Here is a 68651-nt window from a genome sequence, read left to right as displayed (position 1 = left end):
TCTTCCAGCACCTGGTGAGCGAAACACCGCCCCCTCCTCTGAGCCGCTCCCTCCTGTGGGCCGCGGAGGGAGGCTGGCTTCCCTCACCGGAGCAAAGGCTGCTGGTGGCTGGGGGTTGATGAGGTGGTTCTGCCTGGATCGATCACCAGGGCGTGAGAAGGACACAGCTGACAAGACTGGTTAATTAACCAACTACTGTGTAGGTGGTACCAGCAAGGTGAAGGGGAAAGACTGGGGAAGATGAGCCAGAACCAGGAGAGAGGCCAGTGCCCCAGATCCGTATCCTGGCGTCCAGAACCACCGTGCTCACAGCAGGCGCGCAGGAGGAACACAGTCAGCACCGTGACTCACCGTGTCCACGCGGTAAAAATAGCCCGGGCTCCTGAGACGCTCGCCCGTCTCTGCTCCTGAGATGAGACGCAGAGTCCTCACGGAAACAGCGCTGCACAGCCCCCCGGACCCCCCCCAGGGGCCTCCCCACCGCTCCCGGGCCCCCTGCCCGGCCCCAGCCTTCCCACGGCCCCACCTGCGCGGCTCACCTGTGAGACGCACCGCTGCCTCCCAGCACCAAGGACAGCGCCTGGCCCGCGCAGGCGCTCGGTCTGTGTTGCTGGATGAGTGGGTTGAAGACTCTCCTTCCTTCAGGTCTGCTCCTGACAAAGACGCCGCCTGGGCTCCAGCCGGGCAGCTCGTGCCACAGGCGTGCTTGGCGGGTGGGTCTGGAGTGGCCTGTTCCAGAGCAATGCAGGCCGCGGCGTCTTTACCCCAAGGCTCAGGGAAAGATGCCGTGTAAATGGGACCATGTAAATAACAAAAAAGTTCAAGGAAGCCCATGGAAGGAAAACAGGGAGTGGCGGGGGCTGAGACAGAGTGCAGAAACGCGCACCGGCCGCCCGCGGGCTGGCCGGCCCCGCCCTGCGCCTGGGGCCCCGTCTGTGGCTGCGAGGCCATGTGGGGGCCGGTCCTGGGGTTGTATCTTCTCTATTGTGAAGCACAGACATTCTTAAGTTTGCCGCCTTCTTCAGAGCGGGTCAGGACCCAGAGTTGAAATCTGTAGTTCATGAAGAGTAGCTTTAACTTCAGGGAAGTAAAAACAGGTCAGCGGCGCTGGAGCACAGAAAGTTCGGGGTCGCAGCTGAGGTGCAGAACTAGACGGGGCTGGTGTTTGCTGGGCCTCCTGGGCCTTGGTCGGCACCCAGGACCGGCGTCCCTGGTGGGATTTACCCGAGTGTCACCAGATCACAGTGTTTCTGGAAGACCCCTGTGGCCACCGCCCCTGCTGGGAACAGGTGTGGGAGGAGCCGGGAGACGGTGAGACAGCCTGGGTCCCAGACGGGAATCACAGGACTTTCAGTGACTCGATTTCCACGATGAGAAGGAGGAGGGGGTAAAACAGGCTCCCAGGTCTGGGACTTGGACAGGTGGCCAGGGGGTGGGCGTTGTCAGACACAGGCAGGGAGAGGAGCCAGCAGGGGGCCTGGCATGCATTGAGTCTGATGCTTTGAGAGGTCCTGGTGGGGCTCTGTTTGTGGCACGTGGGTGGCAGTTGGCACCCGGGGAACAGGGACGTTATGCGGGAGGAAGGATTAAACCCAGCACCCAGGGCTGGATGGCGGAGGGTGACCTGGCAAAGGGTGGGGAGGCCTGGGATGAGTGGGCCTGGAATGAGGGGGCCGGGGTATGGGAGGGCCTGGGCCTGCTGTCAGGAAACCAATCCAGGTTTGGGGGAAGAAGGCCCCCGGAGACGGAGTGTGGCAGCAGCCCTCCCTGATGCCGCCAGCATCCTGGTGTAGCGTCACACTGTTCCCCTGAAAGCTGGACGAATAGAATCTCAAACTTACACTTTCCAAAATTCAAGTCTCTGGAAGTCCTGTAACCAGGAAAGGTCCTGACCTGGACTGGCCTGTGGCCTCACTCCAGGGCAGTGGTGCCCCTGGACCCACCCTGCAAGTTGACGTGGTCGCCACGGCCAGCGGGCCACCCCGATCAGCTGGTCAGTTGGCCAGACGAGGAGAGCAGCGAGGCGACAGGCAGGTAGCTGCAGCCTGGGTCCTCGTCCGCCCGGGGGGGACATGAGAACAAGCACTGGCTGGGGGGTTTGGGTGCAGGTGGCTTTCTGGGGAAATGACTCAGGGACGAGAGGGTGCAGGCGAGGGGAAGGGTGGTGACAATCAGTGGCTCCTTAGCAAGAGTCTGCGCACGGGCGACCGGTCCAGCCCGAGGGTGGTCCCGGCACCACCGGGGTCCTCGGTGCCGAGGTCACTCCTGGGCCGCTGACCCTCCCCCCAGCCGGCAGGCACGCGGGCCAGACCACACCTTCTGCGGCGCCCGCTGCAGGATGGGCATCGCGGGCGTACAGGCCGGTGGTCGGTGTCTGCCGCAGCAGGCTCAGGAGCTGTTCCTGGGTTCTCCTGAGGGAGGAGCCAATGAGAATCGGCGAAAGCCCGGTCTTTTGCGGGAGATGCTGCTGCTGGGGGCTCACTCCTAAGGCCCCTCCTTTGTGTGGATCCGGTCCGAGCCTGTTCCTCTGCACTAGCAGGAACCCAGACCTGGCCACAATCAGAGGGCTGTGAGCTCGGGAGCCCAGGGAGGGGCCGCGGGGCTGGGAAGAAGCCCCTCCCTGCACCAGCACAGCACACAGGGCAGGTGTCGGCGAGGCCGCAGGCTCCCCTGGTTGCTTCTGAGGACGAAAAGAAAGTGCGCCCCAGCAAGCGTGAGCCGGGCGCTTGCACCCGGACCGGCCTCCTCTGCTGTCCGACCAGGCCGTCTGTCTCCTGGTCCAGGACACACTGTGGACAGTTTGCCCAGAACTTGTGGACCCATGCAAGGGTCTCATCACTAAGAAGGGCAGGGGGTGGGCAGGAAGTGCACTGTTCTCGCAAATCCAGGACTCGCTAAGCAGGAAGGTTGGGGGCCGTGGTCCCTCGTAAGAGCCCCGCCCAAGGGGCTGCTCAGGGGTAACTGGAGTGGAGGGTCTGGGTCTCCCTGAGACACGTCTGGGCTTAAAAGCAAAGTCCAATAAAAAAGGAAAAAACTGCCTGAGGAGAGGCTAAAACACGGACAAGGGAGGTGGGAAAGATGCAGCAAGATGACCACACAGTGGTAACAGTGGGGAAACGGGGAGTTAAAAATAAGGAGATAATATTGTAACTGTCAAATCACTCAAAGCCCCAAGAAAGAAACAGTTCGATGAGATTTTAAAAAGACTGACAATACCTGTTAAAAATAAGCAAACAAAAAACAGAACCAACACAATTAGGGAGGAAGTCTCAAAGTTAAAGATTGTAATTTAAAATAAAAGCCAAAAACATCAGTATCACTAATTATCAGAGAAATGCAAATCAAAACTACAATGAGGTATCACCTCACACCAGGCAGAATGGCCATCATTCAGAGGTCCACAAATGACAAATGCTGTAGAGGCTGTGGAGAAAGGGGAACCCTCCTACACTGCTGGTGGGAATGCAGTTTGGTGCAGCCACTGTGGAGAACAGTATGGAGATTCCTCAAAAGACTAGGGATAGACTTACCATATGACCCAGGAATCCCGCTCCTGGGCTTATACCCAGAAGGAACCCTACTTCAGGATGACACCTGCACCCCAATGTTCATAGCAGCACTATTTACAATAGCCAAGACATGGAAACAGCCTAAATGTCCATCAACAGATGACTGGATAAAGAAGATGTGATATATTTACACAATGGAATACTATTCAGCCATAAAAAAGTAATACAATAATGCCATTTGCAGCAACATGGATGGACCTGGAGATCATCATTCCAAGTGAAGTAAGTCAGACAGAGAAAGAAAAATACTACATGATATTACTTATATGTGGGATCTAAAAAAAAAGGAAAGAAAAAAACAGGACACTAATGAACTCATCTACAAAACAGAAACAGACTCACAGACACAGTAAACAATCTTATGATTACCAGGGAAAGGGAGTGGGAAGGGATAAATTAGGGAGCTTGAGATTTACAAATGTAAGCCACTATATATAAAAACTGATTTTAAAAAAAGGTTTCTTCTCTATAGCACAGGGAATCATGTTCAATACCTTGTAATAACCTTTAGTGAAAATGAATGTATGCATGTACATGCATGACTGGGACACTGTGCTGCACACCAGAAATTGACACATTGTAACTGACTGGACTTCAATGAAAAATAAAATAAAAGCAGAAAACAAACGAGCACTCAAATTTTCCAACAAGACTAGGAATTGGGAGCAAAATGCAGCTCTTCAAAAGTGATAAAAAAAAAATACAGACATGATTTTTCTGGCTCCCAGGCCCACCTTCCCCACAGGCCCACTTGGGAAAAACAGAATTGAAGGAAAAAGGAAATAAATAGGGACAGAAGTAAGGAGCCTAAGATTAAATAAAGAGCACTGCTGCCAGGCCCATGAGAAATAAAAACACGGTTACCCAGATGCCAAGCCCCGCGGCAGGATGCGTTCATAGTGATTTGAGGAAGTAACACGGTGTAGAAAGACTATAAATGAAGTGTGTGAAGGATTCCGCAGGCTCGAGGTGCAACTCTGTCCGGGGTGAGCGTCAGTTCACTGGATGATGTCCCTGGGATTTTTGCAGAAACCCTGGTGCAGACACCAGTCACTCGGAGTTTACGGCCCAATGGGCTACAGGTGTGCTCTGCTTCACCCGAGAGGGCTTCCAGGGACTCAGCAGAGGCGCACACGTGCGCACACGTGCACACACGCACAACCTCAGTTAGCTGTGATTTTAGGATAAATCTGGAGCTCTGGTTCCCCATGTGCTCTGGGCTCCATCTCCCATTATCACCGGTGGTACTGCCCTCCTCCTGCGCTGGTGTCGGCGATCCAGCCTTGCCCGGTGCCCACTTCTTCTAACTCTGGGGCCTGCTCTGTTGGAGCCCCCCGCTAAGGACAGAGGAGGCTCCCAGTCCCGTGGGCTGCATGGGCCATGGGGCGTCTGCAGGGCGGGGCGTGAGGACTGGGGCCTGTGCTCTGGATTCCCCGGAGCCATCAGGGGAGGAGCGGCGATGGCGTGAGGCTGGAGCAGTGTCTGTGTCCGGGAGGCGGGGAGCTGGGCAGGGCTGGCGGGGCCGGTGGTGAGAGAGGCCGTCGCTCAGAGGCAAAGCCTGAAGGCATTTTTGCAGCGGCAGTAGGTGTCGTGCAGAAACCAGTTTTCCAGTAGGAATTCTGCTGTCCTGGTGGAAACACTGGATCACCTGGTGATCCCTTTTCTCACTTCCTAGGCTGCAACCAACCTTTCAGCAAAATGTTTTTGTCAAGAGAGACGCCTCGTTCCGACAGAAAGCTCAGTCTTCCAAAGCTCCCGGAGACGCTTAGCTGCCTGGCGCCCGTCCAGCTCCAGCCGAGTTCCGAAGCAGTATTTCGCGCACGTGTGTATGTGTATGTGTGACTTTAAGCAAGGGCAGCAATGGTACTCAACCGGGAGGCTGATCAGAAGCAACACATCCTGAGGTTCTTGTATTTTCTGCAAAGTGGTAAAAGAACGAACTTACGTTCCACTCAAATAACTCAAATGCACCATATTTTATTGACTTGGACGCCAAAGTCCTGGCTTCCTTTTTTGAAGTCATTTTTTTATTGTGGCGAAACACACCTTATGTAAGACTCACCATTTTAACCGATTTTGAAGTGCAGCTTAGTAACACTGAGCACATTAACAGCGCTGAGCGAGCGTCACCCCAGCCGTCTCCAGAGCCTCTCCATCCTCCCAAGTTGAAACTTACATCCACGGAACAGCGATCCCCGCCCCTCCCAGACCCCCTAGCCGCCGCCCCGCCTTCTGTCTCTGTGCATTCGACAGCCAGGTACTTCGTGGAAGTGGAAGCAGACGGTGTTTGTCCTTTGGTGTCTGGCTGATCTCGCTCAGCATGATGCTTCCAGCTTTCGCCCATGTGGGTGCAGGTGCAGAATTCCCTTCCTTTTTAAGGCTGAGTAATGTTCCACGGTGTCTAGATCACGCTTGGTTTATCCGTGCACCTGCTGATGGACACCTGGGCTGCTTCCAGCGTGAAAACTGCTGCTGTGAGCACGGTGCGCACACGCCTCCCTGAGGCCCTGCTTTCAGCTCTTCCGGATAATTACCCGGAAGTGGGAGTGCTGGGTCGTGCGTAGCTCGGTTTCATTTCTGAGGAACCACCATGCTGTTTTCTGTGGTAGCTGCACCCTTTGACGTGCCCACCAGCAGTACATAGGGGCCCTGATTTCTCTGAAACAATGGTTACCTTTGCTAGGATAACAAAATACTAAGTAGTGGACGAAACTATCAGTGAGAATTCCCACGCCCTCAGCTCGGGGCCTAGCACCGCATCCGCGCCCCCAGCCTGCCCCCGAGGCAGTGCGCGCCCACCTGCCTCTCCCAACGCCCCGCCGCCCCTTGACGCCCACTTACTTCTGGCTCTGCGCAGTGGACTCTGTGCTTTGGGAGGGTGGGCTGTGGCTTACCTGGGGCCCGAATTCAGGGCGCCAGGTCCCGTCTCCTGCCCCCGTGCAGCCGTCCGGGGGTGTAGGCTTCGGCTCTCGTCGGTCACTCTTGTCACTGCGCCTGGACTTGTCTTCCTCCCGCAGGAGGAGGCGGCGGGCGGCACACCTGCCCCTCCCTCCCTCGTCCCTGTGCCTTCCCGGCGGGGTTGACGGTGTCCTTGCCTTGCCTGGAGCGCGTGAGTCCAGCTCAGTGCCTGTGCCAGACCCTGAAGTCAGGCGCCCGGGCCGGGCCTGGCTTGCTCCCAGGCGAGACACGGAGCCAGTCACTCAGCCTCTTAGTCCTCAGTTTCCGCGTTGATGGAATAAGGATAATGGGAGAACCTGCCTCGGGGTCGTTGTGAAAATTAAACGGAACGAACCTCATCAGGGTTTTAGCTCCACGCCTGACGTGCAGGGAATGCCCAGCGCTTGGTGGCCAAGACGATGGTGATGATGATGACGGAGACCTGGTGACCTTTAAAATCTGTTTCTCGTTATGTAGATTCCAGCTGCTCAATTATCAAACGCTGTCGCCCTGATTCCGTAAACCCACGTTGGGTGAAACACTGTCTCCTCCTGACCGGCTGCCGGTGTCCGACCCGCGGTGCCCGAGAAGCATTCTCAGTGTCTCGGTCAAATGGGCTCTGTCTTCTGACGTCCGTGGCTCCCCAGGAGAATGGGGACCTTTGGTTTTTGTGTGTGCACAAGACGGCATTCTGGTAGCGCTTCCGGTTGTGTGGTTTCCTTCTGGAGTCACTAAATGACCTTGTCGGGACCTCGAGGGCAAACGTGTGCCTTCTCCCAGCATCGCGGGGGTCGCAGTGTCGCGTTTGCTCTCTTTCCCGCTCTCGGAGGCGGCCTCCGTGGAGCCCAGATGGCGGGTGGGGCTGGGCAGCCTGGGCAGGACAGCTGGGGCTTCTTTTCACCCATTTCTGGAGTTATTCACTGTTTCTTCTATCCCTGTTTACCCACTTCCTTAGTTCTCCGCTGTCCTTTTTTTCCGGAGTCAGTGTACGAGCTCCTTAGTCAGAGGGTGCGTGTGAGCTGAATTCTCTGAGCGCTGGAGGACCGATCGCTGTCATTCTGTCTCCCTTTTCTCTGGGCTCACGCCTGAACGCTTGCCTGCTCGGCTGCGCAACCTACAGTTTTCCTCCCAGCTTTGAAGGCTTTACGCCCACAGTCTTTCTGGCCTGTGCTGTCCTAGTGGAAGCCTGCTGTCAGCCCACGCGCCCCCGCACCCTCAGCCGCACCCATCCTCCCTTCTCTTGGATTTCGTTAAGTGTTGGATACAGCTGTGTTTCCCAGGAAGACCCGTAACATTCCTTTAGCAATAGTTTAGTGACGTCTTCGAGAGAGGGAAGATCATCAGTGTGCCAAGCGGTCCGTCCGGAGTCCGGAGCCTGGCGGGGTCCCAGGTGCCCTGCCCTCCTCGGGGCCACCAGCGGGCAGGTTGCGGAGAACCACCCTGGTGGGTCGTTCTCTGCGCTGTGCCTCCGGTCCCTAGTCCTCTGTCTCTGACCCCTTCTCGGTCGCCGCCTTTCCCTCTGTTGTTACGACTTCGTTGACTTGGGGGTTGATGCATCCTGTTTAGCCTTTATTGTCCTAAGTGACGCGTTTAAGGCTCGCTTCCCGCCGGGTCGCCCTTCGCCGGCACTGCCAGACTTTGGTAAGTAGTTGGTCTTCATCTGCGGCTTTTCCAGCACGATTCAGTTCTCAATAGTTGTGTATTTTGTTACGATTCTTCTTCGGTCCGTTGGTTGTGAAAGTGTTTCTCTTTTTTCTTCACTTCCAAAGAAGAGTGGTTTTTATGAAGCGTATTGACTTTTACATCAACCGTGTTGTGGTTACAGAACGTGGCCTTCAAGGTACTAACTGTGTGCGATGTGGTGGCACTTCCTGGCTTGGTCCTTTGATCCACTTCTGGAAAGGAGGGAGGGAGGGAGGGAAGGTGAGGAGAAACAGGAAAGGAAAGAACACCTGGGCTGGGAAGAGTCTCCTCTGGTTTTGGGTGCAGCCCTTACGCACGCTCGCTGGTCGAAACTGTTGTTGTGTTGTTGACGAAGAGGCCGCATTATCCCCGTGAGCCTGTCGATCCTGCCCTGGAAGCGGTGGGGCGAGCTGCTGTGTGCCCGGGGCGTGCGCGGGGCCAGGCGGGAGGCTCTGGCCGGGCCGTGCTGGGCGCTGGCGTCACCGCCACCTGGCGCCTGCTTCGTTTAGACTCATTAAGCTCCTCCGGGTCATTTTCCGCCCAGGACTCTCCTTGTGCGTCTTCCCACCCCTTTGCTTTCAGTGCTTCCGTGTGTCTCCGGTAAACAGGCAGCGTACGTCCGGATACTCCTTCAAATCCAGAGGGAAGACTTGCGTTCACTGCACTCCTCACGAATCAGCGCCGCTGCGAGCACCGACGGCTTTCACTGCTGGTCTCGATCTTTTGTGTTTGTTTGCCCTGCCTTCTCTTTGCAGGCGCATGCATTTTTTCTCTCTCCTGGTTTGAAATGCGTGTTCTGTTTGGTAGTTATCCTTGAAATCTTCGCAGGCACAGTTGACCTAAGTCTAAAGCTGAATCATTCAACACGCCTCCGTTGTCTTCCTGCTGCCCGGCGGCCTGGCGGCCTTCGTCCTCCGATGTTGGTTGCTGAGCAAATTATCTGCCCTTTCCCTCCAGCTGCTTTTACGGTCTCCCTGAATGTCGTGTCTGTCGGTCAAGTGCAGCGTGTGGGTCCCGGCTGTGGGGAGCTTGCCTGCTTGCTGAAGGCGGCTCATCCCCTCAAGGGCTTAATCCCAGACTCCGGCTTCTTGTGCCACGTGGATCATGTGTCCCAGACCGTGGAGTCTCTGAGACCCGTCTTAGCATGTCCTCGCAGAAGGGATCTGCATTTGCTTCTGCCAGAGTCAGGGCGGAGGGTTCACCGCCCCAAGCACCCACCCCCGAACCAAGTGTTCCGCTGTGATTCTCCAGGCTCAGGGAGCGGGAGCCCTCGGGGCGTGAGTGCAGGCTTGCGGCTGGACAGTCTCAGAGATGAAGGCGCCCCAGCACCCGCCCAGGGCAGCAGGTTCCCCCACGATCTTGGCCACAAGGATGCTTGCTTGCAAGACTCCTGTCCCTCCCGCTCACTGGAGGGGGGAAGGCGTCCTGCTGAATCTGTGCTCTCTTTCACAGTCTTCGCACGGAATTCTTTGACCCGTGGGCAGCTCCATGTCCCCAAACCATGGAGTGGGCTGGGGTGGCTGTCGCTGCTGTTGACGGTCAGGGTGGAGGCAGCGTCACTTGCACTGAGGGTGCTGGTGGTGTTCATGGCGGTGGTGGCGGTGGTGGCGGTGGCGGTGGCGGTGGTGGTGGTGGTGCTGTGGGAGCGTGATGGCCAGGAATCGGTCAGCTTTTTCAGTAAGAGCCCGAGAATAAATATTTTAGGGTTTTAGACCATCTGGCCTCTGTCACAGGTGCTCAACAACTCTGCCCTTCTTATGCCCAATAGCCGTGGGCACGTGTGAATGAGCAAGGGCACGGGGTGTGGTTCAACAAAACTGTATTTATGGACTTTGGAATTCCTTACTTTTCGTGTATCATGGAATATACTTCTTGTCTTCAGTCATTTAGAAATGTAAAAATCTTTCTTAGCTTGTGGGCTGTACAAATGCAGGCACTGGGAGGGATTTATCCTGTGGCCTGTAGTTTGCCAATTCCTGGCAATGGTGGCGATGGTGGTGTTAGAGATGGTGATGGTGGTGATGGCGGTGGTGGTGGTGATGGCGGTGGTGGTGGTGATGGTGGGTGGTGGTCATGGTGGTGGTGGTGGTGACTGTGGTGGTGGTGAAGGTGGACACAGAGGAGCTATTGGTGAAGGAGGCTCTTCCCACATCTTCCTTAAAACTGAGATGGAGACTCACAAACCTGAAGGAAGTTGGCACAAGTTTCACAGACAGCAGTGGCCTTTGGTCTTCTCACTCCCAGTGTCCCAGCATCTCCGCCAACACTCATTGAACAAATCAGCCTCAGGATTCCCGCCCTCTCCCGACGTGTTGTGACGAAGCCCTGCTCCCAGCAGGGGCCTGAGCCGGCTGTGCGAGCAGGAGTCCCAGGCGACCAAAAGTGATGAGGTGGTGAGGCAGCGTTTTGCGGTTGTGACGTGGCATCTAAATGTTAAAGACCGATCCGGTTCTGAATGCTTCGGTAACTGTCTCCACTGCCAAATCACAGGCTTTTCCGTGTGTGCTGAAGGCAAATTTTAATTGTTTCACTGAGGATTTGCAGGCAGCTCTTGGGCCCTGGTGGGAGCACGTCTATTATCTGCTTGGCAGAAGTACCGCTGTTTACACAGGAGGCTCCTGCCAGCGTCGGGTTTAGGGAAGCCCAGCACCTGGCGTCCTCCTAACGCGTGCGGACTGGGCTGCGCGAGAGGAGGCCGCGAGGGCCTGGCCGCCAGGCATCCCGGGCGCCCGGCTGAGCGCATCTCTAATTAATTTAACTCTCGTCATCAGCTGCCTGAGTGGTCGGCTCTGTTCTCTTTCAGCTCGGAGGTGCTGCTCTGAGGGCGCTGCGTGTGTCAAGTGTGACAGTCACAGCCCCAGATCTTCGGCACGTGAGGGTCTCATCGGGCACAGACCTCAGGTCCTGTTTGTGAGCTCGCGCCCAGCCCTCCCTCTCACTGACCTTCACGGCTCCCTGTGGGAGGAGGGGATGGGGGCGGGAGGGGCCGGGAGAGACAGATTTTTTTAAAAAATCCAAAACTGCTCGCAGGCTCAGAGAAAGGGACAACAGGAGGAGGTTCGAGTTCTTCGCTTGTCTTTCCTTCATTGCTCGGCCTCCGTTTGGAAAGGATGACGCTTACCGCTCCGGTTTCCAAAACTGTCTTTTGATTTCTCTTCCTAGTTATTTCCTCAGAGCAAAGCATCTGTTAAACATTAGAAGCGAGCTTGAGAGAAATGCAGCGTGGAAGGTACCGTCCCGGTTTCTACGCGGACAGGTCTGGGTGTAATTCTGCCGTCATCGTGACACGGGGTTCCAGGCCACCAGCTGCGTGCCTCATGTCGCTCTGCATTTCGCAATAATAAAGGCATTGATGTATAAGCCGAAAACACAGGGGACGCTCAGATTCCTTAACAGCGGTGTGCCTCGTGGGACAGATGCGGGCGGAGCGCAGCCCCGCTCAGATCTGCCTCCGACGGGGAAGGCGGAGGTGGAGGCTGCGGCCCGGGCCTCCTGACTCTGAGGCATCAGCCGCGTTGGGGTCGCAGCTCCCCGCTCAGCGAGGAGGCAGGCTCAGGGCCCCCTCCGTCTGCAGGTTGCATGGCCCGTCTGACCGTGGGGTTTCTCTGGTCTAGCTGATGTGGGGGAGACCCCCCTCTGCTTGCAGCCACTCTGTTCTGGGCCGTACGCGAAATGCTCACAGTCGTGGAAACTCCAGCCACGGACCCGGCTACGCAGAGCACCTCTGTACCACCTGCTGTCAGAGACGACGTCGTGATCTGTGCTCTCCCAGGCTGTGCCGCCCTGAGGGTCCTACAGACATCGGCCCCTCTGGCCGCGTCAAAGCAGCTGAGCTTGGAGGGGTCCCGACTGCACCCCGGCCATGTCACCAGTGTGCCCGGGGCTCCCTCCCAGGCCCGTCACCCACACTGTCCCCAGCCCGTCTGCCCGGCTGCCTCTGTGACATCACGGCCCCTGGGAGCCGTACTTCAACAACACACGCAGCGTTGTTGGAGCAGGCGGCCCAGAGTCCATGACAGTAGGTGTCTGATGTGTGCAGTGGCACCCAGGACCCTCAGAGAAGCGCCCCCCTTCTCCTGGCCCCCGGCCCCTCTGCCAGGGTCTCCCCAACACCGCCCATGCCCGTCCTGCCTCTGGGCCTCCGTTGCACGCTGTCCCCTCTGCCTGGAACATGGCTCTGACACGTCGTCACCTGCTGGCTTTTAAAACCCTTTATTACAGAAGGTTTCCGACATACATGGAAGTAGAGAGAACTGGATAGCAGACCCCAGGTGCCCATCAGCCAGTCTCGCTGACTATCGACTCACGGCCAACCTCGTTCTCTCTGGAGCCCGCCTCCTCCCTCTACAGGCGATCTTTAAACAAATCCCAGACGTTCAGTCAGCTGTTTCACCTGTAAACACCGTGTAAATGCTTTGATATGAGTCTCTGAAAGCAGGTAGCTCTTTTGTAATCCTCATTATAACCTCCCAAAAATTAGCAACACCTAAAAAAATTACATAACATCTCCGTGTCTGCTGTCTAGGCAGCGTCCTCATTGCTCCCTGGTCTCAGTGTGTAACTGTACGTGTGCGCAGTGTATCAGAAACAGAAATATGCAGAAATGTAGGGAGACACGTGTGTGTGCACGTGTGCATGTAAGTGCACGTATGTGCCTGTGCACACACACAGGCAGGTGTGTGTATCAACACACACATAAATACAGTTAAAAAATCTCAGCTCATCTGTTGGAATTAGACCCAAACAAGATTGATATATGCAGTTCGTGGCTCAGCCGTCCAAGTCTGTTAAATCCGTAGACCCCCGTCCCGTGACCCTTGCGATTCTGGGGTCATTTTTCCCTGTAGGGGCGTCCCCGTTCTGGCCTTTGCTGGCTTCGTACACCCATGCTTTTGAACATTTGACATGTTCCTCTGTCGTCTGAATGTCCTGTAATTGGTAGTTAGATGTGGAGACAAGAAGAAAGTAAGGCTGTGCTGTGCTGTGTCGTGTGGTGTGTGTTCGGCAGGAAGGCCTCTCGGGGGTGACGCGGTTCCCGCCCGACGGCGTCCAGTCCGTGTCTTTGTTCCCGCAGGGCTCGCAGCCGCCGACACCCGCCTGGCGCCGCCCGCCCGCCCCTCTGGCTGCTGCGTGGCTGTGGCCGTGGCCGTGTTCGCCGATTCCGCAGGAGGCGCCGCGGGCCGACCGCATCTGCGGCCCGCGGGCCTTCAGCTCAGGTCAGTCTGAGTCGCTGTGACGCCTCTGACTCGCTTTCCTGCCTCGAGTCTTCCGGGGGCTCCTCCACCGGCTTCTGCTCCGCAGCCCTTCGTGGACAAGCCCGATGACAGCCTGATCTCCTGACCCCTTTGAGGGACCCAGGCTTCTCTGCTGAGTAACCAAAGGTGTCCTTGCTTGTTTCCCTTCACCCCTTAGTAGAAGTGCTGTGACTTAGCCGGGGCGGGGCTTCCTCCGGCCGCTCTCCCGGGCGCCGGCTGAGCCTTTCAGCGTTAACTGCAGGATCGTTTTCTCCAGCCCAAGTTGCCGTGTTGGGCCTTGTCCGCTGTCTTTCTTCCCGCAGCTTCCTTTTATGTGCTTGGTGGGTTGTCTTTGCCTTTGTTCTGCATTCATCACTTTCTTTCAAAATATTCCGAGCACTTGACGCGCACACGGGGAAACGCACGCTCTGGTGCTGAGGTCTGGTAGCGGACGCGTGCGTCCAAGTCCCCTCTGCCTTCCTGGGACGCGGGGACTGCATCTCCCGGAAGGCCCCCGTGTGCCCTCCGCACAAGATGGCCCTCCTGCGCTGATCCAGGCAGTGCTCTGCATCCACGTCAGAGCGCTGTGTCTGCCGTGGAGTTTCATATAAATTGAAGTGTTCACGCTTTTTAATTTAAAACGTTTTTCTGTTTTCCATCTGCTGTTTCTGTTAAGGGATGATTCACCGTGTTTATTCAGTCCCGTTCCCTCTGGGTTGGCCTTGGCTCCTGAAATTTCTTTGTCTTTTACTTCCGTCTCTTGCCTGAGTTCTGTCCACGTGCTTCTCTCAAACTCCGGTGCTTCTGAGTGCTTTCCCAGTTCCCGTTTCCCTTGCTCTTCCGATTGCTCCCGTCTTCCCGGCCCTCTTAGCTCTGTGAAACGTAGCTCTCCGGGTCACGTGGGCCTGGCTTCCGGGCATGTTCGTTGTGCAGCTACTGTTACGGCGTAGTGGCTTTGCTTTCCCTTGGTCCAGCGTTTGAGCCGATGCTGTGCCTTGTGACCGTCAGCAGTCGATAAATACGTGTTTTATTGAACTGAAAGCTGCACAGTTGTGGTCGTTGTGAGGTTTTCACCGCCTCCGACCCCTAAAGCCCTGAGACTCGCGGGCCACGAGCAGGGAGACCTTGAGGCTTTCCTCACGCCGCCACTTCGTCAGCGAGGCCGCTTCCGTGAGCGACGCGCCAGAGACGGCACAGGCGTTGAGCAGCAACGCTGAGGCTCCCTCCCTGCCTCCAGCCTCTCACCTTAGCCCTCCGTGTGCCCGTCAGCCTCGACACAAGGCAAGGCATGTTTCTCACACGTGAAGGGTGCGCCGGCTAGCCTGCCAGCCTCTGCCGGTTTCCCTCCACTGCCCGTCAGCGTCCTCGTCCACCTGTGGTTCCCCAGCCCTGGGGCAGCGGCTCCTGGAGCCGGGCTCCGAGCGAGCCCTACGGAAGGAGGCGGGCGCGGGTGGACGCGGCCTCGGCACCGCACGGCTGGCCACGGCCTCGGCCACCGCGGGGAGACGCGCCGGGCCCCACCCGGGGACGAGGTGGGCAGCCGCCTGCTGATGCGGCCGGAAGGCGAGTTGGCAGAAGGCAGGCGGCATCCTGGACGGAGCAGGGGCTGTTCAAGCCGGAATAACGATGGAGAGGTTCTCCTCTTTGCAGCTCCTGGTTCTGTATTTCATAGACTGAGGGACAAGTGAAGTGTTGCCTGTTACATAATATAACCATTGCATTACGTAATTCTGTGTCTGTTACAAAGAGCCGTGGGCGAGCAGCGCGGTCGCCGGGTGAGACTCGAGAGCGCGCCCCGAGGACCCCGGAGGCTGAGCCCGGTCCTGTTTTGTCTCTGGGCTGCTGAGTCCGGCTGGGGAGAGGCTCTGTCAGGTCGGAGCGGACAGAAGTCCACACAGGAGAAACGAGCAGGTGGAACTGTGGGCTGAGCTCCACGCACGTGGCAGGCAGGCGGTTCCAGGAAACGGTGCTGAAGGATGCTGACGAGACAGAGATGAAGCTCCACCCACCTCAGCCCCTCTGCTCAGATAGCTCGCAATCCATGACACCCCCGCTGAAGGGGTCGCTTCAAGAAGGAAGGAAGTTCCTCAAGAATGTACACTGTTGTATGTATTTGTTTTAATACTTTTAAAAAGGTCGCTGCAAACTGCTCAGCAGCGATGTTGTGTCTACAACAGCCAGACCCGCGCTGCTGGCTGAGGGTCCCTCACATCAAGGTGCAGGGAAGCCCCCCTGCTCCTGTTAACGCGGATTCCGGCTCGGCGGCTCCAGCCTGACAGGCCCGGGCGGGACCGACGCGCGTTCCCAGCCGCAGCTCAGCTCGGGTGGAGACCGAGCTGCGCCTGCCCCAGGGCGCTGGGGCTCCCGCCCCCGGGGCGGCGGCAGCTCAGGGGCTCTTCCGGGGGCTCCTCTAACCTGAGACTGTTGTTCCACAGGCGTTCACGGCGTCTGTGCCGCGGACCAGGCGTTGGGGGTGGGAGGAACCGTGCTTCCCTGGTCTTGGGCGCCGGGCGGGGCTGACAGGGAGGTGGCGTTGGTAGCGGTCACGCTGGCAGAGAAGGATGCTGTCGGAGGAACCAGAGCACGGCTGCTGGGGGCGCAGCTGAACAGGGAGGGGAGACTGGCTGGTAGAGCAGGTGACTCCGTCCAGGAGGAGGAACTCGAACAAGTGCCACCGAACATCAGTTGCCTGATGCTCCCAGGAAGATTATTCTGGCCTTGGTGGGACGTCCACCCCGCACAAGGGCCCAGCTTTGAGATCAGCCTGGCGGCTTCTCCGTGGAAGGAGGAAGATCAGAGAAGCCAGGCGTGTGGACCGGAAACACATGCATAATCGTGCCGTGCTGGCTGGGAGGCGACCAGGCACAGGGGCCGTGCTCACACACAGCCCGCTTCCCGGGAGCTCGGAGCGTGCTCAGTGGTTCCGGCGCTGACTGCGCTGTGTCCCCAGGGACGAGCACGTCTCAGCGCACAGCAGGGTCTGCACTGCTTTCTCACCTCTCTTCGTTTGTCACAGTGTCACCTTGATGACACCCTGGTCACCTGTCAACGCTATCAAATTGCTGTTTTCCAGTTACTCCTCTCTCTCCTCCTCTGCTCAGTCTGGAATTTCAGATTCCTGTAGCTCCCCCCTAAATAAAGCAGCTGTAACGGAAGACAATTCTTAAATTGCATAGACAGTCAGAGCACCCCAAAGCCCCGAGGTGGAACCTTTTCCTACAGAACAGTTCTTACCTTGAGGAAGACTTGCCTCCAAAACGCTTAGCTTGGGTGTCTCCTTTTTCTTAACATTTGCAACTCTAGGAAGGCCCGCGATCTAGGGAGAAGCGTTTAGAAGCCGTCTTAATTGTACCCCAGGAACCTGGACGTTCCTCTAGGTCGAGCACCATTGAGGCAGAGAAATTTCCAGTCTGCTTCCTGGGCCCCTGCTGAAGGCCGGTGGCGTGTGTGAGCATTGAGTGAATTCTAATACGCGCGTTAGAATGTCCTGGAATGTGCGCGTGGATTCCGTGCGCCTGTGGGGAGGTCTGTCCATGCACAGTTAGTGTGGGTCTCCCGTCACACAGCTTCCAAGTCTGTGTGGGACGTCGGGGAAACCCTTCCTTCCTTGGTGCATGTTGTCTGCTCGGATGAGGAGCCGTGGGCCGGGGGGGCCAGCCCCATGTCCCTGTGGCCGGGCTGGTGTGGGGGTCCACATGGGGGTCTGGGGGGGCCAGCCCCATCTCCCCGTGGCCGGGCTGGTGTGGGGGTCCACATGGGGGTCTGGGGGGGCCAGCCCCATCTCCCCGTGGCCGGGCTGGTGTGGGGGTCCACATGGGGGTCTGGGGGGGCCAGCCCCATCTCCCCGTGGCCGGGCTGGTGTGGGGGTCCACATGGGGGTCTGGGGGGGCCAGCCCCATCTCCCCGTGGCCGGGCTGGTGTGGGGGTCCACATGGGGTCTGGGGGGGCCAGCCCCATGTCCCCGTGGCCGGGCTGGTGTGGGGGTCCACATGGGGGTCTGGGGGGGCCAGCCCCATCTCCCCGTGGCCGGGCTGGTGTGGGGGTCCACATGGGGGTCTGGGGGGGCCAGCCCCATCTCCCCGTGGCCGGGCTGGTGTGGGGGTCCACATGGAGTCTGGGGGCAGCTGGGACCACGGGTTTCTCTCGAGCTGCAGTGGTTCCAGTCCCTGCAGCGTCTCCTTCATCTGGAAGCAGAGACTTTGCAGAGGTGCGGGGAAGGCTCGCGCTGGCCGGGTGCCTGGGGAGTCCTCCTAAAACTGGCAGACGAGGGAGCGCCAGACCAGCGACACGGCCACGCCGAAACATCTCGGGTCTGGACAATGGGCAGCTTTTCAGGTGTGGTTTTCTTGTCTCATCTGTGTGTCCTCCTCCTTCAGGAGAAATGGGCCCCATGAGGCAAGCGTGACCCTCGCGTCCAGCCCTCCAGCCTGCCACCCGCCCGGCAGAGCCAGCGTCATGGCCAGCGTCCTGGAGCAGGAGAGCGCGCTGGTGCGTGGCAAGCTCAGCGAGGCCGGCAGGAGGAACGGCTTGATCAACACCCGGAGCTTCACGGCCGAGGGCAGGGACGGCCGGGCGTCCGTGTACCCCGCACACCAGTGCCAGGGCGGCCGGGGGGCGGACAGCGCAGCCCCGGCCGCCCTGCACGGCAGCAGGAACGAGCCACTCCAGCAGCTGCTGGACCCCAACACCCTCCAGCAGTCGGTGGAATCCCACTACCGCCCCAACATCATCCTCTACTCCGAGGGTGTGCTGCGCTCCTGGGGGGACGGCGTGGCCGCCGACTGCTGTGAGACCACCTTCATCGAGGACCGGTCGCCCCCCAAAGAGAGCCTGGAGTACCCCGACAGCAAGTTCATTGACCTCTCGGCTGAAGACATGAAAATCCACACTCTGTCCTACGACGTGGAGGAGGAGGAGGAGTTCCAGGAGCTGGAGGTCAGGGCGTGCGGCCGCCGTGGGCCTTGGGGACGGGCTGCAGGCGGGGTGCGGCGGAGCACCAGGGTGGGGCAGTGCAGAGAAACCAAGGCCTTGGGTGCCCCTCACTCGGAATATCTGTGGAAGACGGAAGGACGGAGGTGGAGGCAAGGTCCAGGCCACAGGGGCTCTGGTCAGCGAGGACCCGTGGTCGCAGCCGTCGGGCGGGGCTGAGGGATTAAGGGTTGACAGTGCTGCCCACTTGGCGGGGACCCTGCTGTCCCCATGGCCACAGGGGAGAGTGTCTCCGGCAAAGCGAGCAGGTGAGGGAGGGCGTGTGGTCCCAGGTCGCATGAGGCTGGGAGTGCATGTGTGGGGACAGCTGGGGACATGTTTGCTGCCATGAGTGGCTTCTTTGGTTTGCTGTTCCAGAAATAGCTGACCTGCTGGAAGAAGTAGTTGAAGTTGATGGTTTAAGGGCAGATGAGCCGAATTATCTCTGAGTCCTGTCTTCAGTCGACGGGAGGGCGGCCGGCCCCGGACCACACGCTCAGAGATCACACAGCAGCCCCGGGCAGGGAGGGGGAGATGCCGCTGGGTCTGAGCGGAGGTCACACGTGCACCCCAGCCTGGGGCGGTCCCTTCTCTGCAGGCTGGAGCCGGCTCTCCCAGGACATGGGGCGGGAGGGGGGCCATCGGGAGGGAAGGGCCTCAGGAGGGCGGGAAAGGAGGTCTGTTTGTGGCTTTGATGTAGGTGGAGGGATGCGTCCCCCGCAGAGGACGCAGGGTCAGGGCTGGGGGGCAGGCACGTGTGTCCAGGCCTTTCCCGAGGAGCCGGCGCGCTGCTGTCCGAGGCGGTTACCCACCCAAGTGCTCTGGGCTGAAGAGGAAGGAGACCAGGCCGTGCTAGTGGAGGCTCAGCGGAGCCCGGGAGTCACCTCAGGGTGGACACCCAAGGGCAGGGGTTTTCATATTAAAAGTGGGTGTTTAGTTCCAACAAATGCTTTTTCTGTGTCATCACGGTGGCCCTTTGGGTCCCTTACCCTGTGGACGTGACCATTTCATTAACTGACTTTCATGCATCAGACAGTCCTTACATTTGGGGACGAACGCCCCGAGCCGGGGCAGAGGCCCCCCTAAGTACCGCTGGGCTCTCCGTGCTGGCGGCTTGGTGGGGGCTTTGGTTTCTGCGCACGAGGCTCTTGGTCTGCAGTCTTCCTCCCCCGTGTCTTTGTCTGGCTTTGGTGTCAGGGTGACCTGGCCCCCAGGCTGACCCGGGAAGCGGTTCCTCTTCTCTCCGCAAGACCCTGCATTGGTGTTTTCTCTTTTCGAGTGTGTGTCTGCTGTCACCGAGACTCCTCTGCGCCGGGCTCTTCTCTGCAGAAAGATCTTCACTTTCTGGTCAGACCTGGTTTCTTTGTTGTTGTGAAGAAAATCTTCAGGTTTTCCTTTCTTCTTGGCTCAGTTTTGTCATTTGTGTCACACTAGGAATTTGTTTTTTAGCGACGTCGCCCTAACTTGTCGGCATAATGTCATTCATAACTTTCCGTTAAAGGCTTACTTTCTGTACAGTTGGTGACGTCTCCTCTTTCGTGCCTGATTTTGGTGAGTTGAGTTTTTCCATTTTTCCCTCGGTCAGTCTGGCCACAGGGTTATCAATTTTGTTCACCTCCTCAAGCCGCTGACCTCTGGTTCCTCTGACTTGCCTCTGGCTTTTCTGTTTTCCACTTCAATGATTTGCACTCAGATATTTATGATTTTTTGCCTCTGTTTCCTATGGGATAAATTTGTTCCTTTTTAATCTAGTTTCTTTAGGTAGGACCTTAGTTCTCAGTTTGAGATTTTTTTTCTTCTGTAATGCATGTACTTAAAGCTATAACTTTCATAGCAGCACTATATATGACAGCCAAGACATGGAAACAACCTAAGTGTCCATCGACAGGTGACTCGATAAAGAAGCTGTGGTATGTTTATACAATGGAATACTACTCAGCCATAAAAAAGAATGAAATAATGCCATTTGCAGCAACATGGATGTTCCTAGAGAATGTCATTCTAAGTGAAGTAAGCCAGAAAGAGAAAGAAAAATACCACATGTTAGCACTCATGTGTGGAATCTTAAAAACACAAAAAAAGGAGAAAGAGGACACTAATGAGCTCATCTACAAAACAGAAACAGACTCGCAGACACAGTAAACAATTTTATGGTTACCAGGGGAAAGGGGATGGGAAGGGATAAATTAGGGAATTTCAGATTTACAAATATTAACCACTAAAAATAGATAAACAACAGATTTCTTCTGTAGAGCACAGGGAGCTACGTTCAATATCTTGTAACAACCTTTAATGAAAAAGAGTATGAAAATGAATACACGTCTGTATGTGCAGGACTGGGACGTGGTGCCGTACCCCAGAAATTGACACATTGTAACTGACTGTACTTCAATTTAAAAAAACAGTAATAAAGCTACAACTTTCAAACCCTGTTTTAACTGCATCCTGTAAATCGGATAGATTGTGCTTCATTTTCTAGTTAGCTCAGAATAGCTTCTAGCCTAGTTGTGATTTCTTTTTATACTAATGGGCTCTTCATAAAAGTGTTGTTTACCTTCCACACACTCAGGGACTTCCCACATTCTGCCTGTCATTTACTCCCAGTTTAGCTTCACGTGGTTGAAGAGCGGAGTTTGTGTAATTCCTCTTCTCCGTGTGCTGAGATGCGAGGTGTGGCCTCACGTCCTTGCTCTGGGGATGTGCCTCGCGCCCGCGTGGGGGCACACGTGCTTGTCTCTGTGTGACGAGTCCGCTGAGCGTCTGCCGGGTCCCGCTGGCCGTGCCGTTCGCACTTCCTGTTCTTACTGCTTGTCTGCCTGGCTGTCCCATCCGTTCTGTGTGGTTTTGCTTCACAGACGTTGGGCTCTGCTGCTCGGTGCATGTACATTTGTAATTATCGTATCTTGCTGAAGTGCCGACCGGCTTATCACGGTGAAATGCCCCTCCTGGCGGCTGATAATACCGCTCGCCTTCGGGTCTGTTTTGTGTGACGTTGGCGCCGCTGCTCCGGCTGTCTAGTTACCACCGTTTGCATGAGGTAGCTTTTCCCACCTTTTAGCGTAGAGTTTGTTTCTGTGTCAGAATTTAAAGCGTGTCCGTGGATGGTTGACAATTTTGTCCAGCCGTTTCTCTGACTTGCCCACCTGCTGGCTGTGCCCCCAGAAGCCTCACAGGGTGTTGTCTGAGATGCTAGGTGCATTTTCCCGCAGACGCAAGATACGGACAAAGAATATGTTCGGATGTCCACAGATGGCTCGGGGTTAGGTTAAGAATTTCAATCGAATGAATTATCTTTCAATAATGTGACCTATGTCCACATCTGGAAATTACATTTACCTTTATGAAATAAGTATTTTGAGGGCGTGCTAAACACTTAAAATTTCCACAGACAAATCCAGGAATACGACGTGAAATATAAACATGACTGGAGTCGTAGCATGCCACCTACCATTTTAATTTTCTGTGTCAAGGAAGACTCTCATTTAAAGGTGGGCTTACGGCATGTTTCTGGCCCAATAAAAACCAACACCTTTATAGCTTCATCTTACATATGCCAGGAAAAGGCACTGGCGTGTGTAATTACAGCCAATCTGATTCGGAGAGACTCTGCAAGCTGAGAGACCCATCTGTCATAATAACACGAGGGGACCGTTTGTCGTATTTCTCCAAGACACTTTCCGATAAGCAGAAGGGTGGGGGCATCGCACCAAATCTGTGCGCTCGGGAAACAAAAGCCTCTGAACTTTCTCCAGCTCGCGCCTCTCTGCTCTCTAGGCTGTGGCTTCTGAGCCCCTGCTCAGACCTGGGGAGAGGAGAGAGCTGTTATCTGTGGCCACGTCCACAAAGGGAGTCGTCACCAGAGGGTGGGAACCTTCCTCCTGCGAGGCTGCACGCATTGTGATGGAACCGGCTCCGTGCGCTTGCAGGGAGCTGGGAGCCAGGCGCGCACACGGTGAAGGTGTTTCGGATGACAGTGAAAGGAAGGGCCCGGACCCGGGGAGCCCCTCCCAGGCCCGCCTTGGAGCAAATACCAGTAAACGTGGTGCTAACCCAAACGGCGGTTCCATAAATCCTCCCCAGGCTTAGCTGAAGGTTCACCCGTTTCAAGCGACACTCACGTGAACAAAACCCAGCCCCAAAAGGACCCTTTGGAGACGCAGCTTCTGCTCGATGTTCGTGAAACGGGTCTCCTCTCAGGCCGGCCGCTGACTTCTGTGTTCGGTGGCCTGCACGTGTATGGAAGGCCCCCTAACCTTGGCCGGCATGGACCACGACGCTCTTCCACTCGGTGCGTCGTAACAAGAGCTCCAGTTTGTTAGAGGAAGCACCTCCTCTGAACTCCAGGCACTGGTGACGACGCCCGGCTTTGGGGCCTCAGGGAGCATTGCCCTTATGCCGTGGTTCTTGTACTGTCTGTCCGTCCTGCTGCAGGAAAACAATAGCAGAATAAACGCAAAAATCCAAGGTGAGCCCAATTTTATGAGAGCCAATACTTTCCATTTTTCCTCCTCGCAAACCATCTCACAATGTTTGTTTAAAACAGAAGGAAATTCACAGGCAGTTTGGGTGCATCTTGGGCTCCGAGAGGCAGAAAGAAGCTGATGGGCTGGGGACCGGCTCCCATGCGCTTGCGTGAAGCTTGACTTCTGTGACAAGAGGCACGAGGCTTGTGTGAGGACGTTCAGAGGGTCGAACTGATGGACAAGTAAGAGAGACTCTGTCTGTTCGGAGGGAGAGCCGGCACCTTGCCCTGTGGCCCGGGCAGCAGGGCGCAGCCGGTGCGCGTCCTCACCTGCAGGAGACGGACACCGAGGAGGAAGAAAGAGGCCTCACCGTCCAAGGTGCTGAGGGTCCCCGTCCGGGCTCACCCTCCACGAGTGGCTGTCCCTGCTCCGCAGGGGGAGGAAGAGGGGTGGTCCTGCCTTGGCCGTCCCGGGGGTCGGGGCTGGCTGAGGGTCCCAGGAGGAAGGATGCTGGGAACCGCGTCATGTATGACGAGCCCATCGCTGGGGCAGCAGGAGAACTGCCTCTTCCAGCCGGAACATCAATCGTAGGAAGCTGTGCTTTCAGGGGTGATTTCTACAGGTCATCACCAGAGGAGGTAATGATGCGGCTGACAAGGGCTTAGCTTCCAGCACATGCAAACAGCGCACACAGCTTAATACCAAAAAAGCAAACCACCCAATCCAAAAAGGGCAGAAGACCCAAACAAGCAGTTCTCCAGTGAAGACATACAAATGATCAATAGGCCCATGAAAAAATGCTCAGTATCACTAATTATCAGAGAAATGCAAATCAAAACTACAATGAGGCATCACCTCACACCAGTCAGAATGGCCGTCATTCAAAAATCCACAAATGACAAATGCTGGAGAGGCTGTGGAGAAAGGGGAACCCTCCTACACTGCTGGTAGGAATGCAGTTTGGTGTAGCCAGTGTGGAAAACAGTGTGGAGATTCCTCAAAACACTAGGAATAGACTTCCCGTATGACCCAGGAATCCCTCTCCTGGGCTTGTATCCAGAAGGAACCCTACTTCAGGATGACACCTGCACCCCAATGTTCATAGCAGCACTATTTACAACAGCCAAGACATGGAAACAGCCTAAATGTCCATCAACAGATGACTGGATAAAGAAGAGGTGGTATATTTATACAATGGAATACTATTCAACCATAAAACCGACAACATAACACCATTTGCAGCAACATGGATGCTTCTGGAAAATGTCATTCTAAGTGAAGTAAGCCAGAAAGAGAAAGAAAAATACCAAATGAGATCACTCATATGTGGAATCTAAAAAAAATGACACAAGTGAATTTATTTACAAAACAGAAACAGACTCACAGACATAGAGAACAAACTTATGGTTACCAGGGGGGAAAGGGGTGGGAAGGGATAAATTGGGAGTTTGGGATTTGCAGACACTGACTGCTATATATAAAACAAACAAGGTCCCACTGTACAGAGCAAGGAACTATACTCCATACCTTGTAGTGACCTGTAACAGAAACGAACGTGTGTGTGCACGTGTGGCAGAACCACTCTACGTGCCCCGGACCTTGACACAACATTGTGAGCTGACTCTCCTGCGATTAGAAAAGAAAGAAAGAAAGAAACCTCAAGTCTGGGAAGGTGAGAGGCACCGGGGATCCGTGGAGGTCTGTGCCGTCATCAAACGCGCAGAGTACGTGAAGTCAGGGGACCGGCCTCGGGGCCGAAAGAAGCACATTTAGAAGCAGAACCTGTCGCTGGAATCGTAACCCCCCCTCAGAGGCCCCACAGACGTCCACGCTGCCAACCACAGCTGCAAAGAGGCGGTGTGTCGGGGAGGCCGGGGTGGAGGCAAGGTGAGATGGGGTGGGCCGTCTGGGCCTTGAGGTCAATTCCCAGAGGACGGCGTCCTCCCAGCACACCGTCCAGCGCCCTCCGGCCGGGCAGGGCGGAGTCTGGAGGCGTGTCCATCAGCACATTGTATGGGATTTTCCTCTCATGTTCTTCTTGAAAGTTGAGGTGAAATTAAGCCTTTATAGGCTTGTCCATTAGTGTCTCCTCTTCCAGTGCTTCTGGTTTTGTCCCTTTTGAAATACCGTCAGGCAGCAGATCACCCACCCAAAGAGGGTTCAGTAAAGGGCAGCCCTGCGGGCGCCCGTGAGCCGTGCCCTGCCCGCCCTGCCCCATCCCCAGCACCCGGGCCTCCCCGTCCAGTGCCCTGCCCGCCCCCCCAATCCCCACCCCGTCCCCAGCACCCGGGCCTCCCCGCCCAGTGCCCTGCCCGCTCCCCCAATCCCCGCCCCGTCCCCAGCATCAGGGCCTCCCCGTCCAGTGCCCTGCCCGCCCCCACCACCCCCACCCCATCCCCAGCACCCGGGCCTCCCCATCCCCAGCACCCGGGCCTCCCCGTCCTTAGCACCCGGGCCTCCCCGTCCAGTGCCCTGCCCGCCCCCCCAATCCCCACCCCGTCCCCAGCACCTGGGCTTCCCCGTCCCCAGCACCCGGGCCTCCCCGTCCAGTGCCCTGCCCGCCCCCCCAATCCCCGCCCCGCCCCCAGCATCAGGGCCTCCCCGTCCAGTGCCCTGCCCGCCCCCTCCACCCCCACCCCATCCCCAGCACCCGGGCCTCCCCGTCCCCAGCACCCGGGCCTCCCCGCCCAGTGCCCTGCCCGCCCCCCCAATCCCCGCCCCGTCCCCAGCATCAGGGCCTCCCCGTCCAGTGCCCTGCCCGCCCCCTCCACCCCCACCCCATCCCCAGCACCCGGGCCTCCCCATCCCCAGCACCCGGGCCTCCCCGTCCTTAGCACCCGGGCCTCCCCGTCCAGTGCCCTGCCCGCCCCCCCACCCCCGCCCCGTCCCCAGCACCTGGGCTTCCCCGTCCCCAGCACCCGGGCCTCCCCGTCCAGTGCCCTGCCCGCCCCCCCAATCCCCGCCCCGCCCCCAGCATCAGGGCCTCCCCGTCCAGTGCCCTGCCCGCCCCCTCCACCCCCACCCCATCCCCAGCACCCGGGCCTCCCCGTCCCCAGCACCCGGGCCTCCCCATCCCGGGCAGTTGCGCCACAGCTGGTGTTGCGCCTGGATGCTGCTCCTCCCCGTCAGCGTCTAGGACTCCATGCTGAGGCCGTGGTTTCTGTGTCGTGTGTTTACTTGCGTGTTTTCCATTGTGCTGGACACGGGTGTCTGAGGTTGAGTTTCCCAGGAGCGGACAGTGTTGTGAGGGTTCATGACACGTGATTTACTGGGAAATGCTCCCTGGGGGACCAGCCGGTCAGTGGGGGAGCAGGACGGGAGGGGCGTCCAGGAAGGAGAGGGCTCCGAGCCAGCGCAGAGGGGCCCCAGCCTGGCTGCGGGGGCCTGGAGCGTGGCCGGCGTCCCCAGCCTGGGGGCCGCTCCTTCCCTGGGCTGCGCTCAGTGGGTTTTAGCGTCCAGGATGACGGGCAGAGCGGGAGCTCCTGGCCCCGGCTCAGCCAGAGTGGGCACTTGGCTGGCTTTGAGCTTATCGGTTTACCAGTGAACAGATAACGCTCCCAGAGGAGCCCTCCTGGGTCAGCGTCCTGCTCTTTTTAGTGGAAATGAGGCCAAATTCTACGTGAGCACCCGAGCGCCTGGAGAGCTTCCTCCGAAGCATTTTATGGGCCTCGACGCTGTTTAATGAGGTGCTTTAGAAAGTCACCCACGTCGAGTGCGCAGGGCCGACGTGGGAGCCAGCCTCCGGGGACACGGCGCCCGGTGGCTCCCGGCCTCCCGGGGGGGCCTTCTGGCACGACTGAAGTTGCCCCCAAGCAGCATTCAGCAGTGTGGAAACAGGAGCGGACTGTGTTTTTCCCAAACCACGAAAACAAAACAGACTCCCAGTAAGGAATGAGGAGAAGGCAGGATGTGAGGGACTCACCCCTGGCATTTCAGTCAAAACAGAGGCCCCAAGGCCATTTTAACCGGGCAGGTCTGCTCTGTGACTGCCGGCCCGGAGAGACACAGCGATGGGGCCGACACCCCCCACCCCGGCCGGGGCCCGCCTCCGCGGCGACCGTGTCCCCCGGCTCTTTTATGAAAGGCAGTGGTGCAGAGGCCGTGCTGCAAACCAGCCAGGCCAAAACTGCTGGGGGCAGCGTTGTCCTCACAGGCCTGCAGGTGACGTCACGTAAGAACCCCAGCCCACGAGCTTCACCAAATCCAGCTATCCTTTTCTCTTCTTTAAGTGGAAGTGTAGTTGACTTACAACGTTACAGGAGTTCCAGGTGTACACATAGTGATCCGGTATTTTTATACAGAACGAAATGATGACCACAGTGAGTTTTACCACCTGTCGCCAAAGTCATTACGATACTCCCGACTGCATCTGCTGTGCTGTCCATGGCACCCCCGTGATTTGTTTGTTTCACAACAAGAGTTTTGTGCCTTCTAGGCAGCAAGTAAGTAGCAGGCAGACGCTGGGGTCGCTCCTGATGCAGGATGGGGGAGACCCCCCAGTGACTCCTCGGCCCGAAGTCTCTCCTGAGCCTGTGGCCACTGTGTGGGCAGGGCCTGGGCGTCTGCATGTCTGCCAGCCCCCAGCAAGGCCGACGCTGGGCCCCGAGCCCGCACCCCGAGCAGGGAGGACAGAGCGCCCCGCTGACCAGAGGTCCGGGCGGCTTCCAATCCGCTTCCCCTCGGCCTGACTGGGAACGTTTTCTGTCTCTGGAGCTGGACTGCCCTTTGCAGCTCTGGGGGCCTGAGACCCGCCCTCCTTCCAAGCACGGCCCTCGGCCCTCACAGCCTGGCCCCTCCCCAGGCCCCGCCCCTCCTGGAGGGACAGCAGCTGGCTCTGCTCACTCCCTGGCCCTTCCGGGTCTCCCAGGGGATGAGTGGGGAGGTGGCCTCATGCAGAGGCGATCCGCCGGCGTGGGGCACACGGGGACGCCCTGCCCCCGTTCCAGATGCTTCACCGTGGCGTCTCGGCTCCGAGGCTGGTCAGCTCTGCCCGCACCTGGGCCATCTGGAGACACCTGCCTCTCTCCAGCCAGGCTCTGCCCTCACCTCTGACGCTGCCTGTGGGGGAAGACGTTGGCCTGAGACCCTCTAAACACGTCTTCTTCGTCTAAGCGTGTCTGGCGTCCCATCCAGGTGCACGGAGGAAGCGGGCGGAGTCCTGGCCCCATGGCTGCTGGAGCCTCAGCGGCGTCCTGGCCTCGGGCCATGGTCTGGAGGGAGGCGTGAACTCCTGTCGGGGCACCGCCCTGTCCTTTGTCAGCAGGTCGGCCGCCGTGTCCCAGCTGGACCGGTGCCCACGTCACGGCCCCATCTGGAGCCCACCTGGCGGGCAGGACGTCAGCGTCTGGAGACGGGGAGCCAGGGAAGGATGGCGTGGGCTCGGAGATGAGCTTGGAAGGAGCAGGGGGGAGACCGCTGGCCGAGCGTCTCTTTCAGAAGGTTCGTGGCTCATAAACGTGCTCACTTGAACAGGTGGTGGCAGTGAGCCCGCTGGTCACTCAGCTCCTCAGGGACGTTGAGTCACCCAGCCCAGCACGCAGCAAAGCGCGGTTCCCTGAGGCGGCACAAGTGCGCAGCTCACCCCGACACCCTGGGGTGTCGCCGCCCCCTCGGTGCCACCCGCGTGGGCTCAGGCCCACGGGGACTCTCCGTGCCGTCAGCACACGAGCTGCGTGCCTGCGGCGTGCTGCCCTGAGTGCCGGGCGCCGAGCCCGGGAGGCGGAGCGTGGCTGAAGAGCCAGGGCCAGCATCTTGGCTGGGCTGTGTCAGTCGCTCTGTGGGCAGTGGTGGTGCCCTGGCCGACGCAGGCGTGGGCACCATGGGTGGAGGGCGCTGGCCTTGATCCCCAGTGTCCTGGTGGGCCTGTCTGCGTCGCGGGGCTTGGGTGCCGTGCTGGGTTCCGGTCCTGCTCCACCAGCGGCTCACTGGGCCCGTGATGCAGCGTCTCCCAGCCAGTCCCAGGGAAGCCAGGATGGGGCTGGGGAGCCCCCACCGGTCAGCACGTCTGCGCCTTCGTGAGAAGTGTCATTACCAAATCACCCTGCTCGCTGTAGGAAAATCTAAAACTCACAAATGCAAGAAAAAAAATCACTGAGAAGCCTGCCATCCAGAAGCGTCTCAATGTCCGGCATTCTGGAGGAAGCCTGAGTTCTCCCACTTCCTGCCCCGGCTGGTACCTCGGCTGTCACAAGCGTCCTTCCGGGGCGACAAGCAGCATTTGCACCATCAGGTTCCGTGACCACGCGGACTCCTTGCACGCTCCTCTCAGACTGCGCTGCTGGGAGCAGTGCCGTCAGGAGCACTCTGCAGGCTGTGCTCCTGCAAGGGGACCCCTCGCAGGAAACCCCAGTTCCACGTCCATCCTGGTCTCTGGGCCCCCCTCCGCCCTGGGGCCTCACGGAGATGCTCCCCAGAATCAGCGAGCGGAGGCGGCCGGGGGCAAGAGGGAGTTGGGGCCAGAAGAGCTGGAGGGCTGGTGATGCCTGGAGAGAGGGCAGGTGACAAGGTCGACCCCGCATTCCTGCAGCCTCGCTGAGGGCTCCCGCCTGGTCTTCCCGAGGAAGAGACCCCGGGGACGAGAGCCAGCTGTCCGGGGTGGGGGGGCGGTCGTGGCCCTGGGGGCGAGCAGCCCTGCCCGGCTCTGCCCCTCGTAGGGCCTGTTCCTCCAGCTGTGAACTGTAAACGCCTCTGGACCGCCTGCCTCCGCCCTGCGGACGTCCTCACCCGCTGACCCACGAAGGGGGAAGACGCGGAGCCGAGCTGGCTTCATCTGCCCTGTAATTTATCTGAAATTTTAAAATCTATTTTAATCAAAATTGACTCATTATCTTGGTGCCTCGTGGCCACACCTTTGCCATTTACAGATGTGGTTCCCCTCCACCACTGAATAAAACCTGCGAAGATCTGGGGACAGCCTTTGCCTCCCAGGCATGGTGGTGTCACTTGACGCCCAGCCATCCCTGCGTGGTCTGTGGTCACCACTCACACCACACTGCTCTTTGGTTGGAAAACTTGCCACTGACCACTCTGGCCACCGGCCTCCCCGTGGCCACCGTGACACAGACAAGTCAGGGAGCCGTCGTCAGGTTCCCAGGCTGGGGTAGGGTGTGCGGTGCAGAAAGGACGTCCCGTCTCCGGACAAGAAGCACCTGAGGCCAGTGGGGCTGGTGTGCGGCTGGACTCGGTGGCACGCACGCACGTGGCAAGGGGTCTGGAGCCCAGGACCCTCAAGGGGTGTGTGTCTGTGTGTGTGTGTGTGTGTGTCTGTGTGTGTGTGTGTGTCTGTGTCTGTGTGTGTCTGTGTGTGCGTGTCTGTGTGTCTGTGTGTTTCTGTGTGTCTGTGTGTGTGTCTGTGTGTGTGTCTGTGTGTGTGTGTCTGTGTGTTTCTGTGTGTCTGTGTGTGTGTGTCTGTGTGTCTGTGTGTGTGTGTCTGTGTGCGTGTCTGTGTGTGTGTCTGTGTGTTTCTGTGTGTCTGTGTGTGTCTGTGTGTGTGTGTCTGTGTGTCTGTGTGTGTGTGTCTGTGTGCGTGTCTGTGTGTGTGTGTCTGTGTCTGTGTGTGTGTGTGTGTCTGTGTGCGTGTCTGTGTGTGCATGTCTGTGTGTGTGTGTCTGTGTGTCTGTGTGTGTGTGTCTGTGTGTGTGTGTCTGTGTGTGTGTCTGTGTGTGTGTGTCTGTGTGTCTGTGTGTGTGTCTGTGTGTGTCTGTGTCTGTGTGTGTGTGTCTGTGTGTCTGTGTGTGTGTCTGTGCGTGTCTGTGTGTGTGTGTCTGTGTGTTTCTGTGTGTCTGTGTCTGTGTGTCTGTGTGTGTGTGTCTGTGTCTGTGTGTGTCTGTGTGTCTGTGTGTGTGTGTCTGTGTGTCTGTGTGTGTCTGTGTGTGTGTGTGTCTGTGTGCGTGTGGAGGGCGGTCAGGTGCTCTCTGGACAGACAGGGCGTCACCGCTTCCATCCGGGGTCCCTGGAGAAGGTCGCTGTCTGTGATTTGAGTGAACCCCTTCGAATTTGCCTGTTTTCACTCAAACAACCAGACAGAAACAGTCCATCTGGAAGCTTCTGCCGCAGGCTGATTAGAGGCTCCGATTGGCAGTTTTATGTGCATTTAATTAACCAAAACAGGAGGGACTCCGGGTCACAGTCACCTTGGGCTTCCTCTGTCGTGTGGGAGGGGGAGGGGCCGGGGCGCTGTGGGGGCGGTCCTCGCGGGGCAGGCATCCTCGCAGGTGTTACCATCACATGCCCCCCCGGGGGGATGCCTGGCCCCTCAGGTGACTGCCTCTCCCTGAGGCTGCCTGGGCAGATGCCGCCCAGTGTCCCCCGAGCGTCCCCGACGCCCCCAGCCCCCAGCAGGAGGCCCCACATGTGACCACCTCGGGGCCAGCAGAGGGAGGCAGGAAGCTAGTGACCTTCTTTCAGGAAGAAATGCTCCTTTTCTTTTCAGAAACGAAATCTGGAGTGAAGTCTGACTCCACCTCTGGGTACAGTCAGCACAGACGGAGTGGCCCTGGTTTCCAGGGGGTCAGCGTGAGCGCGGTGCTGAGGAGGGGGTCAGAAGCACCCGTCAGGGAGATGTGCCCCCCACCAGGGGCATCGGGGGCGCCCAGAGCAGCCGCGCTTTTAGGACAGAAGCCGCGCGTGTCCTGTCCGGGGGTTGGGGTCCCTCTGTGGGAAGTGTGCCCGGGGGCCCGGGGCCTCCTGACTGTGGGCGTCACCTGAGCTGCTTCTTAAAACTCCCTGTGCCAGGTCCCCCACCTGCCAGCAGGCTCTGTGCAGGCCTGTGTGGGGCCCCCGAGCGGGTGACCTGGCCGCAGGGCCGCCTCAGCCCCAGGGAGGAGCCGGACACCCAGGCTTGAGACCAGGCCCAGCGACACCCGAGCTCAGGTCGGGGTCTAAGGCAGGAGGGGGCTCAGAGCAGGTCCCGTCCCCATCCCCGGAACCCGTCTGCTGTCCTGGAGTGGAGAGGAGGTGTGCGTGCCCCCCGCCCTGCTCTGAGGGGTGAACCTTCACCCCTCTGTCCCGCCCTCCGTCCCAGAAATCTGAGGGTCTGTAGTTTCACTTTCCCTGAGCGGCCCCGGAACCGGCCCTTGGGGTGTGTCCCCTCCTGTTCCTGTAAGAGCTTCCGTGCCGGGAGGGACTGCCCCGCGCCCGCTGACTCCTGTGTCAGGCGCAGCGTAGAGGGATCCCCGCTCACCCCGTTCTCCTGCCCGTCTCTCCCTGCAGAGCGACTACTCCAGTGACACGGAGAGCGAGGACAACTTTCTCATGATGCCCCCGCGGGACCACCTGGGCCTCAGCGTCTTCTCCATGCTCTGCTGTTTCTGGCCCCTGGGCATCGCGGCCTTCTACCTGTCGCACGAGGTGAGGCCCCCGCCGTGCCCCACACGTGGCCAGCGCACCCGGCTGGCAGCCGCCCAGGGGCGGGGGGACCAGGTGGGAAGGCGTCAGCCCGGCCCCAGCTGATGCTGCGGTGGCGCCAGCGGGGTGGCCGGGAGCCGGACGCGCCGAGCAGGACCGGGGACGGGAGACTAGCTGAGCACGGCGAGCAGAGGGGTGTCTGCCTCGTGAAAGGCTCGCCCACATGCCTCAGGCACTGATTAGCCCACCCGTATGAGCTCATCCCAGGTCCACGCTCCACTGGAGGAAACGGCCTGTCCCAGTGGGTCATCGAGCGTGCGGTCCGGCGCGAGAGCCTCCGACGGGACCGGTGTCCAGCCCTTTCCAGGCAGACACCCACCTGCGCCTTCGCGGAGCCCAGGTTGTGAAACATTTCCTCCAGCACGTGGGAAGCGTTCATCCAGAAAGATCCTGTGTTCCCCAACCGCGATACCCCAGCCAGACCAGAGGGAGGCAGCCCCTCGTTGGCCCCTTCGCTCGCCGTGTGCTCAGGGCACCCGGACACCCCAGCCCTCGGGCTCCCGCTCTGGCCTCCAGGGCTCTGGGCCCGGGCTGCTCACAGAACAGAGCCCTGGCCTCTCGCCGCTCCCTGCGCTTTTCTGTACTGACTGGATTTTGTCTAGTGAGTGGAGGGACTCTTAGTGTTTTCCTTTGTCACCGCCCCCCTATCCTGACCCCAGGAGGACCCGCTAGCGGTGCCTCTGTGCAGGGACAGTGAGAGACCCCAGATGTCCTTCCAGGGGACGCGGCGGGCCGCTGCCCGGTGCTGCCCTGGGGTCCCAGCTCTGGAGGGTGGACGGATGGGGGCGGGGGGCTGGGGGCTGAGAGGCGGGGCCACATCGAGCTCTGGCCTGGAGGGTCGATCTGAGCTTCTTTTTTGTGTGTTCGTCTCGTCCCACGAGTGCCAGAGACCCCTCTGCTGGAGGACACGGGCTGCAGCGCACGACTCGGGTCTGTCAGGGGCCTGGGTGGCTGCGAGTGGAGCGGCTCAGTGGACGTGGGGGCTGCGTGCGCGGGGGCCTGGGGCGCACAGCGTGGAGGCCCGAGGGTGGCGTCTGCCCACGACTCATTTGACTCCGGCAACGCCGGTCGTTTGAGCCAGCTCCCGGTGCGAGTGGGCCTTGTGAACGGTTACAGAGGGGAACGTGCTGTGTGTGATCTTGGTGGAGCCACCAGGAACCCGTGCTCCGAGCGGCACTGAGGCTAAAAGAACCCAGGCTGCTAAGTGGTGGCCATGAGCCGGTCTAGCTGCCCTCTGTGTCTTGTTTAATCTTTGCAGTGAGACTGAAAGGCTGGGATTTATTGCGCCCATTTAATGGATGAGAACACTGAAGTTTCAAGGGATTGAATAACGCACAGAAATCAGAGAGGTAGCAGGGCGCACGACGCAAATACCGACATTTCTAACCCTTAAAATCAAATTTCCTGCAGTTCAGCTGACTTTCCCCTGCAAATAAAGATAGAAACACAGAACTCACTTCTAAACCCACCGTCTGCCCACTATTTGGAGCGAGTTACAGTGAAGGAGAGGTGCCTTCCAGGCGGGACTGGGCGCTTACCTGGGGGCTTCACTCAGCCCCACGTGGCAGGGCGGGCTGGGGCTGGAGCTGGCGGACCCTCCACCCTGAGACCCTGGGTCCGGAGGCCTGAGGGCTCCGTGTGCTGCGTCTGCTGCAGACATCTGCATTTGAGCATCTATAATGTCTTGATTTCATTTCACTTCATACAATGTTTCTTTCCTTTACCAACTGCACCATTAGAACAATAATTAAATGAGAAAAGGGAATTAAGGATCAGGTTATAAGTTTCATGAATAGCGCCAGCAACCGGGAGCTGGATGAATTGGGGGAAAGAGACTCTCCGTGTGGCCCCAAAGTCTGGAGAGCACGAGTCCCAGGGCCGTAACCGCGCCCTCGAAGTCCATCCACCCGCCGACGCTGGCTGAGCACCTGCTGTGCGCCAGGCCCTGCTCCGGGCGCAGAACCGAGCAGCGAGCAGCGCAGAGCCCCTCTTCACAGAGTGCCTGGTGGCGACTAGTTACGAAGGAGGAAATTCAAGCTGGAAATGGACATGAGCTCACATCTTAAACAAGGAGGTCACAGAGGGGCTGCTGCATGCATAGCATTTCAAGATAAAACTACAGGCCAGCGATGAGGATCTCGGGAGGAAGAGCTTTTGGGCTGAGGGCAGCCAGTGCAGAGGCCCTGGGGTGGGGACACGTGGGGTGCAGAAGAGAGAACGACCAGGTGACCCTGACTGTGTACATCTCCTCCCCAGGCCCCACGTGCAGATGGCCAGTGGGTTCCTCCGCTCACTGGTGCAGTGGCTCCCATGGTCTGCAGAATGGCCAGAGCCCCCCAGCCTGGACCTCTGTTCCCTACAGCCCCACAAGCCACCCCCACAGCACCGCCCTACCCCCACCACCTCCCAAGGTCCTCCCTTGGCCCACCTGCCCCGCTGGCCCCCCCGCTATATGGAGCTCCTTGTGGGGGCTCTGTGACCCCAGTACTTGCAGTGGGGTCCTCAGAGAACCCTGGGGGCCTTTGTGCTGTTTCACTCCTCGGTGCCCATCTCACACCAGTGGGGCCCAGCTCTGGGCACAAGGCGCCCAGGGAATCGGGCCAGACCTGCCTTCCTTCAGCATCCGACGTGATCCAGGAGGGGAGGACCCTGCGACTCAGGATTTCTGAATGAAATGCAGGGACGCCAGGCGCCGGCTGTCCTGTCGTCACAGGTCCCTGTGAGTGCACTTTGTCCACGTCCCTCCGTCTGTGCTGGCAGTTTCGTGAGCCCTGATTCAGTGACAAGGAAATACTGCCGGAGCACGGGAACCATGGCCGTGCCCACCCGCCTGCTCCTGGGCCCGCCGAGCCGACCTCCCCACTCCGGGTAGTCTCTTCTCACAGGCAGCTTTGCTGGCGACACTGGGCACGGGACACCCCAACGCCGTCCCTAAAACAGGCAGCCGCGTTCACCCCCCCGGAATGACCTTCCAGCTCAGAGAACATGCACTGTCCTGTCCAGAGGGCAGGTGCCCAGATGCTTGAGAGGCAGGAGAGTCATCTGGAACTTCTGCAATCAGGGTGGAAAGAGCTCCTCAGGTTTCACCAGCCTCTGACTGAAGCTGAGCGCTTCTCCCGACTGTGACCGCGGACAGCGCCTCTGCTGAGCCTCGGTCCCCCGTGGGAAGCGCAGCAGCTTCTCATCACGGGGCCGTTGAGCATGCTGTCTCGAAATACCGTTCACGCTCACGTGTGCTCGGGGAACCCACACTCCAGCACGAGGGGCCGGCTGGAGCCGTAACAGAGCGTCACGCGTAACGTGATCACGAGTGGCTTTTTAACGTCTTCACGGCTCTATTTCAGTAGATTTGGTTCCTGTTGTAACTCTCTGTATTTCAGCTTATGAACCTAAAAACACTGTCCTGAGCATGTCCATCAGTTCCACCAGCTCTCAAAGGGGTCCAGGCACCAAAAGACGAGGAGTCCTCTGGAGGTGTGACCAGGCCCCCGTCCCCCCAACACGGTCCTGCCGGCTCTGGGCCGCCCCACCCCTGGGCCTCTCCACGCGCCCCTCCCAGCTCCGCGTGGCAAAAAGAGAAGCCCCCGGCTCCCTGTCCGACGGAACTAAGGGGGCATTGCAGGCTCACGGCCACCCTGGCTGACTGTCCCACCTCCCTTCCCTGCAGGGAGGGACCTGCCCTCTGCACTGTCGGCCCTGAGGGGCTGGTCCTGGGGGAGCCCCGGGGGTGGTCCCGCAGCGTGGCTGCAGGTCAGGATGCCGGGCTCACGGGCACCAGCGGCTCCGCCTGTCTGTCCTTCTCTTGCCAGAGTCATTTCTGGCCCACAAATTACACTCCTACCAGCCCGTTACTCCGCCAACCCGCAAAGCCAAGGAGGAAAAGACCTCATCTCCGCAGCAGTCTCATTACCTTCATATCTTACTCTCATCTACTGAAGCTGGAAGAAAAGATGCTCCGAGGTAAAGCGCCCCCTCCCGCTGTGCGTTCGCCCGCGTCCTCCACGCAGTAGAGCTGATGGCCAGCCCACACGCTGCAGGCGCTGCCGCGACCTTTCCTCTTTCCGGAAGCGTCTCCTCGTTTTCCTTGGCTCTTTTTTCACACCGTGCATGTTGTGCACCAGTCCCCATGACCGAGGGCAGGGCATCTTCGAGAATTAGTGTTTCCTCAACTGAAACAGCAGCGACAACCGTCAGACGCCGTGGAGGACAGGCACGGCCCCCGCGAAGCGTGGGCCCCACGGGCGGAGGCTCGGGCCTGGGTGCCGGGCCGGCAGGTCTCACCCGGGCCGGGCCCGTCTGAGCCCGCGACTCAGGACTGCTCGGGGTCTGCTGCGGAGGTGGCCTCAGGCTTGGCGCTGGGCCAGCTTTGCGGGGGGATGATGGCACGGTACCAGTGAATCACTTCCGCCGGAACAACGAGCAGGTCTGTGCTCAGCACCGTCATCTCGTCTGTGCTGCTGGAACCTCGGCTGAACTCACCGCGACCGGGCCCCCAGGACCCCTCAGGAGGGTGGGTGGGAAGGACCCGGACTGGGTGGGGCCCCTCGGAGCCGGCGCCCCCGGCCCCTCAAGCTCCACGGTCACCGTCGGAGCTCAGGCTGTTTCCTCGGGGCTGCCACTGGGGGGACGGGAGGCAGCAGGTCCCTGCACGGGCACCGTCAGTGTGTCCTTGTCCCTCAGCACCTGGGAGGTGTGAGAGACACAGCAGAGGAGGCCGGTCTGTACTGACCCGCAGGGGGCCCCCCCGAGAGGAGCTGTCCGCCAGGGTGGGAAGCACTTTTATTTTGCTTATTCTTAACTTACCTAAAAGGTTGCTGTCAGTGCAGAGCAAGAGCAGTGACATGTAGCAGTGCTCACCAGCGCTGGGTGACACAGGAATACGTGCAAGTGACAGCAGGGCTGGGGGCACGGGGACCTTCCGTCACGAGGTACCTGGACCGCTCTCGAGATGGCGTGGGGCTGTTTAAATGTAGACTTAGATGACTGAGATACAAACTTAAAAAGGAAGTGTATGTCCATCAACAGACGACTGGATAAAGATGCTGTGTTGTATTTATGCGGTGGAATACTACTCAGCCATAAAAAAGAATGAAATAGTGCCATTTGCAGCAGCGTGGATGGACCTGGAGATGGTTACTCTAAGTGAACTCAGCCAGACAGAGAAAGACAAATGCCATATAATGTCACTCAGATGTGGAATCTAAAAGAAAAAGAAAAAGAAAAATTATCTTATTTACAAAACAGAAAGACTCACAGGCATAGAGAACAAACTTATGGTTACCAGTGGGTAGAGGGGGTGGGACGGGATAAACTCGGAATTCAAGATTTGCACCCCATGGGTCAAAGAAGACTCAAGGGAAATGTTTCAATATTCTGAACTAAATGAGAATGAAAATAAAACATCAAAATTTGTGGGGTGTCATTAAAACAGTGCTGAGAGGGAAACTTATAGCATTAAATGCAAGTATTAGAAAAGAAGAAAGATCTAAAAGTCATAACCCAAGCGGCCGCCCTAAGAAACCGGAGAAACAAGAGTGAGTTAAAGCACACAGAACGAAGAGGATCGTTAGCGTTGGAGAAGAAACCAGCTAACACGAGAACAGGAGAGCAGTAGAGAAGCCGCCTCTTTGAAAAGAGGAATCAATAAAATTTGAGAAGATCCATGAAACTAATAAAACTCTAAAAAATAAAAATAAACAAACAAAGCTCCAGCCAGGCTAGCCAGCGGGCGAGGGAGCAGACCTCCTGTCCCGGGGGGAGAGGCCGCGTCTGCGGAGGCTTCACGGGGGAGAGCTCTGTGCCGGAGCCCAGCACCTCGGGGAAGTGGGCCGGCCCCTTGAGAGCCAGCCGCCAGCCCTCGCGAGGACCTTGGCTCACGGAATCGCCGTCTCCGTGCAACAACGGTCCCCTCCTCGGCCGCGTGTCGGAGTCACCTGCGCCCGTGAGCGGCTGGCTCTCGGGCCCCCCTCGCAGGTGTCTTTCTGTGACGGGCAGGGTCCGCGTGGGGCCGGGGTGCTCGGTGTCTCCACGTTCTGACGTCCTTTGAGGAAGACCGAGTTTCCTGCTCTAGGAGCCTTTCTCCTGGCCGGCCTGTCAACAGCTGGAAGCATGAGGGGTCCCCAGCCCCAGTGCCCGGAGCTGACGCTGGCTTCTGCCTCCAGTCTTGGAAGTGGAAAACCATCCTTCTCAACAGCAAGACGCTTTGCCCCCAGAGAGGAAAGGGACCTTCGTGGGCCTGTGTTTGGTGCACGGGGGGAAGGACCAAACGCAGGGGCCCCTCTGGGCTCCAGACCCAGCTGGGGAGGACCCCCTGCAGGCGGTGTGAACTTGCATGTCGGACGAAGTGCTCACGGCCACAGCACACGGAGATCCTCGGGGCTGGAGAGCGGAGGCAGTGACAAAAAATTGAAGAGTTGGTGCTCTCGGCTGTGGCGGTATCTTTAGATCTTTGATTCATGGCGTGGGTGTAAGCGTGGATGTTAAACCATTTTCGCTTGTTTGTGCTTACGGCACTCAGAGGAGAGGCGAGTGGTCCCAGCTGGGAACCGGGGAACTGAGTGAGGGCGGCCCACTCGCGTGTTCCAGCTCCCAGGCCATGCCTAGCTGCTCAGCCCCTTCCCTGTGTAAAACTTCCTTGGGAGGAAAAGGCGAGGAGCAGCCCCAGCTGCCAGGGGCACATGGAGAGCTCTGGGGGGCGGCCAGAGCCCGTGGTCGGTCCGGTGACCCTCTTTGGAAGCCGTGAACCTGGAGTCTGGATGGAGCAAAGCGTCTTCTGTATGGAGCCCAGGTGGCTCTGCCTCCTGGCGGTGTGTTGGTGGGGGGCCCTCGGTGGGGGTCGCCCCCCTCAAGGCCCATCGGCTTACAGCAGAGGGAACCGAAGACGTCCACAGGAAGGTCGTGGCCAGTAGACTAAGGACACAGGGAGCCGTGTGCACCTGGGAGGGTGTCTGTTTCAGGAAGGCCCTCATAGAGGACGATGCTCCCCTCTGGGCACTGGTCTCCAAGAATCCAAGGTATCAGAGCTTTCAGATGTCCCACCCCAACCGACGGAGGACACCGGGGTGCGCACGGCAGGGATGGGGGACACTGGCCACAGCCAAGTTCGCCATCCTCCAGGGGACGCACCTGGCACCTCGCCCACCCTCATTCCACCTGCTGCACCTCTGTGTGGCCCTTCCCTCATCTGAAGGCGAATCCCAGCCTTTTCCAAGAATCCGGAAGTGAAAAACAGTCTCAACTCCGCAGGCTCCGGCCCCCAGAGCCCGGGCAGGAGGGGCCGTGGTCGTCCCACACGGAATCTAAGCTCTAGACCCTGAAGGCAGGGTGTGGGGGGCATCCAGAGAGGGGGCGACTGCCCTGCACATCGGGACCCCGGGTCCAGCGCTCACACCACCAGGGAAGACCCCCAAGGTGGGTGGAGCCCCAGTGGTGACAGTGACTGCCCGAGGCCACGTGACCAAGGCGTGCCTCCCTATTCGTCCCGGGAGAGCCGAGACATCAGGGTGTTCCAAACAGGTATGGAGATCTTGAAACAACAGAGAGACAGAGATAGGGGCCAGAGGAGGAGGGAAGAAGGAAGGGAAATGAGGCCATGGGGAAGAGATCCAGCAGTCCTGTCCATCACCCAGCTCCACAGAGTCCACGCCGTGCACATGGGCCCTCAGAACTCACCATCCGGGCCCTTCCGGCCATTTATAAAGCACTGAGGTACCAAAATCGAGAGTGACTCAGAGCCCAGCACAATCCCAGCAAAGAGAAATGAACATAATGCAGGATTTGCCGAACCATTTTCCAGCCTGTTTCCGGGGGGCAGGCGAGGTGAGGCACAGGCAGCTTCCAGGAGCTGAGATGGTGTTGGTCGCTGCGTCCCCGCCGTGCACACCAGGATCCTGCTGAGCAGGCGGGACGTCCACGGTCGCCCGGAGTCAGAAGCTGAGCCCAAGCCCAGCGCTACGCAGGCCAGCCGCTTGAACACCTCTCCGTGTCCCATTTTACTCATCTGGTGGTGGGACATGTCCTCCCTTCCATATAGAGAAGGACAGTGACTCAGTGATAAAGACAGATTTTTATTGCTCACGTGCAAAGGAAGGTGGTGGAAGCACGGGAGAAGGGGCTCATAGCCGTGCACCCCAGGGGCACGCAGTGAAAACCAGCAGGCCCTCTGCAGCGGGATCATGCTGGTGATCACCGTGTCCATGGCGCGGGGGTGGGGGCTCACCCACTGCTGGGGGAGCATGCAGCGATGTCTTGTAAACATCAGCGTCCATCTCCCTGCTTCCCGCCTAGACATCTGCCCACGAGAAGCGACCCCACGTGGGCACAGAGGAGCGTCTGCAAGATCGTTCACAACAGTCACTCGTCACGGCCCCAAACAAACAACCTAAGAGAGCCAGAGTTGATCTCAGGGACCCTGAGGGCGGAGGGCGGTTTACGGGCCGGTCAGCTTGGTCCGGGCAGCCTCGGAACCCCGTCGGGGGCTCCTGAGATGTCGGCTCCCAGAAGCCCTGGTGCTGGTCCTTCAGGACCTGTTTACCTTCCACAGGCACCTTGGCCGCTGCCCCCTCGGGCCACCCACGCTCCTGTGTTGCTTCCAGAACCCCCGAGTTACGGGGTCTCCTGGCCAGAAGGGAGGTGGTTCTGAACAGCCAGCTGCAGGGATGTCAGTACCCGACCAGCGGGATTCAGGGAAGAAGCTGTGAAGAGCGACGAAGCGTAAACTCCATGAAGACATGCAGGGCAGTGATGCAGGTCTCGGGTGGTCGCAGGGCCCAGGGCCCTTTCCCCGCAGGGCAGGGCAGGGGAAGTCGATGAGTTGGGGTGAAAATGGTGTGAGCAGCGGTGGAGAAGTCCCCCAGAGGCAGGGCAGCGCGGAGAAGCCCACCCACCCCGCCTCACCCGCGCCCACCTGACAGGGAACCCGCCTCTCCCTCCCGCCTTCCCCCTCGGGCTCCGAGGCCGCGGTTTCCCTGCCCCGGGAGAGGAGCGTCTCTGGCTTTGCAGACGGCCCCGTCTGCTCGTCTGACCTCGGAGAGTCCTCTCGAATTATCTCCATGTGAGTGAGTGCTTTCAACTGCGTTTTCTGCCAGTTCCTGCCCCTCCCCAGAGACACCCTCCGCCCCGGCCTCCCTGCCAACCCCACGCATGGCTTGGCCTGTTCTGTACTTCACGGGCTACGACCTGGCAGAACCCTGTGTCCAGCTCCTTCTGGCCCACGCTGAGTTCCCGAGATGCATTTCACCGCGTGTCGGGGACCGTTGTCATGTGTCCTGTCACTGTCGGTGGACTTGGGCTGGCTTCGCGGTCAGGGCTGGGATGGTCACGGACCACCCGTCAGCGTCCCTGGGGACCAAACACGGAACTGCCGTGGGGAGGTTTGCGGGGAGTGGGACACGTCTGTCGCGAGCGTGAGTCTCCAGGCAGGGATGAGAGTTCACGCTCCCACCAGGTCTGCGGGAGAGCTGGGATTTCCCGCGTTCTCCCAATACTTGGTGTGGAACCTCTCTTCCCTTTGGGCCCTTCCGGGGTCGGCGAGCAGCATGTTCTCGGCGGGGAGGATGCCGGCACCACGCCCCCCCGCACCACTTCCGCGAAGGGCCCCAGAAGCCGGTCCTGAGAGGCCACGAGGCCAGGCTGCCGTCCTGGGGGGACTCAGTGGACCGGAGGCCAGCAGGGCCGCGAGGAAGGAGCCGGCAGGTCCTGGCAGGGATGCTGTGAGCAGGTTCCCGCTTCAGCTCCCAACCCCGGACCCTCGGACCCCGTGGGAGGTTGGCATCTCATTCTGGATTGAGGTCGCACAGCGGTGGGGGGTGGACGTCCGCAGAGGACAGTGAGCCCACCGTCTGGAGGGAGGGCGGGGGCCTGGATTCAGCGCCGGGCGCCCGCGGGTCAGGCTGCCGAGGGCCAGGCTGCCGAGGGCGGCCCTCAGGGAGCCTGTCCCGCCTGGGCCGGGGCCCAGCAGGTGCCAGCCTGTAACAGCCGAGCCATGGCTCCCAACTACCACACGTCACAACCAACGTGCGCGAAGCTGGACGAGGCGGGTCAGTGCTCAGCCCTGCGGGGGCTGGGTGCCCGGGCCCGGCCTCCTCCTTCTGTGGCTTGCGTGGCTCCACGGGCGGGCCCAGGCTAGGCTGCAGGGAGAGGTCCCCTACAGAGCAGGAGGCGGGTCCGGGGAATCGCAGAGGGGCCCCGCAGAGTCTGGGGGCCAGCAGATATGGCAACGTCAGCCGAGACGGAGCAAGTCACCATTGTCCTCGTTCTCTGCCCACCCCCTCACATCCAAGCCCGAGATCGGGGGAGGAGGACTGAACGTCCCTCGAGGCCCAGAGCCAGAGAAAAGGGAGGGGGGCCAGGAGCCAAGCCGACATGAGTCCAGATCTCGCCGGGTCAGGGTCAGGGCCACGGAGGGCAGAAAGTAGCTCCTGGTGACCCTGAGTCTGACCCTCTGCAACCTCACTGTTTTTCAGTTTGAGTAAAAATGTAGAAACACACCAAGGATGCACGGAAATGGGGTCCGGTGAGAGTCCAGGGTCTGTAGGTGGGTCCTGAGGGACTGGTCCCACCTTTGCCCTGACGAGCAGTCCCCCCAGCCGCCGGGGGTCAGACCTCCTTGGTGTCACATGGGGCTTCCGGGGTCCTGCCCTGGTGGCCTCCACCCTCGTCTGCCACAGGAGCCGTTTCACAATGGTGGTCCCCCCCATGATGTCACAGCTGGATCACATGACAGTCCCCACAGTCTGGCATCTCCTGTGTCGAGGGGGCTGGTGGGGGGGGCTCCACTACAGCAACCCCAGCCCCCCTGCAGGTGCTCAGCTGGACGACTGCTGGCCGCGGGTATCTCCCAGGACCCTGATTTCTTTCTTTTAAGCTTTGACTGCCTCCCAGGGTTGGGGGGTGGGGGTGGGGGTGGGGGTGGGCAGGGGTCAATGACAGCCCAAGTCCTCCCTTCCCTGGCCCTGCCGTCTGCTGGGAGCACGCAGCCTCTCGGCAAGTCCTCTCTGAGGTCCGCTAGGGTCAAGGCTCCTGTGCCGGGCCTGCTCACCATGACCCCCATTCTCTCCTCCCCCCTCCAACTCTGCAGACCAACAAGGCAGTGGCCAAGGGGGACTTCCACCAGGCAAGCACCAGCTCCCGGCGGGCCCTGTTCCTGGCCGTGCTCTCCATCACCATCGGGACCGGCATCTACGTGGGCGTGGCCGTGGCCCTCATCGCCTACCTCTCCAAGAACAACCACCTGTGAGCCTCCCCGGGCGCCCGGAGGAGCCTGGCCAGCGGGTGCGGGCGCGGAGCCGGCAAGGGTGGACCCAGGCGGACAGCCTGTGGGTCTGTGCAGTGTCTGCCATCACCAAGGACACTTGGAGCCCTGGGACCTCTGCCCACGCAGCCCCCGTTTCCACCCTTCCATGTCCTTCTCAGAGCCGTGTAGTGCTCGGACGGAGGGCACTGCCGACCCTCCCAAGCGGAAACCCCAAAGACCTGGACCACGAGGCAGCCTCCGGCGGATTCTGGGGGATCGGCGAGGGCGCGGCGGCCAGCGCCTGGAACGCCATCACGTTAGCAATATTCAGACTGGAAGGTGTGTTTATTCCCACGGAATGTGGTGCAGTAGGCAAGGGGCTGGGGGCATGTGCTTGTCCGCCTGTGGCCCAGGCTGTTTCCCCTGGCAGCCCTAGCCCACGCACCCCAAGCGTGTCTCCCTCCACACTGTCCCCACCCTGGGAATGCCGGGCCTCCTCCGGAACGTGTCCACACTCAGCAGCCCCCACGCAGCAATATGCAATCCTGTGGCCTCGTAGGTCGGGGGCTGGGGGACAGGCCCGCCCCTCCCAGGGGGGGCCCAGGTTTACTCCAGGACCTCCAGGCAAAGGAGCCACGGACGCCCCTCAGCATAAGGACACGGGCCGCTTGAACCACCCGCCCTGACACCTTGGTGACAACAGTGGCACTGATGGTCGCACACGGGACACGAACCTTCTCGGTCAACTAAGCCAACGGCTATTTCCTTGTCCTTTTTTAAGTGCAGCTGCTGCTTCTCCTGCTTATGTTATCAGACCAGCGCTGAGAAGGACGTGATCACAGACATTTTAATACCATTTCACTGCTGTTTCACGAGTGTTCCTTATTTAACAAATATTATCTTTTAGCTTCTTTGCTTACGGCTTTTCTTTCTGACCAGTATCAGCCCCTGGGTCTCACGTTTCCCTTGTCGGTAGAGCAGGTGCAGAGCCCCCAGGACTCGGCGGCCAGAGCAGGCGTCGGGCGCCCGCAGGTGGGTGTCCCAGGGCTCCCAGCAGCCACGCGGATGAGCAGCATTATCCTAACCCCTCGGGGGACGCAGAGGCCGCCTCCCTGTGGTGCCACCCAAGCACTTACAGAATCCCTGCCTCCCAGCCCCGAAGCCGTCTGGTTGGTCAGGGATGCGGCCTGGTGATTCCAGAACGCAGCGACAGTCAGGGGCGGCCATCCCGGAGTGAGGGCTCAGGCTGACTGCCCGCCCCCACTGCCTCTCCCCCTCTCCGCCCCACACACTTCTAATATCCTGAAAATTGTTAGCATGGCCGTCCCGGGTCAAACCCGAGACCCACCTGGCATCAGCGTCTGCTGGACGCTCTAGCAGCACCCCGAGCGGGGTGCACGGAAGAACCCCGAACCCCGGGGAGTCGGAGCAACCTGGGGGAGAGCAAGGGTGCGGGACCAGACCCCCGGGCTTGCGGCCGGCTGTGCTGCGATGCCGTCGAGCTGTGTGGTCCTGGGCAGGTGCGCGCGCTTATCTGGACCTCGTCTCCCGGAGACGGGCGGAGCGAGGCCCGCCCCCAGGGCTGCTGGTGAACGCAGGGCGCCTCCGGCCACCGGCGAGCGGGGGATGGGTGGCCGAGGTCTCTCAGGTCCTGGGAGTCCGTCCGTGGCTCGTCGGCGTCCTGTCATCTCAGCCCAGTCTCTCGGGTTTACTCAGCAAGAGTCAGTGTATGAGATGACGTCCTCGTATTTATCCTGAAATGTCCATTTTTAGTTCAAGAGGTGCCCAAACTGGCCTATCCTTGGTGAGACTGAGAAGCAGAATCCAGCCGGTGTGTTCTCTCCCCTACCTCCGCCACCGCCGCAGCCCTACCCTGCCCCTCTGTGCTGCTGCTGGACCCCCTCCCGCCTTCCCTGTGGAAACCCTCCCTGCAAAACGCTCCGCCCTCCCTGGACCCTCTGAGCTCCGCCAAGCCTCCCCAAGACCAGGACGGCAGCCATGCCCAGGGCCTAGTGGTCGTGAGTGTGCGAGGGTCAGGCCAAGCCTGTCACAGGACACCTGACGGGCCACGTGGCCTGCAGCTCCCAGCCCTGCGAGCGGCTCAGCCTTGTGGTGGGGGGTGGGCACATGGCGTAGTGTAAGCCCCACAGCAGCCGCCACAGACGGGGCACCATCTCAACAGAATCCGCCCCCGGCCCTGGGCCCGCGTTGCCCCCCAGAGACCCTGGCCCGGTGGGGGCAGGGCAGGTGGTCAAAGTTGAGGTTCAGGAACAGCAACCTGCCGGATGCTCCCAAGGGCAGCCGCAGGGCGAGGGCAGACCCACCGGCACTCCCCCAGGCCACACAGCACCCCGGGACCCCCTCTTGGCCCCCGTGGGCACCGCCTGCCACTCTGCGCCCTCCCCACTTTCTGTAAAGACTCTTTCTGCGGCAGAGACCCAGCGCAGGAACTTCTCCCAAAGTCGCACCCCAGGAGACAGCGAAGTCAGGCTGCAGCCCGGACGTCAGGCCCTTGGCCCTACCCCTTCCCCAGCAGGGCCGCGCCGTGGTTACAAAGTCGGGAGCCACGTGTTGGTGGGCCAGGGCTCCCAGGGACCTGTGAGGACTTTGGTTTGTTTTCAGGCACGTCCTTGCCAGAGGGTGCCGGGTGGGGGGCAGGGGAGTGGGGAGGGATAGGGGCCTGGGGTGGCCCCATGGAGACATCCTCTCGGCAGAGGCGGTGTCTGGTTCCCCAGCAGCCCACCCCTCCACGTCCTTGGACAAGCCCGCGGCTGCCTGCCTCCGGCCTCGAGGCCCCTCCACGCCCTGCTTCCCTGGGCCTGCTGGCTTCACAGGTGTCCTACATCACCAGGTGCCCCGCTGGCCCAGACGGTCCAGCATTCCCCAGGGAACTGCCGGGGCCCGAGGAGAGCCTGGGGGAGGAGGCCACATTCACGGGATGCCGTGCCAACAGCGGACACAGACGACATCGGGGGGCCGCACGGCTGCCTGGGAGCAGGTCCCCTGACACAGGACCAGCCTGTCCTGAAGCTGAGGCAGGCATCCCTTGCCCCAGCCAGAAGCCTGCACCTCTCAGGAGGCTGGGGGCCGTGTCTCATTCGGGCAGCTCTGGCTTTAAAATGCATCCGTGGAGGCACGTTCCCATCTGCCAACAACCTCAAGCACTTCCAGGGTCAATGTCCGGGTCACTCAGCTGAGCTGCCCTTCCAGGCCCTGGGGCTTCAGAGGCCCCCAGAGAGCCGGTTAAGCACCAGCCCTTATGAGGACAATTTTGTGTCATCCCCTCAATGTCCACGTGGCTTTGTGGCCACAGGTGTTGACATCTGTTGACCCAGTTTGCCAATAAACCGTTCAGTGTAGACTCAGACCCTGAGCGGAGGCTGCCGTCTGGGAAAAGCGGCTGTCCCGTCTCCCACCCACCAGCGGTCACGCTCACGTCTGTGCTGGCTGTTGGTGACCTTGGGAGCGTCAGTGGAGCCAGAGGGCTGTGAGGCTGAGGCTGAGGCCCCCATGACCTCTTGAAAGCCCCCCTCCCGCATCTTCAGGATGAGCTGAGCTGCCGGGGTCAGGGGCGGGCGGGCGGGCTCAGCCCTGGTTCTCACCAGGAGATTCTGCTCCCATTAGCAAAGCAGTGACGGGCGTCACATCTGCCAGCCAAGCGTGCAGATCGAGTGATAATTTGTCATCTTGCTGAGCCCATGGGAGGGGTCGGGGCTCCGGGTGGCCATGGGCAGACCCTGTGTGCAATGCACAGCTACTTCTGAGAGCTGAGAGCCAGCGGTCCAGCGCCACGGGAGTGACGGTGGGGCCACCTGTGCGGCCTGGGAACAGGGTCCAGGGTTGATGGCAGAGCAAGCACAGAGCCTGGTGCCCCCCACCCCGGGGGGGCGGCTCCCTGGGCACCCCGAGTGGGTCTCGGGCAGGGAAGACCCTGGGGCTCTAGAGATTTGCCCAAACCTGCCGGGTGGAGAAGACAGCGCGGCCGACCAGGACGGGTGGTCGGGTGACGGGGCAGAACGCGGGTGCTCGGGGAGAAGCGCCAGGTGGCACGTCATGGGCTGGGGGCTCCCAGGGAGGAGCCGCGTGCTCTGAAACCAGCCAGGTGCTGCCTCCCCCCCAGGCCCGCAGCAGCGTCGGGGTAGCTCTGAGCTTGAGCTCCTCTTTCCGCTGACCCAGGCTGGCGGGGCACGCGCCGCGGTGGCGGATCTGAGCCCCGGGCAGCGGAATGGCTGCCCCTTTGCTGAGCAAGGCCGTTGGTGTCCTTGTCACCCAGAAGCACTTCTCCTCCCGCAACTAGGGAGTTGGGGCCGCACTTACCCCACCAGGGGAACAGGCTCGCGAATTCAGCCTCTGCCGGGCACTCGGACCAGCAAGACCGACTGAGCTCTGCAGGGGCCGGTTCAGTGCCGCGGGGGGGGTGCCCTCTGACCTTTGACCTCTGGGGGCTGGGCTTGGGTTTCACTGGAATCAGGTCATTTGGGGCCAGATGGAAGAGGAAAGACAGGTAGGGAGGCAGTGAGACAGAGAGGTAGAGATGGATGACAGGGGAGACACCTCGCATCTGAGGGGCAGGGGCGCGGCAGCCCCCACGCCGCTGTCCAGTCCCTCGGGCCTTGGGTTGTGGCACCTCAGGTCATCCGTGTCCAGCGTGACTCAGCTGAAGAATAAACAGTGACTTGCTCTGCCGTCGGTCTGCACTGGAGAAGCCATATTGGATTCAAACTCTTTCATTAAACAATCAAGTTGGGGAAGTGACCATCCTCATCCCCTGCCGTGACGTCTCCACTCCCTGCACGTGGTCCCAGCACGTTTTGTAAGACACGAGTTTTCTGTTTCACTTGGTGAACACGGATTCCTGGTAAGTGGAAGGAGCTCACGTGGGGTCTCCTTCAGGCTGAATTAGGGGCAGGGCCACGAAACCGTGCAGCTCAGCCCCGTGCGTCCTCTCAGGAAGGCCTGAGCAGTTAGGAGGGCGAGACGGCCGTGTGCGGCGCCGGTGGCCGATTCAGGACAGACGGGCCCCCTCTCCGACTGTGGCCGAGTCTGAGCAACACGGGGCCGGCAGCACTCTTGCTGCTTCCCAAATAGAAGCCCAGCTGCTCCAGGACCCAGTCTGCCCTCCAGCTGGCTTCTCGGGGGCTCTCCGACAACAGGCCTTTTCAAAATCACACAAACCTACAACGCGAAGCGTGCGTGGCCGGCGGACCCTGCTCGGCGCCCGCAGTCTTGCACCAGGCCCGGCAGAGCCTCTGTCTCGGGGGAAACTGCTCCCAGCGTCATTAGAAGAGGGACACGACACCCAGGGAGGAAGGCTGGGTGGGGACGCGGGGAGGAGACGCCCTCGGGGGAGCCACCCCGCGGTCGCCTCCATCTAGGAAGTGCCGCCTCCAGAGCCCCAGGGGCTTAGGACGCACCCCAGTGACCTCGTTTCAACTTGCACTCTGTGAAGACCCCGTCTGCAATGACAGCCACCCTCCAAGGTGCTGGGTTAAGACCCAACACACTGGTCTGGGGGGACACAGCTCAGCTGTACCACCACCCAAGCTTGAGCGTCTCCCATCCCCATGACTGGCCCCGCTCCACCACACACACGGCCCGCAGTCCCTCGAGACCCTCCCCACCCCTTGCCCTCGGCCCCGGCCAGGTCTGCCCGCCTGTCTGTCCACCGGTGCCTGTGGGCCCGAGATCAAAGGGTCCATCCAAGGGGTGACACCAAGAGGCCTGGAGCCAACTCCGGTGCCACAGGCACGCACACCAGTCCTGGGAGAGAGGGAGCCTGACAGCCTAGGGACTCCGAGCTCAGGTCCTCCAGCTTTAACCTCCCGTGTCATCGCGGCGGGGACGTCACCCAGACGTGCGCCAGGCTGGAGTCTGCCTTCCCCGACGAAGTCCTGGACAGGACGCTGCGCACTTCCATCGACAAAGGATGAGAGAGGCTCGCAGGGAAGCCACACGTGAGGACCTAGGGTGGCTGGGAGGAGGGCAATTCCGGGAGTGTCAGTGGTGACAAGCGCCCGCTCTGATGACAACACCTGTGACATAAATGAGGAAGCTGACTACGTTCGAGGGTCAGACGACATCAGGGGACACCTGGAGATGCGTCTTAAAATAGTTTCTAAATGAGGCCAAGTGAAAGCTTCATGTGGTCACAGTCACCCTTGAGAGTGTGTGATACCGTAACGGGGAGCGAGAAGAGAACCCTGCTCCTCCCGCGGATGTCAGCCGCCGTGGGCACGAGCTGGTCTACCGGCTGTGCCTTTGCGCCCTCCAGCCTCACTCAGATGCCCGTGGACCACCAGCCCCACACACTCAGGGGCCGCGCATCCCACCAGCACCCCGGTTTTGCCGCGGGAACTCACAGCAGCGCGCGAGGACTGCCACTCGCCAGCCCGCCTGGGCGTCCTTCCTGTTTCCATCTTCTGGAGACAGTGCACCCGGCCACTGCTCCTACTTGGTTCTGCCTCAGGAGTGCCCACGGGACCCTCACCCCACACCGCTGCCTCCCCCGGGGAACCCCTTTCACCCCATCAGTGGCAGGAGAACCTCAAAATCACTCCGCATTCTTCCTCTGAGTTTGCTTCTGAGGCATTGATTTGTTCAGGCTCCACGGCCTGTGTCCCCTCTGGATAAATGCTCACTGATGCCGGCCCGGTTACACGGCACCCTCCCTCCCACCTGCCCCCAGGCGCCTCGTTTCCCTGCATTTATCAAGTGCAGGTCAGTTGCACACACTTACGGCGGAGCTCCGCAGCGTCTGCAGGGAGAGGGCAGGAAGGCCTCCCTCACGTGTGTCCAGAATTTAATGACACTGAACTTGTGCTTTGATGTCTAGCCGGTCCTCCCCAGGTGAGTGCGAGCCGGGAGTAGGGGATGAGGTCAGGGGTCTTGAAATGAGTAAGGTGTCCTGGATCATCAGTCTCGGGGTAAGTGTCATGGTGACCCTCCCCGTCACCCCTGGGCTGAAAGTTGGCAACCTGTCGTCAGGTCCTTGGGGTGAGTTGGGTGCACCCCACAGTCCCTGCATCACTGAGGCCCCCTCATTGTCCTGCATCACTGAGGGTCCCCCACGGTCCCTGCATCACTGAGGGTCCCCCACTGTACCTCCATCACTGAGGGTCCCCCACTGTCCCTGCATCACTGAGGGTCCCCCACAGTCCCTGCATCACTGAGGCCCCCCCATTGTCCTGCATCACTGAGGGTCCCCCACGGTCCCTGCATCACTGAGGGTCCCCCACGGTCCCTGCATCACTGAGGGCCCCCCACTGTCCCTCCATCACTGAGGCCCCCCCACTGTCCCTCCATCAGAGGGTCCCCGTAAACGCAGCACCGTCTGTGCAGGTGCGTCTGGGTTGTTCGCAGTTTGACGATGGCAAACGAAGCTGCTGCTGCGTGTGTCCAGGCCTCCGTGGGACCACAAGCTTCCACTTCATTCAGGAAAATACCCAGGAGAGCAGTTATTCACCCCTTTCTAACTGGCCTCCCTGCTGTCCCAGCCTCGCGTGCCCACTTCCTCACTGTGCTTCCTGGGACCCCCAAGTCCCTTTGAGGACAGTGACAGAGGTTTAGGCGGGATCAGGGGAGGGGGGGCGCCTGCAGGAGGCCGGGCTCGTCTGGGGCAGGAGGGACAGGCCGCCAGCGTCTGGTCCGGGGCCTGGGACCTGGCTGTTCTTCTCACCTCCTCCCCCGTCTGCAGCTGGACCCGGTAAGTACATGGATGGACCCCGAACCCCCGGAGTGGAGGACACCGAGGACAAGGCCTGGGAGGAGCCTCAGCTGGAGGGGCCACCCGCCAACCTGGAAGCCCTCTGGACGCTCAGTGAATGAGCACCAACCCTGTGCCTGAGCCCCGGGGCACGGGGTCCTCCTGGCTGAGTCTGACCTGGGCTACCTGCCGGGCTGCTCGCAGGCAGAGGGACACCGGGAGCGGGTCCGTGGGACCAAGCCCCAGCGTCCAGGAGAGGAGAGAGGGCTGCGTTCCCCTGACCCCATCAAGCCCAGGACGAGCCCAGCGCAGAAGCAGCCAGCCTTCACCCCAGGCCCCGCCCCCTTCAGCCCCGCAGGCTCCGCCCAGAACACGGAGGAGGGGTCGACATCCCAGCTGGAAGCCCAGCCTCTGGGAACAAAGGTCTGACCATGCGCGGCCCGCAGCGTCTAACACGAGCTGCAGGGACACAGAGGTCAGCGTCGCCCTGATTAGGAGGCCGGAACAGCGGGCACAGCAGCTGGACTGCGTCAGGTGCGCCCCCCGCCCCCAGGCCTGCCCGGGCCTCGTCCGCAGCTGCTGTCACATCCCGCCTGGCTCCCGGATGGGCCTGTGCGCTGGTGAGGCAGGAAGACTCGGCTCCTTTGGAAGGAGACACTGCAGGGGCCGCTCTGCTGGGGCTTCCGGGGAGATCCGCCACCGTGTCTAACTGTGAAACGCGCTCCAGCTTGTGGGCAAAGCCGGGCTGCTGCCGTGAGTGGACACAGTGTAATCCCCGCCTTCCCGGCCTCCCCGCTGCCGGGCCGGTGCGGGGACGGGGGGCAGCACCCTGCTACGGCCACTTCCCAACACAGCACGAGACAGGAGCCACAGCAACCCCAGCAGCCCGGGAGCCCAGCTCAGCCTCTCACTTGCTCTGTGACCTGAGGCAAGTAACTCACCCTCTCTGAGCCTCTCCCCTCACCTGAAAAGCGGGGATGGCTGCCTACACTCATTTCACACGCTGCTGGGATGCTGGGTGGGGTGGGGGGGCCCACCCAAGCCCAGTGCTGGATGCTGCAGACCTGCCCAGTATCATCAGCATCCTCACCAGACACAAGGCCTGGATGGTCCTAACTAGGCTTGGGTGAGTCACTGGTCCTCTATGAACCTCTGTCTCCTTTTCTGCTCGGTGGTGGAAGAGCCTCTGCCCTGCTGACCCTGGTGGTGCTGCTGGGAGGGCACAGAGAAAACACTGCATGACAGCCTGCCGTCACGGGCTCCTACCAGGAGCACCGCGGGTCCTCAGATGCAGCAGAAGGAAAAGGTGCTAGGCCTGGCGCTCAGCTCAGAGCCGCCTGAGCGTCTTGTGTGCACCAGAGCCCCATGGCCACGGCAACCCTTACCGGGAGCTGCATTTGAGGATGACTACGGAGCACCAATACTAATTAATCAGAGCCCAGACACCTGGGTCCGGGCAGGGGCGTGGCTCACACGTGCCCCTTTCCAGCCACGTGGGCTCCGCGCGGGGCCAGGCTGCTGGGCTGGAGGCTGGCCCTGCCGGCTGAGTCCTGGCTCTGCTGCCTGGCCTCCCGAGCACTGGGATTAACACACGCCCCCAGCTCCCTCCCTCCTTCCCACCAGCACCCGTCCACCCACCTCAGCCCCTGCCCAACTCTCTAAACTGTCATGGTGAGGTCACGCTGGTGTCACCCCCCTCTTCTCCATCATGAACAAGACTCACATTCTGTTTGCACCAAAATTGTGCATCCCTCCCCCAAAGCATCCCACAGACTGCAGTGAGCTCGGGTGAGTGGGGCCTGGGGGGAGCTCAGGGGCTCTGGGGGAACTTGGAGGAGGTGGGCGGGGGCCCCACGGGCCTGAGTGTCTGCAGTGGGGTCACCTGGACCCCAGTCTCCTCCAGGCAAGTGGTGCCACGGCTCCAGCAGGGTCTGGAGATGGTGGGGGGAGGCCAGGAACGGGGCAGGTGGGTGCCCCCACACGAGTAGCAGTGCCCAGGTGATGGGCCCCCACCCCCGGGAAGGGCACAGCCCAGCCCTCCTCCGTGCCGCGGCTACAGCTTCCCCTCACAACGGTCCATCGTTCTTGGGGTCCAAGCCTCATGAGCCTCCTTCCTGCATGCTGGGGTAACAAACCTGCAGCCCCACGGAGAACACGGGCGAGCGCACCCTTGCAGACCTGACCAGAGCCAGCGGCCGGGAGCTCAGACCGCTTCCCGTCTGTCACCCACACTCCTGATCCCACTTTCCTTTCCCTGGGGGCGAGCCGGGGACGAGCCCATCACGTCCAACCCCCGTCAGAACTGTGGTCCTGTGCCCTCTGCCCAGCAAGGCCTGCGAGGGAGTCTGGCCTCTGCTGTGGACCAGACGGCGCTTCATGCCTGGAGGACTCAGCCAAGGCAGGTCCTGGGCCAGCCAACCTCACATTCGCCTTGGAGCACTGGGTGCTCGGGGCAGATGCTGGAACCCTGCTTGCAGGAAGTCATGGAGGGCTTCCTGAAGGAAGGGGAAATGGAGGAGAGGAATCCTGGGGTGTTAGTCTGAGCAGCAACAGCCTGCCCCTGTTTTGCAGCCTGGCTCAGGGCACGCCACTGAACCCCAGCTCAGGGAGCTGCATCTGAGGCGGGACAGGGGTTTGCAGTCACAGGAGGCCAGCCACCCCCGAGTTTTGTCTGAGAAATGACTGGCTTCTTGGACGCAGGGAGACCAGGTGGCCTCAGCCTTTGCCACGTAGCAGGGCTGCTGGAGGCCCCGGCCTGTCCTCCCTGGCAGAAAGGCCTCAGACTTGGTGTTGGGAGGAGGCCCTTTGGCTACGGGACAGGGTGGAAGAAATCCCTGCCCCTTGCCTGGGTCCAGCTGCACAATGGAGGCTGCACTGTCCCACCTTCTTCATCTTCTGCCACTGGTGGGGCTCTGGGTCAGAAGGACCTAATGGCCCACCAGCAACACAGTGCCTTCCATCATCAAATCCACTTCCTCCCCTGCCTGGAGCCTGCAGCCGTCCCCTCCACCTGGGGTATCGTCAGGCCGGAGAGGGCCAAGGACCCTCGAGGACCCCCTGCATCCTCCCTGGGACCGTCTCTACAGCCCCAGACTGCTCAATCCCAGCCCGCTCTCCAGTCCACCGACACTGTCCCTGAGCGTCCAGCCTGCATGACCGCTGAGGTCACCTGGACAGAAGCCTGGATGATGAACTGGTGACACTGAGCCGCGTCCGTCCCCCATGCCCTTCACACGGTGCTGTGCTGACGTCCGAGGCTAAGCCGCCTCTCTCTCCTGGGGCTTGGCCTCCACGTGGGGGAGACCACGTGGAGAGGGCACTGGGCCCGGCTGGCCAGGCTTGTCCGGCAGAGCCCCGCACGTCCTGTGCTCATCCAGATCCCTGACCCACACGCGAGGTCAATAAACAACGCTGTTTAAAGCTGCCGAGGCTTCGGCTGGTCTGTTGTGAAGCCATAGCAACCGAAACAATGTGTGTGTCTCCAAGGACGTCTTTCCTGGGGCTCAAGGCCTGCGGGGGCGCACTGCGTGAGGATGCGGGGCCGGGACATGGCGCTCATCCTCCAGGCTCTGCTGGTCCCCCTTGTGTCACATCTCTTGGCCCAAATGTAACTGGAGCTGTACTCAGGTGGCTTCAGAGTCCCCAGCGTCAACAGCAGCAAATGTGCAAAACTGAACGAGAGGCAGGACAGAACGTTCCCATCGCTGCAGGTGACAGGGCACAGACGCACTGTCCCCTGATCTCTGCCAGGTGGGTGTGACTCCTAGGGGGACACAGATGCCAGCCTGGGACCCAGCACCTCCCACTGGCCCCCCACAAGACCCTCTGGGTTTGGGGGGTGAGGTCACCAAGCAGCAGGTGCGACTGAGAAATTAGATGCAGGTCTCCCCTCAGGGATCGATCAGACAACCGCAGACACACCACGGAGCATTCGTCCTGGAGGTGTCCGAGCCCAGACACCTCTGGGAAGCAGACTGAGACTCGCAGCTAAGGAAACCCAGAGCTGCAAAAGTCCTGCCACTTTAGAGGACATGTGCACACATAAGCCGCTGAGGCGAGAGCAGCTGCAGAGAAGCAGGTACCAAACCGCTAATGTGATCCTCTCTGGGCAAAGTTACAGAGACGTTCTTCTCATAATTTAGGAACTTTCTTCCTAAGCGGGGAAGTCTTTCTTTCTAAAAGCCTTTAAAATCTTCTCAAAATCCCAGCTTCCCACATACATATAAAGAATAATACATGTAATATATTGACATGTATTGTAACATATTATGTATTGTTTATATATATGGGAAGCTGGGACTATATACTACTTTATATGTGAATATACACTGTATGTTAATGTTACACTATTATACATTATATATATTTGGGAAGCTGAGATTTTGAAAAAATATTAAAAGGCTTTTAGAAAGAAATACTTCCTTGTTTCAGTCACTTTTCCAAACCAGAGTTTTGGGAGGAGCAGAATGTGTATGGTCCGGCTCCTGGAGTTTGTCCTGCCGGAGACGGGTCAGGCTGGACAGGGCGCTCAGGAGCCTGGACTCCCGGCCAGATCAGGGACATGACCCTGTGGCACCTACATCGGCACCAGGGGAAGGGAGGGGAGGGGAGGGCAGCGCTGCGGCACAGGAGCGAACTGGGGTTGGTCCCCACTTCGGTCCCTGTAGAGCAGAGCCTGAGGCCACAGCGCAAAACACACCTGCAGGGAGCAGCAGGGAGGCAGGAAGCTGGGCACCTGACCAGGGGCTGGGGGCTCAGGTCCTCGGGGCTTCGTCTGGCCACGTGGCTTTCCGCCCCAGACGGAGCAACCCTCACGTGCCTGGGTCACACCATCTGGGTCCCGGGAAGTACCTGCACCCCCGCCGGGCACCCAGACGCGGGGACCCCGCCGCCAGATGGCGACGGAGCTCCAGGGAGAGATGCCGGCCGCGATCCTCCCGGGCCAGCGGTCCACAGAGCGCAGGGCCCGCGCCCTGGGCTCCGCGCGCACCGGACCGGCCTGGGCCTGGGCGTGATTCAGCCTCCGCCTCCTCCCGCCCACCTGCCCGCGGCCGATGTCAGCGGGGAGGCGAGGGGGGCGCCCCGGGCGCGGGCACCCGCGGGAGGCGCGCAGGTCAGGGGAGCCCTGCTCTCGTGCTGGCTGAGGCGCTCCCTGCTGCGTCGTCAGCAGTTCGGGGAGCGGGCTGTTGGACTGGCTAGGAGTCTGCGGCAGTCAGGGTCTACACCACAGAAATCAGGAGACACTGCAAAACGGGGGGGGGGGTTGTGGGTCCCCTCCGCTCCTCGCGGCTGGTTTACAGCACACCGCTGCTTGGACCCGTCAAAGGTCTGCACTCCTCAAACGAAATTAGGAGGGCTGTCCTGGCATCACCGCAAGACGCTGTGCTGTCCTGCGGCTGCAGTCTCAGGTCCACTCGACCCCGCGCGTAGGGTCCGCGGGGCAAGGCCTGGCCTCTCGGTTCTGACCGGCGATGCGGGTCAGTTCCGTGCACGGACTTTAAGGAGCCGCTGGGCCAGGTTTTCGGGTGCTTGGAGTCCAGCGGCCCGGAGGCCATGGAACCCTCACGAGGGCGCCCTCCTGCAGGCCCCTCCCCCCCCAAGGCCCAGCCCCAGCCCCACCCCCTCCATCCCGCCTCCGGAAAGTCCCCCTCCCCAGGCCCCGCCTCCCCCCTCAAGGGCCGTCAGGTGTCACTTCCCGTCAACACGGCATCTCTGCTCTGCATCAACAGTGAACAAAGACCCCTTGTCTGACGTTTTTCTGAGGACGGCCACTCGGCCTGGAAGCCCGCGCCCGCACCGGGGACTGAAGGCTGGCTGCTGCGCGTGCGGCGCGGGAGCGGGTGAATCTCTGCCCTCAAAGGTCTTCGGGCGCCGGAACCTCAAAACAGCTCCGCGCGGGCAGGTGGCCCCGCCTCCACCTGGCCCGGTGCTCGCGCGCTCGGCCGCGCGGCGCGGCCGGAAGCCCGGGGGGCGGGGCGGGGCGGGGCGGGGCCTGAGGTCGGGGGCTTCTGAGAAAGGAGTCGCCCCGGCCCGCCGCTGCTGCCGGCGTGCGGCCGCTGCGCGTCCGGAGGCCCTTCGCCCGCTGTGCCCCCGGAGCCCCGGCAGCGGTCGGAGCTCTGGCCGCATGGCCGCCGGCGGGATGCTCTCTAGCATTTCCTGCTCGGGCGCCCCTCCCCCGGCGCGGCCCCGCTTGGCCCCCCCTTCACCGTCACCCCGCCTTAGCTATCGCCGCGCGAGACCCTTCAAAACTTGGGGGCTGAAGCCACAATGACGGACTTGAGCCGGGGCTCGGCCGGGCAGGGCGCCCCCCAGGCCGCTCCCCGGGGCGGGGGCCTCCGCCCCAGGAGGGAGGACCCGGCTGGGAGCGGCGGGCGCCAGGCTCTCCCCGCGTGACCGCCCCTTGGCCAGCTCCAGCTTCCTGGGCAGCGTGGTGGCCTCAGGCCGCCGGGGCCGCACGTGGCAGCTGGCTTCCCCGAGGCGGCGTTCCAGGAAGACGGACCCCAGTGTGCAGGCCCTGCGCTCACACTTGCTGATACCCCTCCCTGAACAGTCGCATGGCCAAGCCCGGGTCAGCGGGGAGTGGCGACACCAGGCAGGGTGGGCACGGGCGGGGGCCGGCCTCGGACCCTGGCGCCCTCACTCCCCGGTCTCAAGACCAGCTCCCCTGGGAAGCAGCTCACCCGGGAGCTCACCTAGGGAGGCTTGGATCTTGGCAGTTACCGCCCAGAACTGCGTGCGGCTTCACGCGAACGTTTTAAACAGTTCGTTAGAAGTTCAGGAGCTTTCACTGTCTTGCAAGATTTGCTTGCGTAAGTCATTATCCTGAAAATTAATTAATTCTTTCAGTCAGATTTTTAATGGAGGACGCATTTAATTCTTTGTATAGTATGACAAATTTCTGCTAAAGACTGACAGCTGTGGGCATTAACCACCGTTCTCATTTCAGAAACCACCCTGCCAACCCAGTTTTACTATTTTGTGGTAAAGGGATGGGTTAGAATCACCACTGGAAAAAAGAGAACTTTGGGCCACAAGCCCGGAGTGTCGCTGCCAACAGCATCTGACCAGCAGGACGCACAGGTCATCGCAGCAGTCAGGACACGCGCCTTGAGTGACATCTCAAGCTCTCCCTGTGTCCAGGGCTGTTGATAAGCACGGGAAGTCTCTTTGGCATTTTCCATGAAACTCTTTTTTTCCCCTTTTTTTTTCATTAGAAAATGACAAAAGCATGGTAAAAAAAAAAAAAAATCAGCCAGACGGTTGTGTGGTGAAAAATTAGCCTCTTTCCTCCTGCTGCATGGCCCCCGCGCCAACGCTCGGTTCTCCAGAGTCGGGCCCCGGGGGCCAGGGAAACAACGGCGCATCGTGTTCACACGTACGCAGTTCACGGCCGCGGCAGCACCCGGTAGACCTGCCCCTGCCCCTGCCCTGTTCCCTCAGCCTCCAGGGCACCCTGGACACTGCTCCCGCCCGGGTCAGCTCTCACCCAGGGGGAGCTTCTTGGAGTAATCCAACAGCGTCTCAGCTGGGATCTGGCTGGTAACTGGGTCTTCCGCAATTAGTCGCCTGGTCCACATGAGTTTTCAGATTTATTTACATAGAGTTAAGCAAGGTATTCCTTCTGAATGTGAACTTTTTTCTGTATCTGGGGTTTCTCCCGCTTTCTCATTTGAACTGTCTTCTGAGGCTGAGTTTCTGGTGTGCCCGTGTGTGAGCCTACGTGTCCGCGTAGTGCAGACGTGCACTCGGAGCTTCTGAGTACACACCCGCGTGTGTGTCTCAAGTCGGCCGAAGATTACTTTTTCCTCCTCATTTTCTGTTTTCAAATTCATCAGTTCCTGCCTTTATGGAACTTAATTTCCTCTCTCGCCTCTTCTAAGGCTAATTTTGTTGGGGTTTTTTTCTCTTTGCCCAAACTGAACGCTCACTTATTTTTCTTCGCACTTGTCAACAGTTCACCAGGGAAGCACCTGGTTCTGGGTTTTCTTGGTGGGACGCTTTTTTATGACCAGCTCAACATCTCGTCATAAATGTATTCAGACCTTCTGTTCCCTGCGGAGTCGGTCTAGGCATCTGCACCCACTGCACGAGGGCCGCCTGCCGTGCTGCCCCGCAGCTCCCCACGGCCGCCCACGGCCCTTCTCACTCTGCGTGGCCCCTGATGTTGTCCCCTATTCAGGCCTGATTTCGTCATTTGAGTCTCTCCTCCCTTTGGGATCAGCCTGCCTAAGGTGTGTCAGTTTTGTCCATCTTTTCAAAGAACACTCTCTGGTTTCTCTGTCCTCTGCCTCGCGCATTTCCACTGTCTTTGTGGCTTGCTTCCTGCCGCTGCTGCGAGGCCAGGGCTCGGCTCGGCCTGGTCATTAACGTGGGTGATGAAGGTGCTGACTTCAGCCACTTCCTCCCAGGGTTTGGAATTGCTTCGTTCCCGTGACCAGAGGTCTCGGTCTTGAAACGCTCTTCCTGACTGCGTTTTCATCTTGATGACTGTTGACAGTCTTCAGCAATTCAAGCTAATGGAGCAGAAACTTTGATGCTGTGTTAGACATAAACAGTGAGCTTGTGCTGGGAGGGCCTCTGTGAGGGGACCAGCTCCGTGGCTGTTTCTCTGCTTCCGGGGGAGCTGCCCCATCTGCCCCAATCCAGGGGGCGGGGGGGGGGGCAGCAGGCAGGCTCCCCTGTCGCGTTTCACGTCCGTGCGAATCCTCTGTGCTGGGGGCCTGCGACTGTCTGTTCAGCTGGGGCCTCGCTGTGGGCGGGTGGAGCTCATCGCTGGCTTTAGGGCAGATCCGGCACCCCTTTGGTTCTCGGTGTTCTGTGTTGCACCTGTAAGCACCAGGGAGCTGTGCCCATGTCTGAGAGAGACCGAGGCCTTCCCACACCAGCGTCACCAGGTCTGGGCCACCTCTGAGTGACCACAGTTACACCTCCCTTTGACTTTGCTGAAAGCCGAAACCAGGAAACTCCTGCCTTCGGGAGGAATTTGTCACCCAGACATTAAAATCATCCTTATGCCGTCTCCGGAAAGCCCGCCCAGAGGCCCCATGACAAGTTTCCTGGGGACCATCGGACCTGCCCTGCTTGATTCAACGCCCTCAGAGAGAGAGTTAGACTATTTTATCATAGGTTTAAATCCATCTTTGTTACGACCTTGAGACTGAGGCTTAGCCAACCCAAGTGATGCGGCCGCCACCCACACGTGCTTAGAAAGCCAGGCATTGCGGCCTCAATGAGCTCAAGGAACTGCCGGACAGGACGTCCTCCAGGGTGACATCCTAGGACGCTTCTCAACTCAGGCTAACGTGTGAATGTGTGTTTCAGGAAACACTATGGAAACCACTGAGAAATAAATTGTGAACAGTATCAGAAAGACTGCCAAAAGCAATCAAAATCAAAATGATAATATCTAACAAAGAATTGGTATCCAAACTATAGCGAGAACCAAAACTCAACAAAGACAGCCTGATTCAGAAATGGCCATGTCTCCAAAGATACACCAATGGCCCATAAGCACACGAAACGACGCCCAACGCCGCCGGCCACGAGGTGTCAACTCACATCCTGAGAATGGCTAGGACCAGAGAAACAGAGCCAGCGCTGCGGGCACGCGAGGAACTGCAACCCGTGTGCTGGCTGGGATGTGGAACCTACAGCTGCAGGGAAGCAGGAGCGGGTTTCCTCAGAAAATTGAAACCAGAAGTGCCCCACGATCCAGCAGTCCTGCCCCGAAGCCCTGAAGTCTCCCAGCGTCCCTGCAGATACGCCGTGTCCCCGAGCGCGTCCCTCACACGAGCTGGAGCGTGGAGGCAGCCCACATGTCCACGGACGGGCAAGCGGACACGCAACACGTGGTCTGTACCGACGGCGACTATTACTCAGCCTCGAAAAGAGGGAAAGTCTGCAGCACACTTCCAGGCCTGTGACTTGTGGGGACGTCCTGCCGAGTGAAATCAGTCACAGAAGGACCTTCACCCCAGTGAGGTGCCCAGAGTCGCCAGAACCCCAGCCACGGAAGGTCAGGTGGCAGTGGCCAGGGGCAGGGAGGGGGCTGGGGGCCCCTGTGCAGTGGGTGCCGAGCTCAGCTTTGCAAGATGAGAAGAGCTCCGGGGGCAGGCGGGGGTGACGGCTGTACGACAGGGACGTGCTGGGCGCCACTGCACTTAAAAGGGTGAAGACGGTAAATTCTACCTTGTGCACATTTTACCACAATAAGAACATGCATATTTTAGGGATAATTTATAATATGTTGAAAGCATATTTTAAACCAATGTAAAAACTAATACAACTAATTCATGTTTATTTTATAGCAGGTCGTGAAGACAAGACAAATCTAAAGGCTGTTTCTCCTACTGAATCTGTCATGTGCAATGTCATAATGTCACATGTAGGAAGAATCATTATTTATGAAATAAAACGAGTGATAAAAGCCTTCAGAATAATTCAGAAGCTTCTGCCAAAATCATAAATAGCCTTACCCACTTTATGAGACATAATGACCCAAGTTTTATTTTATATTTAATAAAAACAGAAGCTGAAAGTGTTAGAACTCTAAGGGGCTGGTGGTTGCTTAAAACTGTATTTTTTGTTAGAATAAGAAGTAGTAAATTGAGTAAATATTGTTTTGATAAAGATGAGGATTGACTATAATTTGAATAAATATTTCACTCCGGGGCTTCCCAGCAAAGGGGAGATGAGGGTCAGTGGGCGCTGGTGGGAGTGGGGCAGGGGCCGGGCGTGTGTCCGGATGGAACACGAGTGTGAGGACACTGAGGGTGGGGAAGTCTCTCCCTGTGCCTGTGTGGCCCCGGCTGAGATCCCACCTGCTGCTTATCCCCAGACCAGCGCTGCGTCCAGCTCCCTCTGGCCCACCACACTCCCCAACTCTCAGCCAAGGCCAGCCAGCATCCCAAGTCATCACTGTGCGTCAGCAAGTCCCCACGTGCTGAGCGGCCAAGGCCACCCCCCACCCCGCCGTGGGCTGGTCTGAGCTTGGGACCGGGCCACCTCAGCTCTGGGGAAGAGAGGCGGGCAACCCCGCCTGGCAGGATAAGCTCCAGCCCACAGACAGGCCTCGAGTCCCTGGGGAGGCTAGGCAAACACCCCCGCCTCCCGAAAGCCGCTCAGCGCCCAGGACGCCTCCATCTTGCCACCACGCAGCCCCACGCTCGTCAAACTGCCGTCTTCTGGTTAATCACTCACAAACTTTAATATCCACTGGTATTTGCTATCTGTTAATTGAATAATTAGGTATAATTAGTAACTCATGCATTCGCATCATTGTGACATTATAGGCGTCAGGAGGATGTAAGTTAATTAGAGGTTAATGTTTTTGGCTCCAAATCAGATGCTTAAGTTGTGTGTTGGGCTCTTGCCAGCTGGGGAAGCATGAACTGTGCCCCTTTGATTAATTGTGCAGTGTTTCTGGGGTCTGGGAAAGCAGACTCAAAATCGACTGATGTCTAGGGATTTGGTGGTTTAAGAGAAGTTCCCAGAAAACCACAGTGATGTTGTGTATCAGCATTTACTGAAATCCTCCCTCATGTGGGACATGAGCAGCCACCACGGGGACACAAAAACGAGTCGGGTGCAGACCCCGGCCCCTGCCTGCAGCCAGGGAGGTAAAATCAGCCTGCACTCAGGTCCCCGCAGGAGGAAGAAAAGAGAGACCGTGGCCACGGCCAGGAGGCTGAGCTGCCCCAGAGTCCCGGCACCTGCCCTCAGGGGATGGCGGCTCTTTCATAAAGGTGACCCGTTAATAAACCACTGATTTCCTGAATGAAACTTCAGGTCAGGAAAAGAAACTCTTTGTCAAGGCATCAGGCATGATTTCAGACTTAGAAAACACGGGCTGTGGGAACTGGAAGAAGGGTGAGGTCGCTCAGCCTGAGCAGGTTAGAACCCATTCAACTGCAAACGAGGGAGCCCCAGTCTGGGCTTAAACAGAAAGGAAAAAAGGTGCTACTGATGCAGCTCTGAAAACCCCAGGGGTGGACATCAGGCATGGCTGCCTCCAGGAACTCAGTGTCCCCAGGAAGCTCTTTCTGTCTTTTCCATTTCTGGATGGGAAGGGTTACTACAGTTCCGTCCGTGTTGGCGCTTTCTCAGCCAGGCTCGCCCCACGTACGGCAGACTGACCGGCTTTAACTTGCTGCCCCTTTGTCTGCTCCAGGCACAGCAGTCACAGGGATGCAGGAACAGCCGACATGTTCTCAGAGTTCACTGTGTGCCAGGCAGCAACCTAGATGCTCCGTGGGGACTGACTCCCTTGATCGTCTACAGCCCCTAGTGGGAGATTAGTAATCACCACCCCATTAACAGGGGGAAACTGACCGCCGAGATAATTCAGCCGCGGAGAGAGACGCGGCCAAAGAGAAGGCCTCCTTCGGGGCAGATCCAGCCGAAGTCCCAGGACTCGTCGTTGGCCGAGGCTGAGAGCCAGGGAGGGGACGATCCTAAAGGAAACGTCCAGGCACCGACACCAGACAGGACAGAGGGCAAGCTGGGCCCACGAGGGAGGGACCCTGCAGTTGGGGACTGTGACATAAACAAAGTGAAACTCCAGGTGGCGGGGAAAGTCTCAGAGAAGGGGCGGCAGCAGAGTGAAGACCCAAGTTACCAACATTAGAGCCCCGCATCTGAGCCCCGGAGAAGCCCGCCCCCATCCGCAAGGGCCTGGGGGGCTGGGCGGTGCTGTCCGGCCTGTGAACGCTGCTGGGGGGAGGGGGTGGGGGCGCCTTCAGCAGCTGGTGAGCCCTGAAGGAGAGTCATCCATGCATCAGCATCTCGCTGGGTTCTCTAAACCTCGGACACGGACTGTGCAGCAAACACAGGCAGCGCCTCTCCGGACTGAGCCCGTGGTCGTCTGTGTCCGGGCCCAGGTTCAGAGAAGGCCGCCGCCCTTGCCCGTTTCCATGCAGACTCCGGCCTACCCGCCAGGACTCTGGGGCCGGGGGCACGGGTGGGCCTGGGCGGGGAGGGCTTTAAACCCGGGGGTGTCCGTCTCCCACGGAACTTCCCCATGGAAGCTGGCCTGCCAGGCTAAGCGCCAGGGCGGGCCCACGGCAGGAACAAAGGAGCGGGGGACTCGAGCAGGTCTGCAGTGAGCACCCCAGGCGGGTGGTGGGGAGGGCGGGGCTCACTGTTTATAACTGCTGATTAACCATCCCATTAGGAAGGATGGCCTGAACAGCCAGCTCACCTCCCCCTCCCACGTTCCAATAAATGACACAAAGAGAATGAAAAAGATGTAAGGTCACCACTAGTAGAAGAAACGTGCGTGGGTTTAGTCTCTGGAGAAATGACTGAAGAAAAGGACATGCAGGTTCGGGGGCTGGGCACCCTCCCCACACCCCCAAGTAAGTAATAACTTTGAGGCATTTACACCGAGCCATGTGGAAGCCCACACGTGTCATGATTCCAGGGTAAAGAAGGGCGCTAAGAGCTTCAGAGAGGAAAAAGGAACGAGGTCCACACGGAAGGCCGCCTCCCAGCGCCGTCAGAGCCTCCGCAGACCACAGAGGGAGACCGCATCTAACCTGGATTCCAGCTCCCGGAAGCTGCAGTGATCAGAGAAGCGTCAGAGCGCGTGTGCCCTGCAAAGGCGCAGAGCGCCCGCGTCCGGGGCCACCTTTCCAGGAAAGTTAGTGGAGCACAACCTCCAGGGAAATGAGGGCGAAAACCAAGAAAGGGACCAAGAAAGGGACGGGTGGAAACACGGGGGCGGAAGGGGGAGGGGACCCCGGGCCTGAGCGCTCACCTGCAGAAGCAAACACAGGTTATGGGTCCAGAGGTGCCCCCTCTGCCTGAGCCCCAGGCCCCTGGACAGCCAAGCTCAGCCCTGCCATCCGGTCACATCTTGTCACCGCCCCCTTCAGCTGCTCCCCAAACTGGCTGCCTTCCAGCCTCGTCCACTCCTCCCTGTACTGGAGGACCCTTGTGTCCAGCCCCGGAGGCGCTGGCAGACCTCATGGTTAGGGTGTCCCCTGTGGCAGCCGTCCTTCTCCATGGCAACAGCCCCTCCCCCTCCCCCCCGGAAATGAGCGTTTCAAATAAAGCCTCGCCTTTCCAACGTCAGGAGTTTGGCATCACTTGTCTTTACGGAAACTCAAAGGCAGGCGGGGCGGTAGGAGCGCTTTTCGGTGGGAGAGAGGGAAGGTGTCAGGTCTGGTTGGACTGGAGGTGGTCGGCCCGGAGGGGCGGGAGGAGTGGGCCTCCCTGTGGTTGTTCCGGGTCATGTTTGTGTTTCTCAGGCTGGTCCCTAGCTGGACACAGAGACAGTTATGACAGTTCTGAGCGTCCTGGGCTGAGTCCTGCAGAGGCCGTGGGTGGCGTCCGGGCTGCTCACCGCAGAGCGTGGGTCAGAGCTCTCCAGTCATGGACGGTCTGGCCTTGTCCGTCTGAGCCCCGCCCCATCCCCACGGCCGCCGCGCTCCCAGAGAGTCCTGTGCCCTCGGCTGAGTCAACAAGGAATCCCGCCTGCGTCCGCGGTGCCAGAGTCGGCCCGAGCCGGGTGGGCCCCCGAGCGGATGTGTGTGTGAGTATGTGAGTGAGTGTGGGCGGGCGGTGTATCTGTGCATGTGTGTGTGCGTGTGTGGGGGTGTGTGTGCACACACTCCTGTCCCCCAAACCCACGCTCAGCCCCGTGCGGGCAAACACCAAACGAGGCTCCGTGCACAGAAGCTGAAGGACAGCAAGGACCCTCCCCGGTCCCCGCGCAGGGATGCCAGGCCCACGCCAACCACGGCGACCCCGCCAGCCCCGGCCCCGCCTCGTCCTCCAACCACGGCCTCTGCTCTCGGTACTTACTTCAGTCCTGTGCACTGAAGCCCCGCCGGTGTCCTTATAAAGCCACGTGCAAACAGCCCTCACCAGGCCCCCAGACCACAGGGTCCCGGGAGGGGAGATGAACCCACTCCCCAGCTGCCTCGGCCACAGCAGGGCCTCGGTCCCTCCTGGGCCGTGAGCGCCGGGGGCAGCGCACCCCCCGCCCCGCGCCCTCCCGGGTGCCCAGCGGCTGCTAGGCTGGCATTTGGTGCCGGGTCTCACACGGCTCCTCCAAGACACAGGAAGGAAGCCAGCCTCGGGCGTGGGGGTGGAGGTCCCCTCCCCTCCTCTCCCCCTCCCCCCTTCCGCCTCCCCCCGCCACGGTGGTCCCTGAGGCCCCTCTGAAGGCTTGGGCCCACCGCAGTCAGTGCGCAGGCCCCGGCACTTGCTCCCTGAGCCCCGATTCCCTCACTTCCTGGGGGCGCATCCCCAGTGAAAGGGAGCACAGGCTCTGAGTCTCTGGGGGCCCAGTCCAGGATGCCCACCCACCGTGCCCGAGGACGAATAAACTCTCACCAGTGGTCACCACGCTTTCCCGCCAGGAGCTGGGCCATGACTGCCCAGGAAACTGTCCCTAAACAGAGGGCAGGGCTCACCGTGCAAGTTGCTCCTGTGGGAACAGCCCACCAGCCGCCCCGCCCAGTCTTCTAGGACCCGAGGTCTCCCCCCAGGAACTCTGGCCTGGATACACTCAGGGCCCAGAAAAGAGGCTGCCCAGACCCCTGGGAAGAGGGGATAGGTTCAAAAAGGATTTGAGGAAATGGAACTGAAATCAGTCATTTGAACATTAAATCACGAAAGTGCAAAGAACTCTGAGTTACTTTTATCCCACACCCCGGGAGCTGAATATTTCGACAAATTAATCGGTTCTCCAAAACGGCATGTACATCTAAATTTCGGTTGCTTTGGATGAGCTGCTGGCCCGGTTGCTAGAATTCACCTCCGCCAGGCCGGGTGAGGTGAGGAGCCCCCTGCGACTGGGGGCCCACCTCCCGGCTTGCTGGGGCAGCCCCACCCACCTGAATGGGAAACCCGCCCATTCCCTGGAGAAGTTTCTTGAAGAAGTTTCCAAGAAGCCTGCTTGTTCACACCTTGGGGATGACAGTGCTTTCCCGAGGCTGGCAGAGGGGGCAGCCGGCCACCGCCGGGAGGGCCTCTGCCAGTTTCCGCGGCGGCACACGTGGCCGGGGAGATGGAGGTCGCCCGCCAGCTCTGCAGTGTCCTCCGGGCACAAGGCCACTGCTGTGGGCAGCAGCCACAGAAGGCTCTCCTGGTTCCACCTGGAGGGCCACAGGTCGCACCCCTCCACTTCCCCTCAAGTGCAGAATCAACAGTCACACTGATTCCCAGTTTCAAAACCCACTGAGACGCTTCAGCTGCCGACCAGACACATACGCGGACTCAATGCGGCAGGAACCAGACGTCAGAAACCAGCGCAGCCGACGCTGGAGAGGCAGCCCGGGTGCACAGACCCGGCTGCCCGATCCTGAGCCCTGGAACAGGCTCTTTCCCAGCAGTGACAGGAGCCCCGACCCCGCAGCCCGCAGCCTGGGGCGGACACCCACCAGGTGCTCCCCTTGGGACAGCAAGTCCCTAAAATCAAGGCAGGAGGGAACGCATTCCTTCTCCAATGCTGTCCAACCCCACAAAGCACCCTTTACCCCCTGGGGAGGAAGGAGCAGGGGGGCAACTTGAGGCCAGGGCGCTCCTTTCCTGGACGGAAGCAGCCAAGTGAGCTGCGGGGGTCCCACCAAAGGTTCTTAGGGACCCTCTGCCTCACGCCCACTTAAACTGGATCGCTTACTGTGGCCTAAGCACGACTCCCTAAGGTGTTTGCCTCCAAACCTGTGCTCACACAGCGAGGTGACCCCGTGTGTGCACTTAGCCAAGTTCCCACGTGCGGGGACAGCAAGTGAGAGCCACCCCCGCCCCGAGCAGGTGGAGAAGGGGCGTGGGCTCACGATGCCCCCGCGCCCAGTGCACGCTGATTCAAGTGTAAGTCTGATTCCGGCGATGCAATGAGGCAGAGTCTCCTCACCCTATGAGACCCGGGCATGGTCCCAGCCCCTCCAGCACCCGCCCTGCTGGCTGGGAGGCAACCCCCCGGGCCACTCCCCCATGCCGAGGCAGTGGTCACCGGCACCAAGGCGGTCTCCTCCATGCACACCTTCCCTCACCAGGATGCCTGGCCGGCTTCTGCCTGGGGCCCCGGCTTCCGCAGTCACTGCTGCTGTGCCCGGCACACCCCCCCCACCTTCCCAGTGCCACCCTGCCCCGCCTCCACCCCCTCCAGCACTGTCCCCGGCTCCCTCCCCTTTATTCCTCTTCTGAGAGCTCCCAGCCCCTGGCCACCTGTACCCCTCACTTCTTTTTCCTCCTCCTCTCCCACTGGACGGAAACTCTTAATGGACGAGGAATTTTGTCCTCTTATCCAACCACTTTCTCCCCAGCACCCAGAAAACCCCTAGCTCACAGGAGCGACCTGACAGACTGGACTTAAAGGAAGGAAGGCAGCTTAATTAGCATATTATCAAAGGCCAACTCTTCAGCCCAGAGGAGGCTGTAGCGTCTCACTTCGTGTCGTGTCCGATTCTCAGAGGGTCTCCAAGCGCCCCCACAGCAGCATCACCCAGC

General features: G+C 59.8%; 1 protein-coding gene and 2 long non-coding RNA genes across 5 annotated transcripts; 2 read left to right on the top strand and 1 right to left on the bottom strand.

The window, feature by feature from the left end:
* Window positions 1–17878: 17878 nt before the first annotated feature.
* SYNDIG1 (synapse differentiation inducing 1) lies at window positions 17879–44398 on the top strand. 2 transcript variants are annotated; one of them, XM_072943631.1, is made up of 4 exons: window positions 17879–18358; window positions 32065–32202; window positions 43337–43530; window positions 43672–44398. In XM_072943631.1, exons 1-3 carry the CDS (start codon window positions 17879–17881, stop codon window positions 43493–43495), a joined length of 777 nt encoding a protein of 258 aa, XP_072799732.1. In that variant the 3' UTR covers window positions 43496–43530; window positions 43672–44398. The 2 variants fall into 2 exon arrangements, with proteins under 2 accessions (XP_072799732.1, XP_006218339.1); XM_006218277.4 differs by having other exon boundaries at window positions 43337–44398.
* On the bottom strand, window positions 40393–42853 carry LOC140687343 (uncharacterized). 2 transcript variants are annotated; one of them, XR_012061570.1, is made up of 4 exons: window positions 42748–42853; window positions 41437–41598; window positions 40793–40952; window positions 40393–40639 (listed from the first exon to the last, which is right to left on the bottom strand). It is a non-coding gene; the product is annotated as an uncharacterized lncRNA (long non-coding RNA). The 2 variants fall into 2 exon arrangements; XR_012061571.1 differs by having other exon boundaries at window positions 40393–40590.
* Window positions 44399–57452: 13054 nt separating the features above from the next.
* Window positions 57453–61746, top strand: LOC140687342 (uncharacterized). Its single transcript, XR_012061568.1, has 2 exons — window positions 57453–58003; window positions 58141–61746. It is a non-coding gene; the product is annotated as an uncharacterized lncRNA (long non-coding RNA).
* Window positions 61747–68651: the final 6905 nt, after the last annotated feature.

The sequence above is a fragment of the Vicugna pacos genome, chromosome 19, assembly GCF_048564905.1.
Source record: "Vicugna pacos chromosome 19, VicPac4, whole genome shotgun sequence".
NCBI classification, from domain to species: Eukaryota; Metazoa; Chordata; class Mammalia; order Artiodactyla; family Camelidae; genus Vicugna; species Vicugna pacos.
This window is presented reverse-complemented; position numbering and strand designations above follow the sequence as displayed.

Coding starts and splice junctions, on each gene's coding strand:
- SYNDIG1 (XM_072943631.1), top strand. CDS start 17,879: ATGGCCAGCGTCCTGGAGCAGGAGAGCGCGCTGGTGCGTGGCAAGCTC. Junction 18,359..32,064: donor AGGAGTTCCAGGAGCTGGAG/GTCAGGGCGTGC, acceptor CTCTCCCTGCAG/AGCGACTACTCCAGTGACAC. Junction 32,203..43,336: donor CCTTCTACCTGTCGCACGAG/GTGAGGCCCCCG, acceptor CCAACTCTGCAG/ACCAACAAGGCAGTGGCCAA.